Below are 64439 nucleotides of genomic sequence, written 5' to 3'. Positions count from 1 at the left end.
TATCCGTGGCATTGCTCTGGAGAGTCCCGTGCATGATGACACAGACCACGTGGGATTCTTATACCACTACCACTACCTCCCAAATAACAAAGCTCTAAAACACCATCTCAGTCAAATCTGCAAGACCTATAACTAACAAACTACTAGTATCCAGAGTACTAGTATAATACAGAATACAGACCTAAAAAGAAATAAAAGACAATTCAACAGCAAGACAAAGGCAGAAGAGGGAGCAAAGGATAGGAATAGGCAATTTCTAGAGGAAGAATACGCTAATGGTAATAAATCAAGTAAAAAGGTACTCTACTGAAAATTAATAATACATAAAACTAACAGAAACCACTCCATACCACTTTGGAAGACTTAACCAAAACCAGCAAAGCCAAATATTAGTAATAATTACTCTTGGAGAAACTAGCAGATGGGCCCAAGAAAACATACAAGGATACTATACTTTTGCTATTTTTATTTATTAAGAGGGAAAAAGTGTAGATGACTCAGTGATCTTTCTCCAGAGGAATAAAATAAATTGATTTATTCATGCAGTTGGGATATTATATAGCAATTAAAAACAGGGGTTTTTTTTTGGGGGGGGGGTAAATATGGATGTACTAGTCTGAACCAATAGGAAATAAATATATATATTTAAAAGATTTGTTATAAGGAATTGGCTCATGTGATTGTGGAGGTGGGGAACTCCTAGGGTCAGAAGTCAGGAAGCTGAAGAACCAGGAGAGCCGATGATGTCCCAGTCTGATTCCGAAGCCTTTCCACCTGGAGAGCCCATAGTTCCAGTCCCAGGCAGAAGGCAGAGAAGTTGCATATGCTGCCTTTCTGTTTTATTCCGGCTGACAATGGATTGGGTGAGACCCAACCACACTGGGGAGGGTGATCAGCTTTACTCAGTCTGTGGAATCCAATGTTAATCTCATTCAGAAACAGCCTCACAGATGCATCAGGAATACTGTTTAACCGGGGATCCCCAGGTGGCTCAGCAATTTAGCGCCTGCCTTTGGCCCAGGGCATGATTCTGGAGTCCCGGAATCAAGCCCCAGGATCGAGTCCCACATCGGGCTCCCTGCATGGAGCCTGCTTCTCCCTCTGCCTGTGTCTCTGCCTCTCTCTGTGTCTCTCATGAATAAATAAATAGAATCTTTAAAAAATAATATATATATATATATATATTTTTTTTAAAGGAATACTGTTTAACCAAGTATCTGGGCACTCAGTCACCACAGCAAATTAACCAGAACAATGGACAAATAAATGTCAAAAACAATGTTGAGTGAAAAGGGCAAGTCTCAAAAGAAAAATGTCCATCTGATGCAGTTAACATTACCTTTTTTAACCCCCAAATACTATTAAGTGTATTTCCATAGTAAAAGTACAGAATCTATACAGCATGACAAGGATGGAAAGTGTTTATCTTTGGGAAGGGAAGATGTGGGTAAAATGGCTAAGTGGTATAATATTTTATTTTTGGTGCTTTCAATACATTTGGAATAATTCATTTCAAATATTTTTGTAATATAAAAAAGTATGTGGCATTTTCAGGAAACTGTAACCTGCTGGAGTTGGATCAAAGTGGCAGGAGATGAGAGTAAGACGACTTGGGGCCACAGAGTGAAGAGCCTGGACTATCATGTCTAAGAGTTACATTTTAGATGGTAGGTTATGGGAGCCCTCGAAGGTTTTAAAGCAACAAATGAGTTGTGAAAAGTACTCAGGGGAGGGTATCCTACTATCTGAGACTGGACATTAGAGCTACGAGAAATGGCTTTATAAAGAAAGGGCCTAGGGGATCCCTGGGTGGCGCAGCGGTTTGGCGCCTGCCTTTGGCCCAGGGCGCGATCCTGGATCTCCTCCAGGATCGAGTCCCACATCGGGCTCCTGGTGCATGGAGCCTGCTTCTCCCTCTGCCTGTGTCTCTGCCTCTCTCTCTCACTGTGTGCCTATCATAAATATATTTAAAAAAAAAAAAATAAATAAATAAAGAAAGGGCCTATGGGTCGGCATAAACCGACAGATAGTAAGGTTCCAGTCTAGACCCCCCCTCACCTCAGCCATCTGTATACAGTTGTTCTTTCTTGTTCAGTAAAGTCGTCCGCAGAACAGGCCTCACCAGCAGAGGTTAGCCACAAGCCCTAGGCCTATTAAGGAAAAAAAAAACAAACAGATCTGGGAATCTTCTTTCACTCAAATGACTGCTCTATAGAAGACACCTGGGAAACACCGCTAACCGTTTTGGCAGCGCGAGGCTCTCCCGTCTGATAGGAAGATATCATGAGGAACTGGCTCACAGAGTTATAAGGGCAGGCCTTGTTAGGGCTCCTCATTGTCTGCCTGGCTGTCCCCTCCCTCCAGAGGGCTCCCAGGACAAACTATAACCTCGCCACCCAAGCTGTCCCTGACTAGCACAGGGTGGGGAGAGCCGTGGGGTCCCAGGCAGTGCCTGTTAGTACTTCTCTCCTGAGCCTTTGCCTCTGAACAACAGAAGAAACCAGAGAAAATTCAATCTACACTATGTGCATGTCAACACACTGGAGATGGGCTGGAGGGGTACACCAAGCTGGGAACCCTGGTAATTTCTGAGCAGGGAAACGGTGGAGAGAAGAGGGAATAACAAGGGGTACTTGTATTTATCTCTATTTTTAAATATTTTATGAGAAAACATATTCATATAAGCAGCTTACAGACGGTGATACAAATAAACATTTTTCCTTAAACAAAAAAGTGTCTATTTTTTTAAAGCAAGTGTGGCAGTAGGTTGATAACAGTTAAAACTGAGGAATGGGTGGGTATAAGGGTTTTATTTCTATTCCCTCAGCTTTAGTATATGTTTGAAACCCACAAAATATTTTTATTATACAAGATATATATGCTCATTGTAAAAAATGCAGTTAAGGAAGTTTATGACATTTCCATTTGCCCCAGTAACTATCAACACTCGGTAGATAGCCTTCCAAAACCACTTCTCAGATGACCACATGAATACAAATGTACCTTTTTGGGTTTTTTTAAGATTTCATTTATTCATGTGAACGAGAGAGCGTGGCAGACACAGACTCGATCCCAGGGCTCCAGGATCACGCTCTGGGCTGAAGGCAGGCGCTCAACTGCTGAGCCACCCAGGCGTCCCCAAATGTTCCTTTTATATTTATTTGAGAAAGAGAGAGTGAGCAGCGGGGGTGGGGGTATATTTATTTGAGAGAGTGAGCAGTGGGGGTGGGGGTAGAAGGAGAGGGGGAGAATCTTAAGCAGACTGGAGCATGAGCCCTTTATGGGGCTACATCTCACGATCCAGAGATCATGACCTAAGCTGAAATCAAGAATCAGATTCTTAGCCAACTGAGCCACCCAGGTGCCCCACAAATGTTCTTTTTAAAACAAAAATGAGGGGAGCCTGAGGGACTCAAGTTGAGTGGCCAACTCTTGATTTTTGGCTCAGGTCATTTTTTCAGGGTTCTGGGATGGAGGCTTGCAACAGGCTCCCAGCTCAGTGGGGAGTCTGCTTGTCCCTCTGCCCTTCCCCCTGCTGTGCTATCTCAAACGAACTCTTTAAAAAAAATTTTTAAACCCAAAAATGAGATCATATTCTGCTAGTTTTGATTAACATTCCACTTTATGGATATACCATTATTCTTGAATTTACTTAAGATTCTTTATTATTGGAGAATCCCTGCGTGGCTCAGCGGTTTAGCGTCTGCCTTTGGCTCAGGGCGTGATCCTGGAGACCCTGATCAAGTCCCATGTCGGGCTCCCCGCATGGAGCCTGCTTCTCCCTCTGCTTCTCTCTCCCTCTCATGAATAAATAAAAATCTCAAAAAAAAAAAAAGATTCTTTATTATTAATATATTGTGAAACAGGGGCTCCTGGGTGGTTCAGAAGGTTAAGCAGCTGGCTCTTGGTTTCGGCGCAGGTTATGATCTCAGGTTCCTGGGATCCACCTGCCTCAGGCTCTGAGCTCAGTGGGGAGTCTGCTAGGGATTCTCCCTCCCTCTCCCTCTGCCCCTCTCCTCTGCTTCCTCTCACTCTCAAAGAGATGGATTTTTTTTTTATTGCAAATGATATCCTTCTACAAATATGCTGTGCAGTTGTGTGAATATTTTTTTAAAGATTTGAGAGAGAGAAAGAGAGTCTGGGTGGGGAGAAGTGGCAGAGGGCGAGAGAAACTCTTTACATTAGTAAATGATCTCTTTACTGTTTAGTATTTGTTAACTTTTCTTAATATTATCACTCTTTACATCTGCCTACATTTTTCAGGAATGTCTTATCCATCTATTTTCAATCTCTATTAATGAGCATGTTTATTAAAACTACATATAACTTGATTTCTTTTTAGCCAAACCTATTAGTCTTTTTTAATTGTCCATTGATAGTGAAATAACTGATGAATTTGATTGTATTCACCTTAATTTGACAGCAAATATGTCTCTTCTTTAGTAAATAGTTCATGCTCAGTAAAGACTAAACAATTGATTTAGACTTTGACAAGCTGCATTTGAAATGGCAGTAGGTGTTCCAAGTGAAAATGACTCTTAGACCATTAGAGGTAAGGGAGGACTGGAAAGCAGGCCAGAAAACCAGCTGGACAGCAACATATTGGCATTATCTGCTGTATCAGAGGGCTTTTTGTTTTTATTTAAATTTCATTTAGTTAACATACGGTGTAATATTAGTTTCAAGTGTACAATACAGTGATTCAACACTTCCATACATCACCCAGTGCTCATTACACCAAGCGTACTCCTTGGTCGCCATCACCTATTTCACCCATCCCCCCACCCACCTCCCCTCTGGTAACCACCATTTATTCTCTATGGCTAAGAGTCTGTTTCTTGGTTTGCCTTTTTTAAATTTGTTCGTTTTGTTTCTTAAATTCCACATATGAATGAAATCATATAGTATTTGTTGTTTCTCTTATTTAGCATAATACTGTCTAGTTCCATCCATGTCATTGCAAATGGCGAGATTTCTTTTTTATAGCTAATATTCCATTGTACATACACCACCTGTTCTTTATCTGTTCATCAGTTGATGGACAGCTGGCCTATCTCCTTAATTTAGCTACCACAGATACTGCTGCTATAAACATAAGTATGAATGTATCCCTTTGAATTTGTATTTTTGTATTCTATGAGTAAATACCTAGTGGTATATTTTGCTTGAGTAGTGTAAATTGCTGGATCAAAGGGTAGTTTCATTCACTTTTTGAGGAAACTCTATACTGTTTTCCACAATGGCTGCATTTTGCATTTGCATTTCCACAATGCAGTTTGCATTCCCACCAACAGTGCACGAGGGTTCTCCTTTTTCCACATCCTCACCCAACACCTGTTGTTTCTTGTGATGTTCATTTTGGCCATTCCAACAGGTGTGAGGTGACAGCTCACTGTAGTTCTGATTTGCATTTCTCTGATGATGAATGATGCTGAGCATCTTTTCATGTGTCTGCTGGCCATCTGTATGTCTTCTTTGGAAAAATGTCTATTCGTGTCTTCTGCCCATTTTTAAAATAGATTTATTTATTCATCTTATTTTTTTTAAGATTTATTTGATAGAGAGAGAAAAGCACAAGTAGGGGGAGCAGCAGGCAGAGGGAGAGGGAGAAGCAGGCTCCCCACTGAGCAGAGAGCCTGATGTGGGGCTTCATCTCAAAACCCCAGGATCCATAATGACCTGAGCTGAAGGCAGATGCTTAACCGACTGAGCCACCCAGGTGTCTCTATTTATTCATTTTAGAGAAAGAGAGCATGCATGTGAGCAGGGGAGGGGCAGAGGGGGAGAGAGAGAGAACCTCAAGCAGACTCCTCACTGAGCTTGGGGCCCAATGCAGGGCTCGATCCCATGACTCTGAGACCACAACCTGAGCCAAAATCAAGAGTAGGACATTCGGGGGATCCCTGGGTGGCGCAGCGGTTTGGCGCCTGCCTTTGGCTCAGGGCGCGATCCTGGAGACCCGGGATCGAATCCCACGTCGGGCACCCAGTGCATGGAGCCTGCTTCTCCCTCTGCCTATGTCTCTGCCTCTCTCTCTCTCTCTCTCTCTGTGTGTGTGTGACTATCATAAATAAATAAATTAAAAAAAAAAAAAGAGTAGGACATTCAACCAACTGTGCTACCCTGGCAACCCCACCCATTTTTAAATTGGATTATGTGTTTCTGGGGTGTTGAGTTTTTGTTTTGTTTTTACGATTTTATATTTTTTAGAGATTTTATTTATTTATTCATGAGAGACACAGAGAGAGAGGCAGGCAGAGACACAGGTAGAGGGGGAAGCAGACTCCATGCAGGAGTCTGATGTGGAACTCGATCCCTGGACTCCAGGATCATGCCCTGGGCCAAAGGCAGGCACTAAACTGCTAAGCCACCCAGGGATTGCCCAAAGAAATACTTAATATGAATGATCTCATTTTTTCTTCAAAGTAATCTTTTAAATTAGAACTTTTTTTTTTAAAGATTGTATTTATTTATTCATGAGAGACAGAGAGAGAGGTAGAGACACAGGCAGAGGGAGAAGCAGGCTCCATGCAGGTAGCCTAATGTAGGACACAATCCCGGGTCTCCAGGATCAGGCCCTGGGCTGAAGGTGGCGCTAAACTGCTGAGCCAATCAGAACTATTATTTTTTATATCCCCATTAGACACAGGTAAAATGAGGAGTTAAGAGTTAAGTAATTGGCCTAATGCAATATAGCAGGAATGGTAGAGTTGGGATACCAACACTGAGCACTTAATTATTTTCATTGAGTGCCTAGAATAATCTAGGAAAAACATACAGATGAGAGCAATGGTCTAAGAACAAAACTTTGAAGTATCACTGTTTAAAGTGGGCAGAAGGGATCCCTGGGTGGCGCAGCGATTTAGCGCCTGCCTTTGGCCCAGGGCGCGATCCCGGAGATCCAGGATCGAATCCCACGTCGGGCTCCCGGTGCATGGAGCCTGCTTCTCCCTCTGCCTGTGTCTCTGCCTCTCTCTGTGTGTGTGTGTGACTATCATAAATAAATAAAAATTTAAAAAAATAAAGTGGGCAGAAATTCCCAAAGGAAATCAAAAGGAAAAGTCAAAGGCATAGGAGGAAACAAGATAGTGGGCCCACGCTATGACCAAAACAGAACTTCAGCGCAGCAGCGAAACGGCCAGGGAAGGACTGAAATCATCCATAGGTGCAAAACAAAGGAGGCCATGGTAACCTGGAGTTTCAACACAATGGTGGAGGTGGAAGGAATTTTAAGTCCGTGCAAGTGGCATCACCTCTCCTTAAATAATCTTGAATAGTCTGTTTTGATAGGAGGCGGGAGGCCTTATGCAAGTTTGTACACTGAGAAGAAAGAATATGAATTAGAGACAACTAATGAAGCAAGGCTTGGGATTGAAAAGGGTAATGAGGAAGGCAAAAACCACAATGGAGCTATCTGAAGGCTCTGCTCTGGGCACAGGCTAGATAGGAAATCAGTTTACGTCAAGGGCAGACAGATTGGAAAACCGAAGAAATCAAAAGACTTGAAGTTCTTTTGACTCCAAGTTCTGGAGTAGAAATGAGAATGTAAGAGAACATTTCCAAAAGGAATGATGTAAAAGGGGGGGGCAGAGGAAGGGGGAAAAAAAGACAGATGTTACACTTTTTGAAAGTGCACAGGGGAGCTGGGAGAATGATGCCTCTACCATACAGGGAAGTGAGAAAGCAGAGGCAATGGAGTTCTTGGTTAACACACCAAGAGAGGCTGGGAATAAAAGGGCTGGTGGTATAGGAAAGCTGGGTTTTTTAAATCACAGAAGAGGGCTTTTGGGTGAAATGTTTAGGAGTAGAAGGACAATGGTAAGAGCAGTACGCACATGAAAGCAGGAGAGATGACAAACATCCAAGGGGACTGTTATTTGGGGCGATTACCAAGAGTAAGAATGAAGTCAACTAGCAAGGCTCAAAGCTCAAAATGGCATAGTGGCAAGAACAGCACTCTTCATAGTTGAGTTTTACTTTGAATGCACTGTTTTCAAATCCTCTTCACAACTTTGCAGAAAGACCTGCAGGTAGATTTCCTGTGCACTGGCACAGTGGGAAATCAGCCCTGTGCTAATACTATGCCCACTGCGCTTGAGGAGTTGGATTGCATTACTATAGGCTGGCTGCCCAACAACCCTTCCCTCTGGGATCTCTGCCTCCCCCACTTTGGGCGTTTTTGGTGGGGTTGTTAAACAAGGGCCTCTGCCTTCCTTATCTGAGAGGTGCACGCCTGGCCAAGAACTGGCCAGAGTAACCCTTTACCTGGACACAGTAATTGGTCTAGGAATGGTCACTGACCAATGAAGAGTTCTGGTCTTTACGGAGTCTTTTCAGGGGATTTGTACAGATGCTGGGACAGTCTTCCATCTGAGATCATGAGATGACACCGCTACTCCTAAAACTGCGTACCTCCCCTTCATGGGCGCTAAGAGTTCAAAATATAGAAATCCAGTCTGGTAGTCAAGCAGTAGAAAACTGGTAGTCAAGGCCCCATCTCTGCAGTTCATCCTCTATTTAAGTAAACAAAAATACCAAGACACAGACATGGCAAAATATTTAATCTCTGTAGGTGTGCCTCATCCTCCCATTCCTGTTGTGACTCAACAGCCTCCCCAAAACGGCAGTACCAGAGAAAATAGGGGGCACTTTTTCTCAGCAGGATTCGAAAACCATTAAGGCCCTAGTTCTCTTGACTTGGAAATGATTGCAGGTGAGATCATTCCACAGCACGCCTCAGGCCTCTCTGCTCCAGGAGAAAAACCCCCAGTTCTATGGGACTCCTGAGGTCTTCTGTTCTTCTGCAGCCTGGCGCTGAAGGCTGCGCCGCTGGAAATAGCGGTAGGCTCGGGCACTACAGAGGTAGCCCCCATACACAGTGAGGAGCATCATGGAGGTAGAGAAGGTCTTGTAGCCAATGTCAGCTAGTTGCTTGGCAGTTGGCATGTTGTCCCCTACAAAGACAGACTGGATTTAGACCCAAGGATAAGGCCTCACGTGCCCAGCCCACTTCTTTGTTTAAGGCCATACCACATCTTCTGCATCCTTAGTCTGTCTGTACTCTACTCTGAACAGTCCCTACACACATGCAGATATTGTTCAGGAACTCTGAAGATTCAGAAAGACAGGTGCCTGGGTGGCTCAGTCGATTAAGCATCTGCCTTCGGCTCAGGTCATGATCCGAGTGTCTTGGGATCGAGTTCCGCATTGAGCCCCAAATCAGGCTCCCTGCAGGAAGCCTACTTCTCCCTCCGCCATTCCTCATGCTTGTGCTCTCTGGCTCTCTCCCTCTGTCAAATAAATAAAATCTTAAAAAAAAAAAAATGATTCAGGATGATAGATAAGCTCTGCATACGAGATACAGAAATAGGTGCGTTTCAATGATGTTACAGGTAAAATGTGGCCTTCTATATTTGTGGAGACAAATGACTGGTATGAACCACCCAGAAATGTTCTTAACTGACCTATGACTGTAAGCACATATCAGTTTTTCTGGCTAGTAGGGAATTAATGCGGTAGCCAGGGATTAAACATTAGCAATGAATTATTCTCTCTAGGAGGATCAAATGGGAACCTTCTACACAATAACCAATTTGTTTTGCCATAAAAACAATCCTATTCTTGATGGTGAAGTTCCCATGTTAGCCCTCAAGCATCCATATAAGCCAGATACACCTGAAATAATGCCAAGAGTATATTTATTTCAATTATACTTAACCGTCTACAGCATTAACTCTAAGTTCCAAACGTAATACCAAGAACCTAACCCAAGGGTTAAATAGAAACTTACTGAGTCCCCAGCAAACTGTTAATTCACATTTGCATAAGATAAATTATTGGTAATTTAACTGTTCCCTGGATATTCTGAACTAGGGAACAAGATAAAATTTACCACAGGACACTTTCATCCTCAACAAAACATTCTTCCATTTGGGTCTAGGAACATGTTCTCAGGCTCCTCACTGTTGAGGGAATTGACATTAAAAGACTGAAACAGAATAGGTTTCTTAAAAGTCTTGAACTTGAAAGAAGAAAAGCTCAGGGTTAGCTGCTTTCAGGGGGCCTAGAGTAGGGTGAGACACATAAGCACTTCTCCGAGTGCATCCTATGGACTAACCACTGCTATTGAGCCAGTCCTGGAGGGTGGAGCCCAAGTTGAGCTGAGCCACAGCTTCCTTGAATCATAATTCCAAGTGACTACATTAAATAAGGTCAAAGGAGAAAGAAAACCAAATGGCACAGGTTCAGGTAAGAGACAGTTGTGTTCAGGTTATCTGAGGTTTGAAAGGACCCCAAACTGTGAGATGTGAAGAACACACACACCCACACACACACTCACACAGGGCAGGACACTAAGGTAAGCAAGCTTCCAGCAAAGAGACCTGCAACCTTCAACATCTTCCTCATTTACTCCTTCTCCACCTGTCCCCCGTTACCCCGGCTCAATGTTAATCAGCTACAGGACCACTTCTTCAAGGGGCTGGAGGAAGAAGGCTGGAGGCATTCAACAGCTTATAAAAGGATGGTATACCTTGCTTAGACAAGTGACAGATGACCTACTAACAGATGTGATTTTGCTGTCTAGAACTCCACTTCATCTCTTGTCTAATCCAAACCAACATTTCTATTTCCTTTTTTTTTTAAGATTTTATTTACTTATTCATGAGAGACAGAGAGAGGCAGAGGAAGAAGCGGGCTCCATACAGGGAGCCCGATGTGGGACTCGATCCCAGGACTCCAGGATCACGAACTGAGCAGAAGGCAAATGCTCAACTGCTGGGCAGCCTCGGTGGCTCAGCAGTTTAAGCGCCACTTTCAGTCCAGGGCGTGATCCTGCAGACCCGGGATCAAGTCCCACATCAGGCTCCCTGCATGGAGCCTGCTTCTCCCTCTCTCTGCCTGTCTCTGCCTCTCTCTTCTCTCTCTCTGTCTCTCATGAATAAATAAATAAAATCTTTTTTTTTAATTTTTATTTATTTATGATAGCCACAGAGAGAGAGAGAGAGGCAGAGACACAGGCAGAGGGAGAAGCAGGCTCCATGCACCGGGAGCCCGACGTGGGATTCCATCCCGGGTCTCCAGGATCGCGCCCTGGGCCAAAGGCAGGCGCCAAACCGCTGCGCCACCCAGGGATCCCCAATAAATAAAATCTTAAAAAAAAAAAAAAGCTCAACTGCTGAGCCACCTACGCGTCTCCAAGATTTCTATTTTCACACTAACCAAAACTCTCCACAGACCCTGAGCTAATGCAGGGCAGTAGAAAAGGAGAGGACAGATGTAGCAGTTATTTTGGAAGTAGAACAAAGATTTATTAATGGAATGGATTTGGGCAAAGCTGGAAATATCTCCAAGGCAGCCAATCCGTTAACTCTGTGGATTGGGATACTGTTAATAGGACTAAGAAAAGAAATGTAACAGACGTGTTTCACTGTGTGTATGGGAGTGGTAGTGGCAGTGAGTGGCAGTCAAGATCATGAACTGGGTTCTGGACCAGAAATTAAAATTAAGATGCTCAACCCAACACTCATGTGATGAGGTCTACCAGGCAGATATATACAGATATATATATATACACACACACACAAATCTGGACAGATCTTGGGAGAGACTAACCTACTGATACAGAGGTAACAAGTGACACCAAAGCAGAGGATAAGACCAGAGACAGGGATGCCTAGGTGGCTCAGTGGTTGAGTGTCTGCCTTTGGCTCAGGGCGTGATCCCAGGGTCCTGGGATCAGTCCCACATCAGGATCCCTGCAGGGAACCTGCTTCTCCCTCTACCTATATCTCTGCCTCTCTGTGTGTGTCTCTCATGAATAAATCAACAAATTTTAGGGGGAAAAAAAAAAAAAAGACCAGAGAGAGAAGCCAAGGGAATGCTAGTTTGAAGGATAATAATGAGTGAACGAATGCAGATGGGAAACTCCAGAAACATGTTGGGTGGCTTTTTCATTCAACTACATCTCTTCCTCTTCCTGATTGACAATAACTGCTGTATCAAGTCACTGCCACTGATGGAGGTGTGCTGTATCCTTCCCACCTGTTGAGCCAGAATGAAAACTGGAAACCATTACTGCAAGTTAAGTGCCATGAAGGCTGGTCAGATGGGATAAGTGGATGGGAAAAGATGCCATGAAGGCTGGTCAGATGGGATAAGTGGATGGGAAAAGATGACTAGAGGACATGTAAACAATCCTACAGAAGTCAATTTAGTGCACTGAACTGAAACAGGCATTAAATAATGGCACAGATTCTTTTTTTTTTAAAGTAGGCGCCACGCCGAAGATAGGGCTCGAACTCAGCACCCTGAGATTGAGTCGCATGCTCTACCTACTGATCCGGCCAGATGCCCCAATAAAGCACAGATTCAAAGCCAGGGCTCCAGCAGGTCCACAAGCCCAGCCCCTCCAATGCAGAGGCATTTTTCAGAGACAAAAAACAGATTATTCAATTATACCCCCTTCACCTCAAAGAGAAGAATTCTTGTGATTTTTCTGGTTAACAGAATAGAAGTGATAGGGCAGTAGCTTGAGAAGGCAACAAGATCAAGGACATTCTAGTTATGTTTTGCTTATTGATAAGGAAGATCTGAATATGCTTTAGAGAGAAAGAAGCTGGTCGCCAAACACAAGATAAAAGAAGAGGCGGGCAGGATGGAACAAGATCCAGGATGGCCCAGGAAAAGGTGAACTTAGACCCGGGTAGAAGGATTCACCTTAGAAATGACACTTTTGAGGTGAGCAGAACATTCTCACTTGAGAGACATCCATTTTCTCAAAACAAAACAAAACAAAAAACAAAAAAAGCTCAATGCTGGGTTTATGGGGTGATGCAGTTAGACTCGAGGTTTTGAAAAACAGAAAAAGACTCAAGTACCAGTATAGAAAATCCCACAGAACAGAAGTGCACGCTGCGAGGTTCTGGCTCTTCTCTTTTTCTGCCCAACCCCCCCCCCCCAAGGGAGCATCTCAAGGCTCCAGGTTCTCCTCTGGAAAATCATTTCCTCAAATGTGTTTCATCCACCTCAGCTTAGACACGATGGATCTGTCCACCTTTTACTAGTGCTATGAAAGCCACAGAGAACAGGCTTCAGTCTCAGAGCAGCCTACGGTCTGGGGGGGGGGGGGGCAGAGATCCCACATTCGGTTACACAAGGTAGGAGACGGGCGGTGACCAGAAGAGAAGGAGCGAGGCGAGAGCTCGGAGGGAAGGTGGGTGGGGGCCCAAGAAGTTAGCAGCCCCCTGGGGAGGGGGCGTGGCTGTGTCCTTCAGAAGGGCGGGCAGGAGGGGGGCGGGGACAGAGTCTCAGGGGCTGAAAGCAGCAAAGGACTGAGGCCGTTTCGTCCGTAAGCACCAAGGACGCGGGAGAGCCACCGGCCAAGGCGCCGCTGACTGTAAGGCAAGGAGGGGTCGGAGCGTGGAGGACCACGGCGGGCCCGGAGCCTACGGCCGGAAGGGGCCGAGAGAGCGGCTGGAGGGCCGCGGCGCAGCACGCGCGGGGGCCTCAGGGCACCGAAGGCCGCCGCACGGGAGGATGGATAAGCAAAGGCCGGGCCCAGACGGGGCGCCTCCGCGGACTGGAGGCCCCTGCACGGCCCTCGGCGACCGCGGGCGGGGATGCGGCCGCTTACCGGGGCCCGGCCGCCGCCGCCGCCTGCGCAATTTCCTAGCGCAGCCCGACGCAGCATGCCGGACCACGTACGCGGGGGCGCCCGCTCCCGGGGCGCACCTGGTGCGGAAAGCCACCCTTTCTGCCTCCCACCTGTCCCGCTTACCCTCTAGACTCGGCTCCCGACCCGGAGAGAGGACCCCACACGCCCGAAGCAACACAAATGCGCCCACTGAGGAGACCGCCCGCGCACGCCGCAGCTCGGCCGGCTGCCGCCTTTGCGCTTCCGGGCCAGTCACCCTTACTACGCATGCTCAGACCGGTCTTCCTCTCGGGGAGGCCTGTTGAATTCTGGGGCTTGTAGTCCATCTCCGTCGCCAGAGAGGCCGTGGTGACTGCAGCTCCGGAGCCGGACACACGGTCACACTAGGGAAAGACGGGCCTTCTCGCCGGCTCGGAGGCAGCCAATCAGCAGCCTCGGCGCGGTGACGCCTCCGGGAGCTGGGTGGATTCTCGGGGGGTCGGCTCCTGGAGGGGGCCCGCGCGCCCCCTGGAGCCCGGAGCGGCCCTTCAGCGCGTGGCTGGCTGGGGCGGGCGAGCGCGCGTGGGAATCCGAGGCCGGCCACGCGGCGGGGCACAGCGGGGGCGGGGCCGGGGGACGACTGTCTAAGGGCTGTGGCCCGGTGCGACCTCCGCGCTTGCGGGAGTCGTGCGAAAGCCTAAGACGCGCCGGGAAGGGGGCAGCCCTTGGGGCAGAGGGACCGCGTGGGCCCCCTGCCAGGGCCAGCAGCAGCTGCGATTATCCAGGAGGGAACTCCTCTTTGGGTTTTTTGTTTGTTGTTTTTTTCCCCCGTGACATGCCTGGAAACACATGCAGTGATTTACCACAGCATAGGCACTGCCCCAACTCCGCTCTGGAAAAAACGCGATTTATTGAGTAGACAGGTAGTAGACTTGAAGGGAAGGCTTCAGATGTTAACCGCGGAGTGAACAAAAGTAGGCAGAGGTGTCGGATTGTCTTATCAAGGTCACAGCTGCAGCCCAAGTTGAGCCGAGCTGCCTCCCTGCCCCGACCTTGACCTCCTGGGCCCCCCCCCCCCCCCCCCCCCCCCGCCCTGGAGTCAGGCAGTGCCCCAGCCTGGGCCCAGCCAAAGCTGGGGTAGCTGTGCCCCCCTCCTGCAGCCCGGTCCAGGCAGCTCTGCCCTTCGCTGGTGAAACAGTGAATCCTCCAGGTCTTGGGCTGAGAGGAGCGGGCCTCCCGGACTTGGCAGGGAGTAGGAGAGGATTAACATGACGCTGCCAGAGCCACAGTGTGCCAGGTGCTGCCACATAGGAAGCTGAGAGGCCCTGCTGAACGTGGCTGGAGCCTGGCAGGCCCACAGGGCCTATTTGTAGCTAGGGGCCCGGACTGCTGACCTGTGACATTCCCTGCCTGCCAACCCATCCTGGAACAAGGCCAGTTCAGAACACATTCCCTTCTCCCCTTTCCTGCTCTTCCCTCACCACAGCGGGTAGGGTGGGCTTTAATTTTTTTCTCCTTGAGTCTCCCAGCTCCTGAGGTGCTGATGTAGTCAATATCTCGTGAGAAAGCCTTCCAGTGACAAAGAAGAGCTGGCCTTGAATGTCAGGGGCCATCAACATGCACCTGCTCCCCCTTCCCTGCTCACAGTCCCCCATCAGCCTCTGGGCCACTCTGGCCCCCTGGCCTCCTGCTGCAGGTGCTGGTTAGCTGCCCTGGCTGCTCTGGGGGCAGCTGAGAAATAGGCACAGGGCTTGAGGGAGAAAATGGGTGAAGCCCAGGATGTCCTTGGGCAGACAGAAGCAGGAGGGACCCAGCTGACACCTCCCCCAACCAGAGCTTCAGAGAAGAGCGGCAGGACACACACAAAGGTCATAGGGAGCCGAGTGATCCGAGCCTGTTCTGAAATGGTGTAGCTGTCAGCAGATTAGGGGCCTGATCTCCAAAGAGGGTGCTGGCCAGCAGGGCGAGGGAAGGCCTAGAAAGGTCAGGCATGGTGGGGAGGAGCTGGCAAGAACTAGGAAGTCCCTGGGGAGAATGACAAGTCCTAGGGCCAGAGATGCCAGCATGGCAGCAACTCTGGTGCCAGGGCAGCCTGGGGGGGGCGGGTTCTGGGTGGGAGAGGAACAACCAGAGGTTTCTGAGGACGCAGATGTTGCTAGGAGAAGCTAGGAGGGGGTTGAGAGCTTTGTATTTTGTTAACAAACACTGAGATCCATTGACGCGGTGCGGGGCCTGGCAGAGGTCAGAGCAGAGGGGTCCCTGAGGCCTGTGTCAGCCCAGAAGCCCAGACCCCTCCCTTGGCAGCCCTTGCCTCATTCCTCTTGTGGCTGAGGTACTTCTTTAGCCATTTAACTGAGCTTGGGGATGGGACTCCTGGTCTGTGTGAGGCAGCAGTGGGTAGCTCTTGCCTCCCGACACCTCTACCCTCCCCGCCGCACACACACCCAGAGCACGCGGCACTGGGGCTTGACACTACCCATCCCAGAAGACAAAGAGAAAGGCCCACTTGCGGAGAGGGACAAGGCAACTCCATTTCTGGTGAGATGTGGTGGCAAGAGGCTAGAGGCTGCTTGATGGTTTGGGATCCCCCAGTAGGTAGTTGCACCCCACAGCCTCCTGTCCTCCATGAGAAGAAGCAGTTCCGTATAGGGTCCCAGAGATTCTGGGGGCCAGGTAACCCCAGCCTTGCTGGAGTAGAGAAGCTGCCTGGCCTGGGCCCCAGGCCCGCTCACAAATGTTCTGGATGATTCTGCAAGCAATAGATGAATTCACCCACAGGCTGGCTCTCATAGCATATCTTGTACACAGCCATGAACAGAGGAAACCTAGAAAGGGGAAGGAAAGACCCAGCTCAGCCTTCCAGTATACCCCGACACCCTCACCCCCACCAACTCCCCAGCCACCTCCTAACCCTCCACTCCCCTACTTTCCCACATTTAAGCCCAGGCGGGTGCTGGCTCTGAATTTCTAATTGCTGAGAATCTGAACTTCCTAGTCCTGGGTTCAGGGTCAGGTTGTTTTTTAATTGCCCTCCTCCCTGTTCTATTAAACTTGCCTGCATGATTCCCTGGCATGATCTTTTTGTTCTAGATGGGCAAGTCACTTAACCACTCTAAAGCCTCAGTAAAAAAAAATAAATAATAAATAAATAAAATTTTAAAAAAAGTAAAAATAAATAAATAAAGCCTCAGTATCGGACTGCCTGGGTGGCTCAGCAGTTGAGCGTCTGCCTTTGGCTCAGGGCGTGGTCCCTGAGTCCCAGGATCGAGTCCCACATCGGGCTCCCTGCATGGAGCCTGCTTCTCCCTCTCTGCCGGTGTCTCTGCCTCCCTCTCTCTCTCTCTCTCTCTCATTAGTGAATGAATAAAATCTTAAAAAAAAAAAGCCTCAGTATCATCAACTGTAAATTGGGACCAATATAACAAAGCAATAAAGTGATTATGTATTAATGTAAAGGGCTCAATAAATGCATTTCCTTCCTCCCATCCCCTTGCACAGCCTGCTTCCTTTACCTGGAGGCTCTCCCCTGACCAGCCATGAGCTGATCTTCTGAGCCTGTTTCATACTCTCTTATTCTTGGATCCTTTCCAGATCAACAGCTCTGCTCTGACCGCTCCTCCCCCCCCCCGCCCGTCTTTGTGCTCCCTGAAAAGGAGCACCTTGACACAGAGACTGTCCTCACACCTCAGCACCCAGGACAGGATTCAGGGTACAGGGGGGTTGGCCTCCGGATAGCGGCTGAGAATGGGGTTGATGGAGAGAGAGGTGGGACAGTCAGTTGAGTTTATTTCAGCTGCCCCAGAGCTCCAGTCCCCAAAGCAGAGGACAGGAGGAAAAGGACCGAAAGTGAGGCTACGTGGAGGGGTCCAAGCGATGCGGTATGAAGAACACTGACCCGGAGGTGGTTCAAAGGCTATGAACTAGCTGGGGGACAGCGGACAGACCAGACTCTCCAAGCTCTAGTCTCCGTAAACATAAGGTGTGCCCCCCCGCCCCAGGTCGAGGAGGATGAGAAGCTGAGGCAGCGAGCGCTTCCCCGGCGGGGCTGGGGCCGACACCTACTTGTCCACCATGCCCTTGTGCTTGAGGACGCTGTGCAGCTCCCGGGCTGTCAGGGGCCCCTGCAGCTTCTGGCCATTCAGCATCTCTTTCTCCAGCTGCTCAATGGACTGTGAAGAAAATAGGACGGGTAGACGGAAATGCGAGAGGAGGGTTGTCCGTGGGAGGTGGAGTCTGGGGTTCAGATGGGGGGTGAGGCCTTAGGAGGGTGGAAGGGCTGGGAATGCTCACAAGTCTTACTGTTTGCGCTCAAGAGATGCCTCGAGCCACGTTCTTCTACCTTGAACCCATAGGGCCCGCCCTCCTTTCTCCAGTCTCCCAGGTCCCACCTTTCCTGTGCGGGCGAAGGCCTCGGCCACCTTTCGGTTCCGCCCTCCGTAGCAGGTAGTGATGAGGTCAGCGACACCGCAGCTCTCCAGGAAGGTGTCACAGGACACAGGGCCGCTGCAGAAGAGCTTGGCAAAGGCGATCATCTCCATGAGCCCCAGTCGGATCACTGCTGCCTTGGTGTTGTCGCCAAAGCCCAGGCCGTCACAGAAGCCAGCCCCCACGGCCACTATATTCTTTGGAGAGTGGAGGTCACGGGTGAGGAAGGATCCCCTCCTGCAGGCCCCTCGGCACCTGCCTCCTGCTCCTTCCTTCAGCCGTGACACACCGCTGGGTAAGTGAAGTACAGTGGGTGAGCTCCTCAGCTATTTCCACCTATTGATTTTCCCATTTGCTGTACCCCACTCGGCCTGTGCTCCCTGGTTCCCCAACCCTGCCCCATATTCCATCCTGAAAACCAGTCTTCTGCCCCCCGGGCCCTCCCAGCCATGACTATGCCATTCCATATCCCTGATGTCCTCGGCTCTATCCAAGATCCAGAGTTCTAGCCATCAGTCTGCCTGGCTGCCCTGGATGTCTTATCTCCCATTAGCCTGGGTGCCTCCCCAGGACATCTCTTCCCCCAGACCGCCCCCTGGAGGCAGGGATAGGGATGTCCCACAAGGAGCTGAAGGAAGAAAGGAAGAAGGAGGCCCAATGTCTGAGAGTAACTGGCAGGGTGGAATGACCCTGACCTTACTGCGGCAATTCTTCGTCCCAGTGTGTGGGACTTGGTGGGGAAGGGGCCCAAGAGTGAGAGCCCGGAGCACACCCCATGGCTGCCTCTGTGCCCCTCTCACCTTTAAGGCCCCACAGATCTCCACCGTATCCACCTCTTTTACAACTGTGATGCGGAAATTGGGCGTCTGCATCAGCATTTTCAGAAGCTGTCCTTGGGTCTGGTCCTTGCATCCTAAAGTGGGAAGGGGGCAAGGCTTTAAGAGGAGATTCTTGACTCTTCCCACACCTGCCCTAAGCAGGACCTGTACCCCTTTCCCTGGGTTGGGGGGGGTCCCAGTCCTCCCTCACCTCTGATGCTTGGGTCTCCTTCCTTTGCCTGATTAATGGGGAGAAGAGGGCGAACTGGGGGAGAGGGGAGAGTGGAGGGGGTGTAACAAGGTGCGCCGCGTGTGTAGGTGATGATAGGGCTCTCACCAATGGTTGTCTCACAGAACTTGTCATCAGCCACCTCGTTGGCAATGTTCGCCCCCATCAGCACACTCATGGGGATGCCAAGGTGCTCCCCAATCACTTCAGAGATGAGCTTCAGCCCCTTAGGGCCCTCGTCTATCCCCTGGGCACAGGATGGAGCTCAGGCCAGATGCCCTCTATGCCCAACTGAGGGCTTCCCCCCCAGAAGTCCTGCCCCTTCCAAATTCACCATTCATCAGGGTCCCTCCCCAGAGGCCCTGCCCCATTCCAACCCATCCAGAGCTTGCTGTGAGGAGGGTAGATTGCAAGTGAAAACGAATCCCTTAAAAGATTCGTCTTCCAAAAAAATAAAAATAAATAAATAAATAATTAAAAAAAAAAAGATTCGCCTTCCGTATACCTTCAATCGATCTACCTCTCCAAGGCCATGTATCCCCTCCACATCCCTAAACAACCCCCACCAAGTACCAAGTACCCCAAACCAACTTCCATCCCAGCCACTGCCCCAAACCGGCTTCCCTTTCACATTCCTCACACTAGCCCACTTCTCATACCCCTCGGCATCCCTTGTGTGCCTCCCAAATTCCTCAAGATGTTGGCCTCCAAACCAATCGCTTAACTACTCCCCCACCCACCGCCCTCCCCAGTGGCCCCAGCACCTATTCTCAGCCTCCCTCAAGCAACTCCTCCTCTCTCTCTAAAAGACCCTTGGCCTACTTCTGCCGTTTTCTGTTCTCTCTTCCCCAACCCTGCCCCGCCCCCGGCAGTTATCTGCACCCTCCCCATCCACATGGAGATATTTCTGGCACCTTAATAAGAGATACACCAATGGCATTTGCCTTCAGGTGGCCCTTGAGCTGACCACAAATCTTGCCGATGAACTGATGGGGCACCACAAAGATCAGGATGTCAGCGTCCGCGGCAGCCTGGACCACGTCTGGGACAGCCACCTGTGGGGGTGACCAGTGCTCGTGGGCCTCACAGCCTTCTCCCAGCCCCCGTGGGAGCCTGTGCAGGAGATCTAGGAGCTCAGGAGTGAGGCTGGTGGGGGAGAAGGAAGGGCAGTTGGGAGGCTGAATCTGGGAGGGCTGGACTCGGAATGAAACACCATAATCCCTCCTGTCGCAGCCATCGTGCCCTCTTGCTCCAGCCGCCCGGGGCTCTTGAGGACTCCTGGGAGCCTCCTCTCAGTGCTCGCCTAGCCCTTGGCTGTGGGACAGCGAGGGAGGCCACAGGACGCCTGGGCTTGGCAGGAGGAAGAGGCCAGGTACGATTTCATCACCACCAGCAGCTTCACAGGGCTCCCAGGCTGGGAAGGAGAGCCCTTCCTGCTGTCGTCCCTGCTCGTCCTCTCCAGGCTGGGAGCAAGCCACACGGTTTTGACCAGGGACCTTAAGTCCAAGGAGTAGCCTCCAAGTCAGTGAATAAGTAACAGGATTACAACCTGAGGCAGGTGCTTCCCAGACCCCCAGTCTTTGGTTGCCATGGAAACTAACTTCCTTGCCCTCTCCCCCTCTTTTCTGCCTGGGAGCCCCTCAGTGTATGGGGTGCTGGGAGTTCAAGTTCTCCTCAGTCCCAGAAAGTGCCAGGAGAGCAGTCTGGGGGGTGTGCAGAGGGGGGCCCTGTGCCTAGAGCTGCCCTCCCAGGATGCTTCCCAAGTCCAACTAGCAGCTGAAATAGCCCCCTCTCAGGAGGAAGCACCCTCCACTTCCCTCTCCCTTCCTTGCGGGGTTTTGGGGCTCACCACGTTGGGGGGCAGCTTGTGCCCTGGCAGGTATTTGACATTCTCGTGCTGCGTGTTGATGATCTCTGTCAGCTTTCTCCCCCCGACATCTTCCTCAAACACCCACATGGTCACCCGTGGGTCAAAGTGTGACAGCTGGGCTGCATTGCCACCCACAATCTTGGCAATAGCTGAACCCCTGGTGGGAGGGGGAGGACAGAAAGTGGAAGAGTCAGGGCATGAGGGAGGAATGGTGGTGGGGAGGAGGCACAGGATGGCATTAAGGGATGGCCCAGCAGCCCACCAGATTTACTTGCCATCGTCCTTGTGACCCCCCACCGCCGTGAAAGTGTGGCCCTGTCCACCCTACACTTTGCAGCTGGAGAAGGGGACCAGCCTTCTGATCTGTCCACCCACACCCCCCAACCCAAAGCAGCTTTTCAGGCAGGGAGCACTGGAGAGGCTCCGTTCCTGTGGCAAACAGGTGCAGCTGCCCAGGTGGGCAAGGACGCGAGGTCTGGGCACCATCTGCCCTGCGGGGGTAGGCACCGAAGACAGCAGGGGTGGAACAGAAACTGGACGGCGTTTCCTACCCACCAAGCCTCTCTCCCTAGCCCCGTGTTCTTAGGGAAACCTCCCCTTGCCCCCACACTCCTTGGCTGAGCCACTTACCAGTTGCCGGAGCCTATAATGCAGACTCGCTTGCCAGCCATGGTGCCACTTTTCTAACTGATTCAGCTCAGTGCTCCGCGCCCCAGCTCCTCTGCCGACTAGGAGCATATAACTCCCCGCACGTGGGTGCAGCCAAGTCCCGCCCTCCAGGGGCGGGTGGGGAGGCGGGTGCCCTGATAGACAGGGACTCTGGCAAAGCCAGGGAAAGGGGAGAAAAGGGTAGAGACAGGTGGGGAAGAGGAATGGGCCAGGGGCCAGGCCCCTCTTCCGTTTAGGTTTGCCAGCTGATGGTGCTAGTGAGCTTCTTCCCCTGGCCCTAGCCCTCCCTCCCTGTAGTGGTCTCATTTTGAGATCTGCCAAGAAATAGCTCAGATGAGGAGCAAGTGACTGGCCCCACTGGCCCCGCCTTATTCCCTGCTGTCCCCCAGCACCAGAATAGATTGTTTTCAGTCCTATTAGCAGATACAGGAGTGCTTTCTCTTCCAAGGTAGGAATCACCCCACGTAGCCTCTTAGGACCCCAAAATCTACTCTGCAGGTTTGTCCTCTAGCAGTGACAAAAACTACATGTCACTGGCCCTACACTAGCTCTACTGCCGGCTGTGTGTGAGTGAGGTGGGTAGATGTGTGCTCACCTTTAAAGATAAGACCACATAGGAAGGACGCCTGGGTGGCTCAGTGGTGGAGCGTCAGCCTTTGGCCCAGGGCGTGATCCCAGAGTCCTGGGGTTGCCCCTGTGGGGAGCCTGCCACTCTCTCGGTCTCTCATGAATAAATAATAAAATCTTAAAAAAAAAAATAAGACCACATAAGAGGTAAGGGTCTGCTTTGGGGGTATCCTAGCCCAAGAGTAAGAAGAGACTCCAACCCGGGATCGAATCCCACGTCGGGCTCCCGGTGCATGGAGCCTGCTTCTCCCTCTGCCTGTGTCTCTGCCTCTCTCTCTCTCTCTCTCTCTCTCTGTGACTATCATAAATAAATAAAAAATTAAAAAAAAATAAGAAGAGACTCCAGGAGCCCAGAGAGACAAGGTCATCTCAGGGACTCACCCTTGGGCCTCTCTCCTCACCTCCAGGGATCCTCACCTGATTGTCTTCTACGAAGAGAAGGTGGGAAAGGTCAGAATTAAAAGCTCTGATGCCAGTGGCTTACATTGCTCTTGCAGACTCTGGGCTTAAGGAAGAAAAGGACAGGAGAGGAAAGACAGTGACTAAAGGATTCCCTGTCCTTGAGGGGCTTTGAGCTTCCCTCAATCCTTTCTCGGGTTTCCCAGCTACCACACTAGGGGCTTCCTCAGGGTGGTGACTAGTTTGCAAGCCCAAAAGGGAAAGGGAGGCAGGACCTGGGGCAGCTGTAACTTCTGCTGAGCTTTGTGGTCTCAGATCCTGTAACTGAGAGTAAGTGAGGGGTGTGATTTGGGACACAGAGATTGGAAAGAACACATCGAGCAGCCCCGGACTCCGTATCACCCACAGCCATCTGTTTGACAAAGGAGAGCAGCAGCTCTGGTTTCTAGGCTGATCTGGAGTGGGGCAAATGCCCCTAGCACTGCAGCTGTCTGTGCACCTTGGCCTAGAGGGCAGACACCACTGTCTGCTCACGTGCTGACCTCCTGGCTTGGCAGACTGCTGAGTGGGTGTTTCCAGCCCTCCGGGCCACTGCCTGCAGGCGACAGCCACGAGCACTAGGCCAGGGGGGAGTCTGTGTGCAACCGCTGAGCAAGGCTAAGTGGGTCTGAGGGCAGGACTGTGGAGAAGAGGTTTTTCTAAGTTCCAGGGACTGGCCCGGAGGAGCCCATCGTATCCTCTCTCAGGGCCGAGGAGTTCCCACACGGGAACATACGTGAAGATGGTAGCTGATGGTTTCCCTGAGGAGTGAAACCGCACCTGCTACAAAGGCGGCCTCCCACGGATCGCTCATCATCGCACTGGCACGGAGACAAAAGGCACCAGTGCCAAGTGCCAGCTGGGAACACTGATTATGGGTGATGGAAGAGAAAGAATGCTTCTGTCCCCGGTGCACGTGGTGGGAACCCCAGAGAATGGAGGTTTATGCATAAAATAACCCCCTTATGTTTGCCTAAATTCTCCCATCTCCTGTTTGGCCCTCAAAATTATTGTCAGTAGTATGGAGACAAAGAATTTGTGCATTTATATAGGAATAGAGTGTGCAGATTCAGAACGGGCTCGTCACAGGAAGTTATCTCTACCACTAGAGCTCTTTTCCCAAGAGCGAACTGTAGATTATTTGCTTGAAATTAATAATGGTTCATCAGCCATTCATTACACATGTAATTAGCCTGGGTGAAAACAGATGCCATTTCAATGTCCCTGACATCAATTTTTTCCACTCCAAGTTATCACCCCACACGTTGTTTTCCCATCCTAAGTCAGATAAACCCCCAAGTTCCAAACTGGGAACAAGCTGCAACCTTGGCGGGTCTGACCGCATGCAGGCAGCACTTGGGCGTTCCCATTCACGAAGACAAAGGATAATTTTTTTTCACAACTTGGGAATGTGGCCGCACTCATCCTACATTCTAAACCCCCTTCTTGGGCAGAACTAAGCTAGATAGTGGTGCCAAGGAGGCAAGTAGGAGCCACCAGGCGAGAGGCAAGCATATTAGGATGGCGACTGCAGAATGTCCCGCTTGTGCTAAGGGGAGCTCAATCCTGAGCTGTCTTCCCAGCCCTGCCGAGGGGCGCCAGGCTGTACTGGGAGGACAGCACAGCCCTCCCATGCTGCTCGGAAGAACTGAAATCTCACTCAGGGCCCTGAGAGTGGAACCTTAAGGGAACGGCAGGCAGAGGCACACAGAGGTCTTCAGCTAGGACCTGGCTAGATAGGGGCCCAAGAGGACCTGCCCCCAAGGTGGCTCAGGATCGGCAAGCCTACGGCGCCTGCGCACGCCATGGGGAGAAGATAAGATGGTAGTGGCCCGGCCTTGGTAGTACCTCCCTAACCAGAGCCCGGGGCGGGACTCTCAGATCCACGGAGGAAGCCCAATGATCCGAACCAGTACCCAGCCTGCTCAGACCAGCGGGCTGACAGAGCAAGCTCTGGAGAACCTGAGGTCCACAGCGCAGAAACCTCGTTTTCCACCGTATCCCTAGTGCCTAGTACCGCAGCTGGCACACAGCAGGTGCTCAGTCAATATTTGTTAAATAAAATGAACAAACACCATGAGTGTGGCTAATGGTATTGGAGAAAGAGCTCGGGGAAAAGCTCTCCCTCAGTAGGTAGGGGGACCCATCCTTCAGAAGATTCTTTTATTAAAACTGGGTGACATCGATAAGGGGACAGTACAAAAAAAATTTTGGTCCATGAAAAAAACATAATAATTCAGTTAATAAAAAGTTATCTTCAACAGGGACACTATGTAGGAGTGCTGAACTTCCTTCTCCTGGTTCCAGCCCCAAGGACAGAGGTTGTCCAGTGTCTGTGGGGAGAACCTCTTAAGGGAGGGATGGGACAATGGTCAGAAGGGGAAGATGGAGAGAAAATTCTGTCCCCGGTGTGGAACAGGCAGGGTTATGGGGCTGGAGGATGTGCTCGCAGGAGCCTGAGGAGGGGGTGGGGAAGCAGGGGCTTTGTCAGTTCTGTGGGTTTAGAGCCCAGGCTGAACGGAGTCCCCCTCTGTGCCCAGCTGTCTCCCACCCTGCTATGTTGAGTCTGCGAGCCTGGGGTATGCTAACTTGGGGTGATACAACCTGGAAGAAGAATCTGAGGCTCTCCTGGAAAGATGCAAAACCATCTCAGTTCCAAGGGGCCAAGATCACAAGGTCCTGCTGCTACCTGAGGGGTCTGAAGCTTTGAGGGCAGGGGCTGGGGAGTCACAATCCTGTGAGGCAGGGAGAGGGAAGAGTCACAAACCCAACTCAGAGCTATTCGCCAGCCCTAGGCGCTTTCACTCCTCAGTGCCCTAGAAGTCACCAGTGGGTGTCAACTGGGCAGACAAGGGACAGGAAGACAGGGATGGCCCAGGGCTTATACCCGTTTGATTTCAGGCCTGTTTCTCCATGAAGGGGTGGGGGTGGGAGGGGCAGGGTGGAGTGAATAAATGAGTCACACCTCCAAGCAACAGCAGGAAGGAATAGCCTCTGCTGGCAATGACAATACCCCAGGTTAGACCCCTGGGGCTCTGACAGGGAAAGGCAAGATTCCCCCACCCAAATGCCCTGCGTTAGGACAGATAGATAGCAGGGGAGCCTAAAAAGAGCAGCTACAGGGAGTGTGCTGGGAGGGAGCAACAGTTAAAGAACAAACTCCAATACTGATGTGGACCCCCTACGAGGGAGTAAGAGAAGCACTGAGACAGCAGGCCAATCCAGAGGGCTGCAGACTGACCTGGGGCTCAGTGGGGCCCAAGAACCGGGGTTCCTTTAGTGCTAGAGGGCAAGAAGTAAAGGGAGAGTGTGCTCCAAACCTGTGGAGGGAAGGAAGGAAATTGGATTCTGTTATCCAGAGAGCCAAGATCAACTAGCTTATAGAGTGCCCCCAGGCCTGAGTCTCAGAGAAGGGGCTAAAGCTCCCAACTCCTGGGTCTCTGAAGGGCAGGATCAGTGTAGCCGGTCCCCTTGAAGACCACCTGGCCTTAGGCCCAATCCATTCAATGCACTGATTACCACTACAGGTTCTCTCTCTAACGCTACCTAGAGGTCCTATGTAGACCAGGGGAGGGTAGAGGCACATGGGAACTTTGTGGGGCAAAGGGAAGCTGGGGGACAGGAAGGGATGGGGTGGGAGAAGAGGGTGACAGGTGTCTTATGAGACAGAAATGTGAGACCCTCTTCTTTCTGATGTTGTCCTTGAACCAACAGCATCCCCTGGAAGGCCCCAAGCAAGGCCAAGGCAGGTGCTATGAGGCAGGTAGCACAGGGCCCAAATAAGAATCGATGGAGCCAGCTCAGCACTGTGGGAGAGGCCCTATGTATTTCGGATTCCCAGGGCTTGCTCTAATTCTTGTCGTCTCTGCTGCACCTAGAGAGAAAACAGTGGAGGAAGCAGAAGATGAGACAAGCCAGAAGCTGGCACCTCATATTACTGACATCCATCAGGGGTTCAGACCCCTGCCTTTTTGTCTATTTCCCACACCCAGGCACCCACCTTGGAGTAGAAGTATCGGCACACGGCCTCCTGAGCCCAAGGCTGGAAGTAAAACTCAGCTCGGCGTTCTTCCTCTGGGTTACCCACCACATCGGTCATGGTCTGGGGGACAGGGAAGGGGGGAGAAAGAGGAGAAGGACTTGTTTCCCTCCTTCATACCTGTTATGGATGAACTGTATCCCCCCAAAAGACGACAAAATCCTAACCCCCAGTACCTGTGAATGTGACCTTATTTGGAAATAGGGTCTCTGCAGATGATCAAGTTAAGATGAGGTCATTAGGGTGGGCCTAATCCAACATGACTGGTGTCCTTATAAAAAGGGGGAACTTGGACACAGAGACAGATATGCACAGAGGGAAGATGATGTGAAGACACCTGGAGAACACCATCTGCAAACCAAGGAATGACTGAGGCTATCGCAAGCTGGGAGAGGGGCCTGGAAACACATTCTCCCTCCCAACACCCTGACTTCAGACTTCCAGCCTCCAGATAAAAATAAATTTCTCTTGTTTAAGGCACTCAGTTCCTGGTACTTGACTACGGCAGCCCTCGCAAACTACTAACACAACGACCAAAGTCACCCCCTGCTATGAACGAGTCATTGCTCTCTTCTGGGAGAAAACTGAGGGCACGTTTCACTCTTTCGGTACTCACTCCCACCTCCTTGCCTGAGCTTATGGTGCTCTCCTCTCTGAGGAATACCGCAAATCCGAAATTTGCCATGGAGCGTTCCCCGGCTATTCCAGCCTCACCCATCTCCTTCTTTGAATTATGTCTTTGGTAGTGGTGAGTTCCGATAATGTCTTACATGCTTTACAACTTTTTAAATTGTATCAGTCAGTTCCCTTCCCTCTAAAAGAAAATAACCTAGTCTGAAACAATCCTTTATTTTTTGCTAGTAACCTCCTTGCTATCAAAACCTTCCATTCTGTGCAAGTCCTCAGAATGCCTATTTACTAGAAGGGATGCTGCCCAGTTCATGAATCATTGAATAAAACCAATTAGATCTTCACATTTTAAGTAAATGAATAAATGAATGAATGAATAAATAAATAAATAAATAAATCCTACGAGCCTAGTTTCTCCAAACAGAACGCAAGCTGCTTTGAAAGCAGAGATCCAGTTTTCCACTCTGCATCCCCTCCGATACGGTACACCGGTGACACCTCATAGTACGTACTAGATGAACACTCGATGGTGCCACCTCCATTTCCCTACTTGGTTGTAAAACGGACCTGAGAACATGCTAAAGAAAATCTGGTCCTTCACCTCCCCTCTGGCTCTTCTACCAGATGCTACAGAAATAAAGCAGATGTGTGCCTCACTGACCTAAGTCCCTTCGTACCTTTCCTGGGTTCTTTACCTTGAGGTCCCGGCACTGGGACTGAAGCCAATCATTGATGAAACCCTGAGGGTCTCGGGCAAAGCTCAGCATGAACTCCCGCTGGGTCTTCAGCTGATTGATAGTTTCTATTGTCTCATGGATCTGAAAGGAAAAGAAGGAAGCTTAATAACATTTCAAACTGGGAAATGCGACATTAAATGGCAGACGGGGGCAGCCCGGGTGGCTCAGCGGTTTAGCGCCACCTTCAGCTCAGAGCGTGATCCTGGAGTCCCACATCAGGCTCCCTGCACAGAGCCTGCTTCTCCCTCTGCCTATGTCTCTGCCTCTCTCTCTCTGTGTCTCTCATGAATAAATAAAATCTTTAAAAATAAAAATAAAATAAATGGCAGATGGTGTCTGCATTTCCATGTGCCGACCACTCCCAACCTAGGCCCAGAGTGCTGCCCAGAGCCTGAACTGCTCCAGCACACGGCATTCTTTCAGCAGCTGTGTGCACTGTGTCACACGCCCCACGGGAGGGAAGTTTTCCTTCTGATCCCTACAATGTCCACTACAGGTGAAGCCACATGGTGAATACTTAATCCACAGGACAAATAAGTGCAAAAACATTCTGAGGTAGGAGCGGTGGTACAGGCAGCTGTCTCAAAAGCCATGGTCCAGGGGGGTTTGTCCCTGCCCTTCTCTCATCATCCACACTCTTCCTGGCAACTTCCTTCACTGGCACATCTTCCATTACCACTGATGGGTTCACGAGTCCTCAGTTTGCAGACCAGAGTCCACTTTCTAAACTCCAACCACTCTAGCTGCTTGATAATCCAAGGCACATGAAACTCTGAAACAAAATTCACTACCTTTCCCCCAATATTCACTTCTGTTCTCCAGCTGCCAATCTGAATGAACACTACTATGCATCCAAATTAAAACCCTGGGAGTCATGATGCCTTCTCCTCCCTCAAGCCACACTCCACTGACCCCATCTGAAGAGTATCCGAATCTCTGCAGGTCTAAATCTTGACACCTCTGAGATCTGTCCACTTCTTTTCATCCTTATTGTCAGTACCCCAAGTTCAGGCCCTCCAAACCATGTCACAGGCGTTACTGCACTGGACTCCTCAGTGGCCTTCCTGTCTCCAGATCTGCCTCTCTTACAACTTGCTCTCTGCCTTCCTGCCAGCGGTCATTCTAAATGCAAAGAGCATCGCTGCCTCCAGTCTTTGGGACAAAGTATAAATAAACCAGTTTCCCTTCTAAAGCTTCTTTAGAATTAGACTCCTGCTTCCCTATCCAGTTTCCTTCCCCCAAACTTCCCATTCCTAGCACCCTAAGATATATCTAGCACACTAAACAGCTTGTATTTCTTGAACATGCCAGGCTCACTCTCTCATTTTGGGACCTTTACCTACCCTGTTCCCTCTTTCTGAATGTCCTCTGCCTCCCACACCCCTAGGCACTATCCTTTCTCCCCCTTCATTAACTCTCACTTTGTCCTTCAAGATTTAGTTGGGGTATCAACTGATCCAGGAAAGCGTCCCTGTGCTCCTTTGTGTTCCTCAGAATGCTTTCTAGCTTTACCTTTATGGACAATGTCTATCGAGGAAAATAACAGTAGCAGCAGTTACCATTTGTTTTCACTTGCCAAACACTGTGTTGTCTTTATGTACATTGTCTCATTTAATCCTCATAACAATCTTATAAAAAAAAATGATACTGTCGGGCAGCCTGGGTGGCTCAGCGGTTTAGCGCCGCCTTCAGCCCAGGGCCTGATCCTAGAGACCCGGGATCAAGTCCCACGTCAGGCTCCCTGCATGGAGCCTGCTTCTCCCTCTGCCTGTGCCTGTGCCTCTCTCTCTCCCTCTCTGTGTCTCTCATGAATAAATAAAATCTTAAAAAAAAAAAAGATAGTGTCTATTTCATAGTTCAGAAACAGGCTCAAAGCTATTAAAAGCTATAGCAGAATCATAACATCCAGCTCCAACTGGCACCAAGCACAGTGCCTGGCATAGATTAGGTGTTAATACATTCTGAATGAGTGCTAAGAATCAAAAGACAGCCTAGGAGCTGTGGCAGAGGGCTGGTGGCACCCAATGTACCCAGGACTGGGGCCCCCTACCTTGTTGTCTAGAGTAGCAATCTCCTGCTGGCTGGCGGTAGATAGCAGGAAAGAATTCATCTGAGTCTTCAAAGTATCATCCACTTCCACATCGATGTCATAACAAGCAGTCTTTTTCTGATCATTTGGGTCAACACTGGGGAGGAAACCAAAGGGGACTAGTAAAGGGCTTGTCCCTTAAGACCAATTTACACAAGGTCCAGAAGAAGGCCTGAGAATGAGGGTAAAGGGTTGAGAGCAAAAACACATAAGAGAACTTTCGCACGTAACTGAAATTTCCCATACCTTCCTTGTGATGGTAGCTACATGGTGTCATGTTTGACAGTCTCAAACTATACTTCAAGAGTGTATGACCTATTGTATATAAACCCCAATAAAGCTGTTGTTTTTTTTAAAAAAAATCAATGGTAAAAATTCAAATGGTACAAAAGATATTCAGTGAAAAGGAAGTTTCTCCCGCCCCCAAAAAAACTACTACTGTAGTATCTTATATATCTTTCTCCCTATTACACAAAATTGACCCTGAAAATAAATTCAAAAAAAACACACACCACACAAAATAGAGTAAAAAAGTGGCTTAACTTTAGCACAAGAATACAAGAGAGATCAGCTTCTAATGATCCAACATATAAATTGTAGGAGTTACTATTGGCTGAGTGACAGTTCAGGATATAAAGAAAGGAAAGCCTTTATCAGAATTAACACGGAGTAAGGGAAAGGCGGCACAGAGACTACAGGCAAGCCACCTGCTGCTCTGAGGAGGAGGAAAGGCATTCCCTCACCCTATATCTAGTGGGATGGAGTGTCCCAACTAAATCTTGAAGGACATCTTCTGAACAAAAAAGTGGGAAAGGTAATGGAATTGTTGAGTCTCAGGTTAGAATGTTTTATCAACCACAGAGGAGATGGTAGCCCATCCACAATGAGCTGGTAAATGTCTAGCAACCAATTCTCCAAAATAGGAGGGAAAAAAAGCCAATTTGCAGCATTTGTGGATTTCTGTGGTTTAGATATTCCCAACCTGGTTGATTTCAAGCTGCCAAAGTTGTTTTACTGATCAAGGAGCTGGGATGAAATGTGCAGTAACACATCCTAACACTAGTATCCCCTGCTTCTTTCTTTATTTTCCCCCCTGCTTCTTTAAAGTTCACATTATGCTGCTTTGCTTTTCCGAAAGACTTACATTAGTTTTTCCAAGGATTTTCAGGTCTATGAGAACCGGCAAGAAGTAACACTAGCATTCAGGATTTGTGCTGCAGCAGTATCACAGAGGCAGTGCGCACCCCAAACAGCAAGTGGTGCCCCCAAGCTCCCTCTCTGGGAGATCTAGAGTCAGCATCTCAGCAGCAAGCCACCACAGCTTTGATCTGTGTCTGTGAGCATGTGGACTTTATTTCTGTTTATCTTGTGCAAAAGAGGTCATTTTGGGCGTCTGAGACATTAAAATTTTTTTCCATTTAAATTAATGGTAATCACTTTGCCTTTTTTTTTTAAGTTTTTATTTATTTATTTGAGAGAGCGTGCACGAGAGAGCACAGAGGGAGAGGGAGAAACTGACTCCTCGCTGAGCAGAGTGTGATGTGGGGCTCGATCCCAGGACCCTGAGATCATGACCTAAGCCAAAGGCAGACACTTAACTGAGAAACTCAGCCATTCCTGTTTTCTTGCTTTATGCCATTTCAGCTTAGAAAAGCTTTCATAGGAACACTCTACTTTTGGATAGCAGGGGAAATGGGCTAATATTTCCACTATACAAACACAAAAGACATAAGAAACCTCAAAACCTGGGACGCCTGGCTGGCTCAGTGGTTGAGCGTCTGTCTTTGGCTCAGGGCGTGATCCCGGAGTCCCGGGATTGAGTTCCACATCAGGCTCCCTGCATGGAGCCTGCTTCTCTCTCTGCCTGTGTCTCTGCCTCTCTCTGTGTGTCTCTCATGAATAAATAAAATCTTAAAAAAAAAAAGAAAAAAAAGAAACCTCAAAAATATAAATACCAGTAAGATCCAATAAAATAATCAAGAAGTAATGAGTTTTTTGGGTATAGGTTAGCCTCTTTTTAACTAAACTATAGATTTGAATAATTTAAATAATTGCTATTTGACAACCTGCTTCCTGGAAATTTGACAACTGGATTGTCAAAGTTGGTACCAGCCCACTCCATCACACTGCTGCCTCTCCTATACATGCTCACCTGATGACATGATTAATGATGATGGGCTCTGGTGGCATAAGCAAGGCATGGAGCCGCTGAGGGATCTCTGAAAACTTCATACGTTGAGACTCAAAGATCTGTGTGAAAGAGGAAACGTAGCTAAGAAGTTGGCATTATGAGCACAACTAGAGCTCCACTGGACTCTGGCAAAAGAATGGGCCCTTTTCTTACCTGCTGGAGGTACTTGTCACAGATGACAAACTCCCGCTCATGAGGGTCCTGGAGCTTATGTGTCTTAATATATTGCCACAGTGCTTGGATGATCACTGGACGGGTCTGGGTGTGGATGCCCAGGAGCCGAGCCAGACGAGGGTCTAATTTAAACTGGGGAGGCTGCAGAGAACCAAAGAATAGAGGGATGAAGCTAGGGAGCTAGGTCTAATGTATTTTGGGGTGCTTTAGCGTGGCCATGCATTCAAGCCATTCAACAAGCATTAACATAGTGTTTTCTCTAGGGCCAAAAAACACTAGAAGAAACTCAGAGATGATTAAGACCCTTTCCTTCTTTTTGGGGAGTTTATCATATGGTGACAAACTACCCACAACTAGACATAAACCTTTAAATTATCCGGAAGGCTGCTGATGGGAGATGGCTGTGAAAGCAGCAGGGTCCCCAGACATCACCACAGAATACCTGGTAGTCTAGCATCAGGAGGACAGTACACCGTACATTCACATCTCCTGGCCGTTTCACCTGGAAGCCATCCGTCTCCTGGGTAGTGGCGGTCCTGTGCCACTACAGAGAGGAAGATGTCAGGGGGTGCTCTCCCAGAGGAAGAGCTGGGGTGGGAGGGAAGAGCGTCTGTAATGACTGAATATTCAACTTTGATTACTGAGGCTATTGGAAAAGAGCAATAGGATGAGACATTTCTAAACATCACATAAAGCTCTGGGATTACTGTCTGTACATAAACAGATTTAACCTTTGATTCTGTTTAGAATCACATTTAAATTAGCCTAAATGGATAACACATATGTGCACAGTAAAATAATGTGGCTATCGTTTCTTGAATACTTACTATGTTCAAGAGTATTCTAAGACATTTTGCTGGGATCATCTTATCTAATTCCCACAACATCCACATTAAGACACAATTAAACCTATTTTATAGGTGAGCAAGCTAATGCTTAGAAGAGTGGAATAACTTGCCAAAGGTCAAACAACTACTAAGTGGTGGCACTAAGTGGTGGCGCTGTGACTTGTGAGCTCTGGCGTGTCTGATTCTAAGCCCAAGTTCTTAGCCACTATACTCTACTGCTATAAGATCAAATTAAATATATTTATAAATTTCTATTGATTCTATGACTTACTTCCCTTATTAGATGGTAAAGACCTTCCCATGTCTCTTAGTAGTTGAGGTTAAGGGATTGCGGCTACACTGGCAAAGAAAGGAGCAGGTTAAGTTCACTCAGAGAGCTGGACTGTCTCATTCTGTTTTGACTGTACCCCAAAGAACACTGTGTAACCAGGCTTTACAACAAAGGATTTCTGATGATGTGGGATGTGAATCTACACAGAACAGGAACCAAAAGGAAGTCCCAGATCTATCTATAGAGGTAACTTTGTAAGGACCAGAAAGAAACCTATTAGTTAACCCCCCCACCCCATTACAGCACCTGCTATCAGGAAAAAGTATGAGGAGGGTGTGGGTAACTACATCTCACCATTATTAATAAGTAAGATGCAGAGATGACCTGGAATGTATAAGAGGCCTCCATCAGAATTTCCCTTAGGGCAGCAACCAGGAAAATAACATTAAAAAGGTGGGGCAAGTCAGACTCCAAGAGCTCTTGGGTTCAAACAGTAGCAGAACTAGACAGCTAGTGCCACCTGGAGGTCAACGTGCAAACTGCAACAGTAGTACTGCATCCAGGGGGAACCCTTTATACCTCCCCCTCTCCCTAAGCATTAAAGTTTGGCTCCCAAGTCCACCATCCTCCAGTCATGGAGTCAAAGCCTACAGGACGGAACTACTCACTTCTACCAGATGGTTGTCTGGCCCATACAGGTCTTTGTCCAGTTCGATCACCAAGGACTTAAAAAAGGAAGAGAATTTCCTCTTTTGTTTGGTGGCATCATATTTGGACAAGGCTGACTAGAGGAGAGAGAGGAAAGGTCACATTAGAAAAGACCAGAAGGAATTTCTAAAGATAAAGTCTCATTAAAAAGGAACCCACAATAGCAATGGGGGAAAAAAAAACCCTCAAAAATGTCTGCAGAATCTCTCTCAGGAGATGATAAGATAGGTGTCTATGGGTATTAAACCAATCAAGGTAGCCACAGAACCCTGAAGAAGCAGCCAATAACACGTACAGGGTCACTGATTTACCCACCTCATTTCCCTTAGGGAAATGAGGCAAGTTAAGCCAAACTGCTGCCTGTAACAAAGCGAGTCTGAACAGAGAAAAATCTGACTCTAGAGGGGAAATGAATCACAGGCAATAAGCAGCCAGAACAAAAACAGCTTTATTTGGATGGAATGACACCACCAGCAGATGGACTGGACCTATATAGAGAAGCTCTGACACAGAGCCCCAGTTCTCCTGCAAAAATGCATCCAAATTAGCTTGCTTATGAAAAGCTAAAAATAGAGAATGTAAGGGAATGAAAGGTGAACTTCTGGGGTAGGAAGTTTTGGGGGCTGCCACCTGTCAGCTGATGTTCCCCATGAAGCAAAGAAAACTATCCCACTGCCACTGTGAGAAGTCTCCAACGAAAGTTGCGAAGGTGGAGATACTACAGTGGGAATCGAGGACCTCCAGGACTCAGAGAGAAAAGTAGGTCTTCAAGTGCTAAGTGCAAACTCACTTGATTTTAAAGAAACAAAAACCAAAAACTGAATAACCTGCAGATGCTAAGTCCAATGGCCAGCACCATCAGGAGGAAGGTAAACAACAAATCAAGTCCTGGAACAATAAGGTTCTCGATATGATACCACAGCGAGGGCCAGGCTGTGGGAGCGAGACACAAAGAACCATTGTCTTTTAGTGCAGGGAACACAGTGATCCTCTCCCTGCTGTTCTCAACAGGAGCTGTGAGCACCAGTCAGGATTCCTGCCAACAAGACAACACCGCTTGCTCCCAGCAGCTCCCACCCTAGACGGCAACCACAGTGGGCTTTGAACTCACATCCTCCAGGAGCCGTCCTTCTACCCGAAGCTCCCAGGAAGCCACCGTCCCTTCCCCATCCTCGGCATCTGACTTAGCCGGGTTGAAAGTGTTAGAAATGAAAATTCGCAGCTTCCGTTTTTGCTGAGGAAGGCAGAAACAGGATTGATGATGGGGCTTCAGTGGTTTGATACTGAAGACAAGAATCTCCCCCAAACCCACAAATTACTCCTAACAGACTGGCTTACTATCTATCCAGTCCCTGGGGTGGGTGGACAGAGATTCCATCTAGAAGAATACTGGCCCGAGTGCAAGTACATACAGTAGGATGCCAAAAGAGTCATGCAAGATGCCGGGTTCCCAAGGTGCCAGAACAGTTATGGCCACAACAGGGACAGGGCAGATTTCTGGTGCAAGAGACAGCAAAGGCCCCTCCCCGCTGGCTGTTGGATTCTAATGTAATTCTCAGTTCCTAGGTTCGTAGGCGGAAGGGAGACGTAATTTAAATGCCAAGGAGAGCTGTGCTGTGCCTTTGATTTCTCATCCTAAGCCTACTGAAGGTTCCCGAGTCCTCTCCTTTGGCTCTCTGCCTAGCACTCTCCTGCATTACCTTAATGGGACGTTTCAAGGCCTCCTGGATATCTAGCCGTTTCCTCATGATAGTCTGGTCCAGCTTCCTTTCAAAAGCCAAGAGATCCATATAGGCCTGGGATTCTGGTACCAGTTCACGAATCTTAGGAACAAAAAAAGGTATCACTGGGGTCTAGAGCTGACCGCTCCTATTTTCAAACTCAGCACCTCCTCAGGAAGACCCTGGACTCACCCTTTGAGGTAGAATTTTGTCAGCCATCTTCTTTTTCTTTGCACTGTTTGGAATAAATACTGTTATCAGGTTGGGATGGAACTAGCCAGAACATGAAGACAGACTGGTCAGCACCTCCATTTATAGGAAAATGAAGGGACTGCAAAGCGCCTCTCAAATCCTAGGCACTCTGCCCACGCCCACGCCCACCCCCTACCCATGCATTCTGAAGCATTCTGAAGAATGAGCACCCATCTGCTGACGCAGCGTCACCACCTCTGGGTTCAGGTTCTCCCATCACCTGTGTCCTCATGGGCTGGCTTCCCCCCTCCTTCCCTCCCTCCCTCCCTCCCTCACCCCAGGGTCAGCTTACTTGTGGTTTCGATTTTGGACCGCCTGCTGCTGGACCTGCTGTATCTGCTGAGGTGCAGGTCTCTTGCGGGACTGGTCCATCCCTGACTGGGCCAGGCCAGGTCGGACTGAAGGGTTCCCCCCATAGCCAGGGGGTCCCATGGAAGGTCCCTGAGGTGTCATTCGGCTGCCTGGCAGCATGCCTGGTCTCTACGGAGAGGAGAGGACCCAGAGATGTCATGGCTTCCCCACTAACCCCACCGACAAGTGGGAGGTGCCGGAGTCCGCTGAATGAACGAGGCTGGGGGCGGCGGGGGCGGGGGGCGCAGTGGGGGGGGGAGCCCCTCTGTCTCTGAGACCCGAACAACTGGAGCTTCCTGAGCCCTCCAGGGGCTACAGCCCCAAGGCTAAGGGGGCCCGACGACACCCAAACGCTCCCCAGCCTCTCTGGTAGCCGACACTCGGGGGGGGGGGGTCCTCCCCGAGTCCCGCCAGCTCTCTTCCCCGCGGCGGCCGACCTCCGTTTGCTCCCTACACCCGCGCTCCTCCGGGCACCGGGGCTGCCCAGCGCTCTGCCCCCTCCAGTTCTCTCCTGCCCCCCGCTCGCCCCGCTTCATCCGCGCGGGGTCCGCACCCCGACTCCCCAGCGGGAACAATGCTCCCGGGGCCAGGTGGGGATGCTAACGGCCTCCCCTCACCCCGACTCGGGGCCCGAAGCCTCCCGCCGGAGGCCCTCCCACTTCTCCGCCACCCCCGTCACTGCCAGGCCCCCGCTCGGCCCCGCCCCCGGCCCGCGCGCCCCTCCTCCTGCCCCGCTCACCGGATAGGCCGCTCCGGGCATCGGGGAGCGGTACAGCCCTTGACCCGGCGCCGGGCCCATCCGCACGGGAGGCCCCGGAGTCCCGCCCGGACCCAGGGCAGCGGCCGCGCCCGCCCCTCCGGAGGCTCCGGCGCCGCCGCTCGGAGCCACAGACTGGAAGCCCGCCCGGGCCGCCATCTTCCCCGGAGCCGCCGCTGCAGCCGCACAAAGAACCGGAACCGGAACTCCCCCCGCCCCCCGCGCGCCCCCCGCGCGCCCGCCTGTCCGCCCGGCCGGCCGGCCGGCGCGGGAGGCTCGGGGCAGCGAGACTGCGGGCTAGAGCGGGGGTGGCCAGCGGAAAAGGCGTGCTGACCACTCCCTCCCGTCTTGGCGGTCCGGGAGCGGAGGCCATCGAGAAGAACTGCGGGATAGAGAGGCCGCGTGAGCGGGCGCCCCCAGGCCGACGGGAGGACGCCGAGGCCCCGAGGCCCCGGGCCGGGGACCGCACCTCGGCCCCAGCGCTCTGAGGACCGGGGCGGGATGGGGGACCTGCGCGTGCAGGCCCAGGAGGTCCAACTTTCCAAAGCGCTTTGTCTTTTCGTTTCCTTCCTACTGCTGCAAGCCTGGGGAGCCGAAGAGGAGAATGCACCGTTTATTCCATTTTACAAACCGGAAAGCCGACCTTAGTGAGTGAGTTGGCAAAGACCAACCCAACCCGCAAGTTAGCAGGAACGCCAGAGCTCCGAACCCAGGTCTTCCGGCTCACGGCCCAGGGCTCATTCTGCAGACACAGTGCCTCCGTAGCTACCTCACACCAGAATTTGAACCCAACTCTCTCCCTGACCTTAAAAATCCTAACCTGCTTCCAGGTTTTAGTTTGGATTTTGACCCTGCCCCCTCCCCGAAGAATCCTTTGTGCCAGGACTTCCCTTTAGGACTTCTCTTGCCTTTGACCTCTCTCCCCCTTTCCCTGCCCAGTAGTGGAAACCATTTCCTACTGCGATGGTCAGTCGGGCCCCATCCCAGGAGGACCAGGGAGGGTCTCCTTGCTTGAGCCTCCTGACTTCTCCACGATTGTTTGGCCCCAAGCTAAGGTCAGCTGGAGGCACTTCGTGGGAGACCTAAATACTCTCGAAGAGAAGAACGACACCGAAGAGATGGTTGAAACCCAGTTTATTAGACCAGAGGCATGCGTCACCCATAGCCCTGCCTGCTGTTCCCCATCCGGTGCACACCCATTGGCCTTGCTCCTGCTTCCCTTTGGAGAGGTCTGATCTCCAAGGAATTTCTAGGAACCAAGAGTTCCCGAAAATCCCATAGCTTCACTCTCCAGCACCAGGCCGATGTACAGGTGACCTGCCAAAGTCCTGTTCTGGGGTTGGAAACCAAGAGACAGCTGGGTAGAGAAGGCCTAGGAAGGGGTAGGCCTCTGGCCTAGGAGGAGTGCCTGGGGGAGGCGGCACGACGGGCCCTCTACCTCACTTGTTTCTCATTAAGATAGGAAGGAAGGGACAGAACAGCAGAGCTTTCAACTACTCTAAGCCTGTATTTTTCCCACCATTACCAAACCATACCTCACCAGAAAATACAAGTGGTGGGCTTGGGTATTAGGTGAGGAAAGGAGGCTGGGCACCCAGAAGAAAGGAAAGGTCACTGACTGAGGACCTCAACTTCTGCTAGTCTGCATGCCGCTGTTCCAGCTACAAGAATCACCAATCCACAGTTCCCCTTGTGTCTGATACCCTTGGCTTAGTGTGCAGAGCAGATCCACTCCCTAGGTGGGGGGCTCTGTCTGTAACTACCCCTTCTCGGGGGAGGCCACAGTCAGCCAGGCAAAGGGCATTGGGATGGTGGGACAGGGGAGGGAATGTTAAGGCTACAGGGAGGGCGTAGGGTGCCCGGGATTGGGGGGAGAGGGTGAGGCCAGAAAGAGGCAGAGCTTGTGATTCACAGCTTCCTTTATGTCGCCACCGAGACAGTGCGAAGGTTACAATGCGCGTGTCGTCTCCTTGTGCTTCTCAGAGGGATGTGTGTACACAGTACAGACACCAGGGGAGAAAGTCCAACTCTTTATACAGGCGAAGGCATTCAGAGACCAGGGAGGGCGTAGAAACACAGAAAGGGGAACTTTGGGTGGGAAGATGGTTCTTAGAGACAAGAGGGGATGGGGGTAGAGACAGACAGAGTTAGGGGAAAGTATATACAGAGATATAGCAATATAGAGTCTGTATCATATAGAAATAGAAAATGCAGATGAGGTTGTTGAGAGAAGCAAATGAAGTTGGGGAAGAGGACTTGGGAGAGTTCCATAAGAAAATTTATGGATGTGGCCCTCTGCAAGGGCCCCAGGGAGAGGGACCAGTGAGGTTAGGCACCAGTGCCCCTCTCCCTGAGCTGGAAGCCAACCAGCTGGATCTTTCATGGGATGGTAAAGGAGTGCTACCTCTTGGGATTTCTCTCCAGCAGTTCTGGGGTGGGGGTAAACTTACAGATATCAGGATGTGGCCTACAGCACCAGGGCCACATCTCCCCATCATCCACTTCTTCAGGTGATCCCCCATCCCCAACTCCCTAGAGACTTCACATGTAAGGGGGTGGGGATGGGGACTAGAGTCTTAGTTCCTGCCTGGAGACTTGGGGTTGGGGGGGGTCACTGGGCTGAGAGGGTCTCTTAAGGCTGGGGAAGCCCCCCCCCACTAGCCCTCCCCTTCAAGGTACATTCTCTGGTTTGGGGCCAAATTCCAGACCCCAAGGATCCCCTCCACCCCCCCACTGGGAGGGGCTTTGGTGACTGGTGGCAGCAGAATGTAGGTGGACACTCAGATGACAGACAGCCAGACAGACAGAATTCAGGCTGGGAGCTGGGGGAGGCAGCATGGAACAGAGAGGGGCAGCCTGAGGTCACCTGCCCCATTCTCTCTTTTTAGTTTGTTTAGTTTAGTTTTTTTAAGATTAGTTTCGGTAAAAATAAAAAGAATGGGGTAGAGGCAGGGAGAGGGCTCTATGGTCAAGATTCCTTCCTCTGCAGACCAGAGGAAAAGGCTGCCCAGGAGTGGGAGACTACCTTGGGAGGGGGGAGTGAGTCCCCAGGGCAGATGTGGGGGGGTCGCAGCTGAGGGCCCCCTTACTCTCCTAGCCCTCCCCACCTAGGCCTTTGGTACAGTGGCCTGCGGGGCTCAGCAGGTAAAGTCCTCAAAAGTGCCTCGGGCCGGATGGTGAGGTAGGATGTTGGCAGCATACGTCATCCCGGCAGGGTGGCCCCGGAGGCTCTCACACGGGTTCTAGGGGAACAGGACAGGGACTGGTTATCAGAAGGGCCACAGGTGGTGCTGGGGCGTGGGAGAGGCAGAGGAGAGAAGGTGGGGGGGGGGGGGGGGGCGTGGGCCTGGGGCTGGGGGTAGGGGCAGGACTGGAGGGCACCCCTGTCTCGCTCCCTCACATGTCTTTTGACGTCATCCAGGCTGAGGGCCACACCCTTGTCCGCGCTGCTCCTTTTGGCCTCCTTCTGGCACTTTCCTCTTCGGCACAGCTTGTGTTTAATAACCTGGGACAGAGGCGGGGCGGCGAGAGGTTAGACGGCAGGACCGCCGCGCCGCCCCTCCGGTGGCCCCGCCCCAGCGCCCCGCCCCCGCTTACCTCATAGGCGTAGTCGAAGAGCTCCAGTACTGTGAGGATGCTGGCCCCAATAAACAGCCCCATCTGGCCCCCAATGTCACCTGCAGGAGTGGGGAGGGCACGGGGAGGTCAGAGGTGTCAGGACACCGTAGAAGCAGCAGAGCTCCCTGGGACAGGGGCAGGCAAGTCGCATTTGCAAAAAGATGGACCGCCTTTGTATAAAGGGAGCACAGAGCAATTCTGGTGGGGTTCTTATTTTCTTCTCTATGTTTTTCTACATTTTTTCTACTTTTCTAAAGCGAACAGGTATTCAGAAAATATCAAATACCCCAGCATTCATTCTCTGGGTGAATTTTCAGAGGCTTATCAAATAGTTCCCCATTCATACCCACGGGCCTGTCTCTTCCACTTTGCCCTAAAAGAAGGTTCACCCCCTCCTCCCACCAAGACAACATAGTTTGGGGAAAGGCCCTGGGAGAGGGGGAGAATGGCAGGGGACAAAGGAACTTGTGGGACCGAGGCGGGCAGCCTGCTTTGGGCGGTAGGATGTCACACCATGCCCATGGCATGGGAAGGGGACAGTGCCATGAGCAGCTCACCCAGGAGCCCTGCAATTTCATAGGCCTTCTTCTGCTCAATAGTCTCATAGTTGAGGACTTCAAAGAAAATGTCCAGCACCAGGATGTTCTCCCTGCAAAGGGGTTGGGGGAGGAGACCTGGGTTCAAGTCACATCTCTGTCCCTCACTGACCAGGTGACCTTAGCAAGTTACCTTCTCTGAATCTGTCTCCATACCCATAAAATGAGATGTTGATGGGGGTACCCTCAGTGTAGAACTGTCGTGAGGATTAAATGTGATGGCAAAAATGAAAAGATGCTCTGCACACTGGCAAGCATGGGGTTGTTCCCAGTTACAGCAGTGAGGATGAAGATACAGAATGATGCAAGGAGGAAAGAGAGCTGCTTCCATTGCTTGTTCCAGCTTGATCTGCCCCCATGCCCATCCCAGACTCTTTGGTTGCCTTCCCCTTTTCATCTCAATTTCCTCCTGTCTACCGGCCCCTCAAAGCCCACTCACACCCTCTATAGTCCCAGCCCAAGGGCCCTGCCCTGCACAGCCAGAGCCCTTACCCTATGTACTGCTCAGACTTGTTGAACTTCTTGGCCAGGTACTTGGCTGACGCTTTGCTGGGGATCTTGACCATGGACAGCTCCTTGCCATAGCGGGTCAGGTTGCAGGGCATTTCACACACACAGTACTCCTGGTCCTTCTCCACCAGGAAGTCTGTGCCCGACCAGGCGAGAGGCACCAGTTGAGTGGTGCCCTTCGGCCAGCTCCTTCCCAACACGAACATCCTGGCCCTGTCCGAAGGAAACCTAGGCCCCTTTCTCTTTTTCTGACCTGTTCTTCACCTGAGCCCTGTGTCTGCCCTGTGCTGATCCTCACCCAGCCTCCCCATGGGTATTTCTTAGTCCTATAGCTCATTGGGGCCCTCAAGGGTCAACCAGCTGAGGTGCTGATGAGAGAGGGTGAGGGCACAGGGGCCTCTAGAGATATTATTCCCAGCCTTGCTTAAGTCAGACACAAGAGATTCCAAGCGAAGCCTGATCCAGGAGTTGTTGGAAGCTTCTGGGAGCTTGGCCTAAAACCCCTATGCATGTGGCTCCTTCCTTCCTTCCCCCAGACTGCCCCAAGACAGGGGTGCTCACCCAGAGCAGGATCCGCACACTCCTTGTACTGTTCTGGAGTGCAGTATGGGGCATCCCCTAACAGAGGAGAAAAGACAGTGGTGCAGGATGGAGATTAAAGGGGTCTTGTGATGATGATGGTGGTGGTACCAAGCGCCTAGAGACTGGAAGATGGGAGTGGGTGGGAAGGCAGGACTAGCCAGCCCCCAGTATGTCCTGAAGGTAACCACACACCACCCACCCCACAGTCCATCCCTCCTGGACCCCTTCCCACACATTTTTATGGGTACAGGTGGGAATTGAGGTTAGAGGGACAAGAGCCATGTGAGTATGGAATGGGGCTAGAACTGGGGTGCAGAAAAGCCATTTAATCTTGCTTCCATGTTGGCAGAAGGTTGATGGGGAGCTGGTGAGGGGCAATGCAGGCTGAGGGGCTCCAAGATTGTGTTTGGAGCTTTGGGGCCTGACCTGGCATATGCACCATGCGGCAGTTACAGTTCTCCACCAGGTAGCGTGTCTCACAGTCGATGCGGCAGGCAGTAATGCTGTAGGAGTCGAAGAAATCCGAGTCCATGGTAACAGCTTTGCAGGTGCCCCAGGGCGGGGGCAGGTAGATGAGCTGCTGGGAGAGCCGGGGAGCTGGGGGGTGTGGGGACTTCTCCCCAAGTCACCTTGATGGACTTCTCTGACAAGATGCAGAGCTCAGGAGCCTTGCTCCCTGTCCCTCCACAGACTCTGAGGGTCTCAGAGTTTGCAGAGCGCTCCTGTTCATTCATGCTTCTCACTAGTCAGATCAGCCCCCAGGCCCTAGCTCACCTGTTCCTCCTGTATTGATTACCCACCACTCCATCTTGACCCCTCAATACATACCCCCTGGGACCACCCTCCCGTGGCCCTCTCACCCTCTGCTCCTGGCAGGACACAAAGGTCTGGAACCCTGGGGCCACACCAAAGCCCAGCTGGTCGATGAAGGGAGGTTCATCCTGACTGTGGATCTGCACTTTGATGCCCGCTTCGAAGGACGTCTCATCTATGGGAATGAGGAGCAGGGGTGTATTGGGAGGGCTTCTGACTCCCTAATCTCATTCAGAGCTGGGGCCATGCTGCCTTTCCTAGGGGTGAGCACAGTGCACACTGGGACTGGGCGAGGGGTTAGTCTCTGGGGGTTACTAGCCCATTCCCAGCCTCCTTTCAGGTTCACTAGCTCCACGCTGCCCTGATGAACACCACATCCTACACGCTTTTCTTACCGGGCCCTGGGTATGCATCTTGCAGTTTCAAATTCTTTCCCAGACACTCTCTATTTCTCCCCCTCCCTGTCTCCCTTCTTCCTATCTCTCTCAGCCCCAAGGTCCCTCGAGACCAGACTGACGGCAGGCAGCCCAAGAAGAGAGGGAGTTATTTATAGAGTGAGTGGCGGCCACTGATGGAAAGCGACGGCTGGTTACCTTGGAGAGTAACTGAGCCAGGAAGGGGGAGCCAGGGAACTGTGAGGGTGGCAGTCAGGTAGAGTCGGAGATGGAGATGGCAAGATGCTGGGAGGAAGGGAGGAGGGCCAAGACCTGTCTCAGGTCCCACAATGGATCTCAGGAGTCCCCTGGTGGAGGCTGATGGCTAGGGCCATGGGAAGGGGCCCCTGAGAGAAGTGACATACCAGTCTCTCCCCATACAGGCAGGTACTCATCCTGCTGGATGTCCAGCATGATCTCCAGCCCATTGCCAGTCCCACCCTTCATGGTCTTCAGCCGTGGACGCCCATCTCGGCCCGAGTTGAATGTATAGCACTTTCCATATCGTGTGAAGACCTGGCGAGGGCAGAGTGGAGAGCCTGAGAGTCCTGCCAGCACCCGCTACCTACCAAGGGTTGTCCCCAGACCCCTCAGCTGCTGTAATCTCAACACACTTCTGGAACGATCCCTTCTGTGCAGCACTTTCTCCATTTGTCCTCCTTCCCACCCATTCTCTGCCTTCCTTTGCCCTGATGTGCACCCTAGAAAGCTGATCCCTGTGGGGTGCATTGCCCCATGCTCCTTTGCCACTTGGACAGGCTTCGGGGTGGGTGTGGCCAATGGGAGCTTATCAGAGAGGGATCAGAGAGCAGAAGGAGGGGAGATCAGGGTTTTCATCCTTCCCCACCCCTCATGGCTCTGAGAATGCTCTGGCAGTAGTTTAGACCCGCTGAGACTGCAGATCCCACCAGGAGGCCTCCCTGCAAAGTCCTGCCACTTCCCTGTGCCCCTCTAGCCTTTATGTGACAATTTTCCCACTATCACGAAGTGCCTCAGGCCCCTTCAGGCAGTTTCCGTTACTCTGCCCACAGCTCTATAAACAGTCCCTTTGTTCAAGTCTTTTCAATTAAACTATCTGAGTGGCAGTCCTGGGAGGACCCTGACAAATATACCTCCATCACCAGGATCCCATCACTGCCATACTCCTGGTCCCTCCTAAGGACCCTCTCCTCAGGCCCAAGTTCCTAGGACTTCTGAGATATATCTTCTCTTCTGGATTTTGCCCCAGGCATCTGAAATCCTGCTCTCCCCAAGGTTAATTCCCCCCACCCCCAGCCATTAGCCCTTTGTGTCCATCATTGTCCCATCATCACCAGAACCTGAAAACTGACCCAGTTGCCATCCCAAGGACCATGCTCATCCAAGCACCAGTACCTCCTCCCCCAGGATTTGGTACTGAGCATCCAGGGCATGGCATGCTTGGCAACACTTGTGCAGAACTGAGGGGGCCTCAGAGGAGCTCTCAGCTTTGGGGGCAGTCTTCCTACTCCATGCCTCAGAGCAGCCCTTATCAAGGCCCTGATGACATAGCCACAAAGAGAAGAGTGAAGCAATTCTTTGTGGCCTTCTTCCCACAGTTTCTCTGAATGTTTCCAGGTTCCCACAAAAATGAGGGGAGTGTACTTTTCCTACTGCTTGATGGCAACAAAATCCACAAAGTGAGTTAGAAGGTTAAGTACACACATATGCCAGAGAAAGAGAGAGACAGTGTCAGGCCAGACCAGGGAAATCAGGGGTGTGGGGGTTACTAGGAAATAGAGTCCTAAATGTTCCCTTTCCCCCTTCCTAGAAGACCCTCTTCCCCATCCAGAAAAGAAAGGGCAAAGTCCACAGATGAAGTTGAGAGAGAACTCCAAGGACTTGTCCTCCCACCACTATGAGGTTTTGTGGCATTCGGTCACAGGCTCCCAACACACACCCATGCCTACCCCTCCCTCTGGGAAAGTGGGGGGCTGAGAGCGCTGGCTTACTTGGGCTGAGAGCTGTGCAGGGGACCTGTGGGCCACTGCTGCCACCTGGTGGTTCTGTGTGAGAAGTGTCTGCTCTACCTTTTGGTCTAGAGGAAGCCAGGTTGACTCCTTTCTTATCTCATGTTCCTTTATTTCCTGACCTCCCTGAGGCCCAGTGGCCATAAACCTCCTGGTCTCTGTCTGCAGCTGGTCCATGATGCACTTATATGACGACACCCACCTGCTCCTGTGCCAGGGAGGAGGTGGAGGACTGAGGGGATAGATGTGTGGGAAGGGAAGGCCTGGCATCTGGCATCGGGACGGGGCACAAGAGGAGTCAGGCCAGACAGAAGGGGAAGCTGAACTGGGTAGGGGATGGGGTGCTACTTGGTCTCTCAGCAAGGAAGGCCCTAGACTCCAGAATGGGAGGGCAAGCAGGAGGCTGACCCTGCCACTGAGGACTTTCCCAGGGAAGAGGATTCCTGATTACTTAGACCTGGGGGAGGGAGAAGATTCAGAGGAGGATTGTTATTCTCCCTCGACAGACAGACAGACAGACACACACACACACACACACACACCTGTAGAAGGAGCACTGAAAGACCAAGTGAGGATGCACTGAAGTCCCAGCTTTGGTCACTGCTGAGAAGGCTGTGGTGGGGTGGAGTCAGGGACTGTCCTCACCCCTCCACCTGCATTCCACACCCTTCTCCTGCATCTCCAGAGACCAGGTGACACCTGCTCTGGCTCCAGCCCAGGGGTCACAATCAAAATTTTTAAGGCCAGGTCTAGGTACCCACCAGCAGAGCAAAGTATGACCTCAGAGACACAGTAAGGTTCTAGGCCCTGCTGGATCACAAGGAGGTCTGGGGAAGGGCAAGGGCTGGAGATGCTGGAGAATATTCAGGGAGACCCTGGGGGCCTCCAGGCAGCAACTAATTACCAATCAGCACAGATGTATTTCCAGATTCTAACATGAAGAGCGGTACCAGTACAGACCGGAAAACAGCAGCCCAGCCCCAGCCCCAGGGCAAGCTGGGCCTCCCTGAGTCCTGTCGGGAAGGGTGGGTGGCTCAGGTGAGGTGGAGGAGAGGCAGGATGGCCACCAGCCCCAGTCCCAGGAGGTGATGCTCAGGGTAAGCCGTGGCGGACACTCTTGGGGTGCTGTGCCAGGCATGGGCCCCCACTCACCACCGAGAAGTTGTGAGGGCCACAGGGCCCCCCGCAGTAGGAGCAATCGAGCAGCATGTCCTCCAGCCGGTGGCAGGAGCGATTGTAGAAGCGATGCAGGTTAAAGGGCTCCCCAGAGAAGGCCTCGGGCCCCGGTGGGGCAAGAGGCACCCCAGGGTCATCACTTTCATCCAGCCCCAGCATGGGGGCCAGGTAGAGCAAGTCGGGGTAGCTGAGCTGGGACAGGCGCACGGCATTCGTGTTGCAGAGAGTGACTGCCGGGAAGGCCAGCTCCGTGGTGGCCACCTCATCTAGCAGAGTCACGTGCGGGTAGCTGAGGTAATAGGCGACGCGGTCCCCCACCTGGCACAGGAAGGCGCCCAATGCCAAGACAAAGGCCACTGCCCACAGGGCCTGCCTCGGCCCCAGACCTCCCTCCACGAAGATGTGGCTGGCGCCATGCAGGGTACAGCTGTTGGCAAAGGCCACCAGATCCATGGGCGAATCCTCCTCTCTAGCCTCCTTCCTCACTGCCTCCTGTTCCTTCTCTTCTTCCTCCTCTTCTGATTCTGAGTTGTCCCGCTGCCGCCGCTGGTGGGGACCCCAAACATCTCCCAAGGGCCCTGGGGCCTCCTCTCCAGAGGAGAATGACACAGAGCAGAAGATCTGGATGGGCATCTTCTTCAGGGCCTTCCACTGGGGGATTGGCAGGAGAAACGAGAGGCAGATGTGTTCTCAGGCAGGGACCAGCAGGGCCAGCCACCCCGCGCCTCCGCAGGTGTCCGAGGCTCCGTTCTTCCTCCGTCCACCCTCCTGCCCCAGCTTCGGCGGCAGTGTGGCTGCTCGGCGGCCGTGTGGCTGCTCGGCGGCGGCGGGCCGTGTGGCTGAGCCTGGGCGGGGCGGGGAGGAGAGGAGGACCTGCCTGCCCTGCCTGGGAGGGCGGGTGTCTGGGCTGATGAATAATGGATGGCAGCGGGAAAGGGAGCCAGATGGAGAGGAGGCGGGCCACAGCCCCTTTCCGGCCACCAGCTCCAGCAGGACAGCGAGGGTTGAAGACAGTGGAAGCCCTGGAAAAGCCTCGGGGCTCCAGGTGAGACTCCTTTGCTCCCACAGCTCACAGCAACAGCCCCTGCCCCTCCCCCATGACATTCAAGCTGCCCGTCACCCTCTCATCTGCTCCTCAGCATCTCCCTCCACCTTCCTACCCCAGTTCTGGGTCCTCGCCCCCATTCTCACTGGTGCAGCCATTCCCCTGAGACATAAGAGCCTCTGCACTCTCTCGGCTCTCTCTCTCTCAGAACTCTCATTCCTCCTTGACTGCCCCTGAGTCATAATCTCCCCAATTATTCCAATGATCATGCCCCCACCTTCTCCCAATACACTCCTAAGACCCCAGTTCCCTTCCTGTCACTGCCCTAACCCCAATTTACCCGGTGACTTCCTGAACCCTTAATTCCCCTGCAATCATTGCCTTGACCTCCAGTTTCCCTCCAGCCAGTCCCCAACCCCATTTATCCTTCCCTCCCTCCCCTGACCCGGCAGAGCTTCAAGTCAGCACAACCCCTACATGCCCCCCAACCCCCCCCCCCCCCCGCTGAGCTGTACTTAGGTCACTTTCTCCTCCTCCACCTTTCCCTTCTGTGGCTTGGGGGGCAGCCCAGGTTCCATTAGCAGAGGTCTCTCACTGACCACAGACTCATTTATGGCCAGTTCCCGGCACCAGGAGCGGGGGCAGGGAGGGACCCAGTCTCTTGCAGCTGAAAAGCTTCCAGGCAGATCACCACTCCCCCTCCTAGCTTGCCCACCCCTCAGTGGTCCAGGAGAGGAGTTCGAGGAATTCTGTCCAGGAGGCAGAAGAAATGAGATCAGGGCAATCTCCCAGGTCAGGTGGAGAGCCTCGGGAATCAACCTGGGGTGCCCCCCAAACCCTCAGCCCCAGCACCTTAGTCTCTGAGGCTCCCCTTGCTCCCAGTTTACCATTCTCTGACCCCAGGCCCCTGGCCCCACTGTGTGCTCTGATTACTCAGGGCCACTGATTGAGGAACTTGAGCCATCAGTCAAGTCTCCAGGGCCTAGAAGGTGACCTGAGGGAGGAGTGGAAGGGAGGGAGGGAGGGGAAGCAGGTTAACCCTTCCTCTGCAGGACCAGAAACAAAGCAGTGGGGGTCCGATGAGTCTACTTGGGCCTTGCCATTCCTTAACCATCCACAGCCCCAGACCCCCTCCCTATTCTCCTTCCCCCCTCCCTCCCTCCCTCCCTCCTCCTCCAACACCTCTCCCCTTCTCCATTTGCATGCAGAGACCCTGGAGGGTGTTAGGGATGGCAGGCAAGATGCCAAGTTCAGTGGCACTGACTGATGTGGGACCTCTGGCCTCAACTTTGCTGCCAGGGACACAGAGGCCCCAAGGGAAGAGCAGTCGTTGAGATCTGGCCCCTCTCCATCCTTTCACCATTGCCCTCAGACTGGCCTCATCTCTTTTGCCTAAACATCAGCCTTCCACCTGACCCCCTAACTCCCCGCCTCCCCACAGTTTCTCCTCACCTTCTATAATTCTGACCATTCTCCTGCACAGAGACCTTCTTCAGTCACCAGTGCCTCTTGGTAAAATCACCTCCATCTCAGGAAAAGCTATATGAGGCCTTGGCAATTTCCCTTCCAGCCCTCCTTCCCCACCCTCCACAGCAGTCCAGCACCCAGCCAGCGTGCCCTTCTCCTATTCTGTAGATCCCCTAGGCTCATTCACAGCTCTGTGCCTTCCTCGGATTCCATCCGGAGAATTTCTCCTCATTTTTCGAGACCTTACTCACACGTCACCTCCTCCAAGAAGCCTTCCTTCCCTGACTGCACAGGGCATAGTTAGTACCCACCCAGCAAACAGAACAAAGGGTCCCATCCTGCTCAAGTCCCTACAGGCTTGAGTAGTAACCAAGAGCTCCTTGACGACAGAGACTGTGAGAATGAAAGAGCAAGACTCAGGGACCATGTGAAGGAAACCAGAACTGAGAAAGACCAGGAAGACCCAGGGCAACTGCAGAGGCCACTGCAGAGATGAGGAGAGAGAGAACCCCCCACCACACACCTTCAGCTATTGTCCTCAGGCTTCTTCTGTATGAACTCAGGGGTTCCTTTTCTGTTTCTGGTCCTGTGTGCATTTGCTCTCCCCCCCTCCACCCCCCCCCCCCCATCAGACCTCAGCTCTCAGAGGGCTTTGCACATCCTCAGGATGTTTCAGAGGTAAATTAAGTTCTAGGCCTGGGTGGGAGGTGGGGAAGCTGCAGCTGCCCATGCGTTCCACACCCACTAGAGGGCATTATGCCCCTCCTTCAGACTTCCTGGAAGGGGAAGGAGATTAGACTTCCAGAGGGAAGAGGCTAAGGGAGGGGATGCTTCTATCCTGGGGCTTCACCAGAGAGGGGGGACATGCACACCCAGCGGCTTTAGAGGACAGCAAATCCGGGTATGGCGGGACAATTCTTCCCCCACACCAACATAAAGACCCACACTGCACACCTACACAGCACTACACACAGCTCCCTTGTGGGGCAACAAACACACACACACACCCCAACCGCATTTCCTCCCTCCTCTAACATTCCCTCCCGCCTCATCTTGTTCCAATAGACAAATCCGAATATTTCACAGTAATGGCACGTAAGGAAAGTATCAAGCAGCACACACAGAGGCCCCAGGAGAAGTGGCCAAGTAGACATGCGCGCAGAACAACAAACCAATTCTGTACGCTCTGTCCAAGGGTGCAACCCTTCCCCGTGTCCCCAGTATCATTCTTAAACTGTGTGTGGCAATTCAGTGGTTTCTGACTTTCTCTGCATCTCTTTCTAAAACCCCCTCACAAAAATAAATAAGTAAATAAGTAAATAAATAAATAAATAAATAAATAAATAGAAATAACCCCACCCCACCCCCCTGCCAACACTTGTAGAATGTTTCATGCTTCTCAGTAGATATCTCAGGGATCCTTATACAACCTAGCGAAAGGGTTTGAGTAACTTTACCCTCAGTTGACAGATGAAGAAACCGAGGCTCAGTGACCTGTTCAAGTTTCATGGAGAGCAAGTGGTGGGCACTAGAATTAGACCATCCCCCTCTAAATCCCTTCCTCCTTCATTCTTTCATTTATTCATCAAATAGTCACTGAGTGTTTATGGGCTGAGGACACATGAAGAATATATGATGAACCAGGATCCTGCCTGTGTGGAGCTTACTGTCTAACTGGGGGAGACAGATACCATTTTCTAAAAATTGCAAAAGTAAATACTTACTTGCAAATCATGATCAGGGCTATGAAAACATAATTTGGGAGTGAGTGACAGGAGGTTCTGACACAGCCCGGGGAATCAAAATAGGTTTCTCTGGGGAAATGATGTTTGAATTGTGATCTGAAGAATAAAGAGTAATTAGGTCTGTATGAGGTGGGGCAGGGAAAGAGTATTCCAGAGAGCAGAGTTATGCAAAGGCCCTGAAGACCTTGGGTGGGGTGGGGGGAGAGCTTGGAGGAGGAGGATATAACTGGACATCCAGAGCAGGGTAAGAACAGGCTGGAGAAACAGGCAGGACCCAGAGCCCTCAGGATCTTGCAGGCCAAAAAAAAAAAATTAAAATTAAAATTAAAAAAAAAAGGATCTTGCAGGCCACAGCGAAGATTTTTTTTTTAAAGATTTTTGTAATGAGAGACACAGAGAGAAAGACAGAGGGAGAAGCAGACTCCATGCAGGGAGCCTGATGTGGGACTCAATCCTGGACCCCGGGATCACACCCTGAGCTGAAGGCAGACGCTCAACTGCTGAGCCATCCAAGTGTCCCCACAGCAAAGATTCTTGTCCAAGGACAATGGGAGGCACACCGTGGGAGGACTTCAAGTGATCAGAGCAGTATTTTGAAAATTTTGGATTTGTCTACTGGAACAGCCAGAGGGGGTGCTGGAAGACCTGTCAGGAAACCATCACAAGGATCCCTGGGTGGCGCAGCGGTTTGGCGCCTGCCTTTGGCCCAGGGCACGATCCTGGAGACCCGGGATCGAATCCCACGTCGGGCTCCCGGTGCATGGAGCCTGCTTCTCCCTCTGCCTGTGTCTCTGCCTCTCTCTCTCATTCTGTGTGACTATCATAAATAAATAAAAATTTCAAAAAATTTTTTTTAAAAAGGAAACCATCACAAGGTCAGGTGAGACAAGGAGTAGAAGTGGACTGGCTTGGAGCAGGGTGATAGGGTGGAGATGTTTAGGAGGCATCAGTAGCAGATCCTATTAAGGGAGATGAGGGAGATGGAGTGTTAGGTGCTTCCTAGTTTGCATAAGTGGCTGAATGGTGGGGTGGTTTACTGGGCCAGGAACACAAGGAAAGGACTAGTTTGGGAGATAAGATGATGAATTTGGCTTTGCACATACTGGGTTTTTTGAGCCTCAGGTCATCCAAGTGGAAATGTGAACAGGGAGACTGGCCATTAGCACAGAGGCTGAAGACAGCCAGGCTGAAGCACACATCTGGCACCTGCCAAGGTCTAGATGCTGACATGAGTGAAGAAGAGATGGCCCAAGAATAGAATAGGAAGTCAAAAGAAAGAGAGAGCAAGCCTAGATTGATCAATATCCACCAAAGCCAAACAGAGTCCCAACCTGTGACTTAATGACAGCTCCCAGTTATATGAGTACATAGGACAACTAAAAAACATAAACAAGAATGTTCATGGTGGCTTTACTTCCAATAGCCAAAAAACTAGTAATAACCCAAATGTCTAGCAAGAGTAGACTGGATAAATACATTTTGACATATTTACATAATGAGTACTACACAGCATTGACAAAGTGCTACCACCACACAAAACAAAACAATCTCACAGACAATATCATGAGCAAAAGAAGACAGACACAAAAGTGTGGGTACTGTCTGGAGAATACATATAGTCTAGGAACTTCAAGAACAGGTGGAACGTATCTGCACCACCAGAAGTCAGAATAATGGTTAACTCTTGTGTGGTAGCATTGACTAGGAAGGGGCCCAAAGGAACTTTCTGGGGTATTAGAAATGTTTTACACTTTTTTTCCTCTTTTTTTTTTTTTTTTTTAGAGACAGAGTATGTGCAGTGAGAGGGGTTAAGGGTAGGGGCAGAGGGAGAGGGAAAGAGAGAATTTCAAGGAGACTTCCCACTGCGCGTGGAACCATCTCATGACCCTGAGATCATGACCTGAGCCGAAATCAAGAGTTGGACGCTTAACCCACTGAGCCACCCAGGCGCCCCAGGTGGCCTCAGCTCTTAGTTTTGGTGGAGTGCTGGGAGTGGACAGAAGGCAGCCTGAAGTGGATTGGAGCATGAGTTTGAGATGAGAAGATGGAGACAGTGGAATATATACATTACTTTTCCGAATTTTATCTGAGAAAGGAAGCAGAGAGAGTGTGGGAGCTGGAGCTCAAGCCACGGAGTTGAGAGACCTTTGGTTTTTGGTTTTTATCTTAACCTCAACCCTGATACATAGTAAGTGCTCGATAAATGTTAGCTGTCATTGTAGCTACATATTTCAAGATGGGAGAATCTTCAGCATGTTTCATGTGTCAACAGGTAGATTCTCCTGGAGAGGGAGAGACTGACCATAGCTGAGGGAGAGGCAAATCTTTAGGGTGAAATTCCTATACTGGAAGAAGGAGATCGGTTGGAAAGAATAGGTTGAGGGGATCCCTGGGTGGCTCAGCGGTTTAGCGCCTGCCTTTGGCCCAGGGCACCATCCTGGAGTCCTGGGATCAAGTCCCGCATAGGGCTCCAGGCATGGAGCCTGCTTCTCTTTCTGCCTGTGTCTCTGCCTCTCTCTGTCTCTCTGTTTATCATGAATAAATAAATTTAAAAATCTTAAAAAAAAGAATAGGTTGAGATTTCAGCCTAGATAAGAGGGATGTTCCCCAATGGGAAGGGGGAGATCTTGGCTGAGGCTTCTTCTTCTTTTTTTTTTTTTTTTTTTGGCCGAGGCTTCTTTAAAAAAAAAAAGATTTTATTTATTTGAGAGAGAGACAGAGAGTATAAGAGAGAGAGAGAGCATGAGAGAGAGAGAGCAGGAGCAGAGGAAGGGGGAGAGGGAGAAGCAGACTCCCCACTGAGCTGGGAGCCTGAAGCCATGCAGGGCTCAATCCCAGGACGCCAGGATCATGACCTGAGCCAAAGGCAGATGCTTAACCCATTAAGCCACCCAGATGTCCCTTCTATCTTCTTGGTGAAGCAGGAAGCAAAGTCTTCTGCCGAGGGTGCAAGGGGGGCTAGGAAGGGTGGCTGAGATGAGCAGAGAAGCTTGAAGGAGTCATTGGGATGAGCAAGGTGACCCGGAAAACACAGTGGGGTTGCTTGGCGGCACTGCATGCCCATTTCAGGATGTTGATCATGAGCACAAGGTGATTTCAAGCTGGCTTGTCGAGTGACCTCCTCTGGCAAAGCTTGGCTGCCCTGGAGCCACCTGAGGAAAGCCAGTGGCGGGTCTACCTTGCAAAGCTGGGATTTGGCCAAATGGCACAATGGAAAGGCAGAGGAGTCAAAAGACTTGGTGTCACCAGCCTAAGTCTGGGGTTCCTTCTCCTTTGCACCTTTTCTTTTCCTTCCTGCCTCCTGCTTCTTGAGAGAGCATGGCAAGTGGGGAGCCAGACACCCTGCTCCCCTTGCTCCACAAGGCCCACTCCAAAGTCACACACAAAGAACCTGGACTTAGAAGATCTGAAGTCAAGGTCCCAGTCTGGCATGCACTGGCTGTGTGACCTCAGCCAAGTCACCTAACATCGCTGAGCCTCAGTTTCCTCGTCTCTCAAGTGAAGATATTAATATCTGCCTGCCTCCCAGAATTATGAGGATCAGGAGCTAAAATAAAGGGAATTTGTAAATTGCAAAGCTCGACTGGAAGAGATGATTAATTTTGCTGGTATGTGCTCTGCATGCGACCAAAGGTTTGTCTGCGCACGAGCTCCCTCCCACAATTGCACTAAGAGAGCTGCGAGTGCCCCCAGGCACATCCACACACGTCCACTTCATGCCCTAATCTACGTCCCCCATTCCAAGACACCCCCACCGAGGTGCACCTGTGTGCTTGCACACTTGGAGTGAGTGTGGCATGGGCACAGGAAGGCTGAGTTGGCTGCTGTCCATGGTAAGGCCACTGCAGCGGTCTCACCCCCGGGATGTCCCCAGCCTGGCTCGATGATGTGACGCATCAATTAGAGACACACAGCACTAAGCCATACAGCCCAACCTCCCAGGGCCCTGGGGACTGCAGCCTGGTCAAGGGAGTGCGGATGAGATGGATGAGAAAGGGATGAGAAAGGGTTTCCTTTCCAAGAACTCACAGTAGCCCAGAAATCCACCACTTGCCCTCCCTCTACCTCGGGAGTAGCCCTGGAGAGCCTGGGGGCCTCAGAGTCTCTGTCCTTGTGGTTTCTTAAGGGAACCTCCCCTCCAGGTGAATACACGGCTGTTTCGTGCTCATGTTAAAATCTTCCACGAGGAAAGTGTCTGATCCACGTGTCCAGGCAAGTCAGCACCGCGCGTCCGTTCCATGCATGGGCCAGCGTGGGCTCAGCCAAGAGAGTCCCAGAGGCTGAAGGAGGGGCTGCCTCTTGGCAAAGTAATTTAGCCATCTACTTAGAGCCTCCTTTCCTCACAGGAAATTGTGCCTAGAAGCTGAGAAGTGGAGCCAGATGAAACTATGCCTAAAATAGAACCGAGGGGTCCCGGTGCCCAGCCTCATCCTCCGCCAGAACTAGGTACCACTTCTCAGTCTTGCTCTCTGCTTTCCACGTTTGCCTCCCAGAATCCCCACACAAGCATCCTGACTGGAAGGTTCTCAGCCAGAGGGTAGAAGTTGCCGGAGCCGCCACCTCAGACCGACTCATCTCCCCTCCCCCCAGCACTGCAAGTGCCTTCCACAAAGTTGAAGCATGCTCAGAAGCCACCTCCACCCACAGCAGAAACGTGGGCCTCTCTGCAGGCCTCACCCCTGCTTCTTGGATGCACACCAGGTGCAGCAGTGACCATGCCGTTGAGCTTTGGGCAGGCTGGCAGGCCGGCAGGCCGGGGCAGGAGAAAGGCCCCTGGCTTGGAAGCACTCCTCCTCCCCACCCTTGCACTTCCCACTCTGCCCCCAGAGGCACTTAGTTACTTACATCAATTCCCTATTACTTTAGCCAGCAGCCGGGAGATCAATTAACTTAGAGTAGCCTCTTAGCTAACTGCAGTCTGGGAGAGGGGTGGAGTCCAGGACGGCAGGGGAGGAAGGAAGGAGAGGGAGAGGAGGTGAGAGAGGAAGCTACGTTATCCAAAGGAGGTTTGTGTGTATATGCATCTGAGAGAGAGACAGAAAGGGAGAGGGGGGGAGACCCGAACCAGGGTCCCCCGTATTCTTGCGTATTCTTGCGACCAGCTCCTCTCCAGCCACCTCCCTCCAACCTCTAGCACTTTGAAGGGAGGGAGGGAGGGAGGGAGAGAAAGGAAGGGTAAGGCTGGAAGGAATGCCCTCCTCCAAAGTTAACCTCTCCACTCCAGCCTCTCTCCTGTCCCGCTGCAACGTCTGCAGGTTCCCCTTGCCGCTGCCGGACCCCCACGAACACACACACAAAGACGCGTAGGGTCCGCCCCTGGGTGGGGGGGTGGCGCTCAGGACCCTCCTTCCCTCTGTCGCAGTCTGGGCAGCCCTTCCGTGCAGAAGCCCCTCCACTCCCTGCTAGCTGGAGGGAACACACCGGGTAGTGAGGCTGGGCTCTCCCCAGGGACTCCTGGTCTGAGCTGCTCGGGGTTGGAGGGGGGCGAGGTAAGCTAGGGTGTGTGGGCGCGAGGGGCAGAGCTAAGGCGGGGCTAAGGAAGCTGTCTCTGGCACCTGCCAGGCCCGGTTCAGCTTTAAGATGGCCTCTCCCTCCCCTCTCCAGGTCTCAGGATCACCCACCTACACCCACTTCTATCACCTTCTAACCCCTCTAGGAGCTCCAGAAGAGTCCTGCCCCCTCCAGACCTTAAGGGGATTTCTGTCCCACCCCTCCTCCTCAGTCCATCTCTCGGGGAATTCCTGTCTCTACTCCAGGGACCTGGGCAGAGGGTGGGGGGTTGGGGACACTCCTGTAGGCCACCTCAAGGATTCGTGTCCCCCAATCCCTTGTCCCCCAATTCCACCCCCCAAGAGAGAGAATACCATCTCCACTGCATGCCCACCCCCAAGATTTCCATTTTCTGCCCTCCCCTTCCTTCTCTTCCAGGGCCCAGAAATGAATTCCCTTCTCTCTCTGCCCCAGGCAGAGGCTCTGGGTCTCAGCTGGAGGAGGGGGATGGCATAGGGCTGACTGGGCAGCCATCTGCCAGCCCCCTCCCCTTGGCGCTGCTCAGCATTCCAGCCACATAGGAGCTCCCACTGCCAGGGACAGATAAGGTGCAGCTGGAGGCTGGCACCAGCTGCGGCTGTGCTCACTCCCTCCGGCCCCCACCCAGACAACGGCGGACAGCTGCGCCCCGTCCCCCTCCAGGAACCCCTGCCCTGCCTTGGCCTGACTGGCCTTGAGGTGGGGTGGGAGAGCAGAGCCTCAGACCCCGTTGCCCCGGCAACCAAACATCCCACCTCAAAGGAAAAGCCTTGGCCAGGGAAGAGGGGTCCTTGACAGTGGGTCTTTGGTAGCTTCCTCTTTTGGTAGCTCAGGAGAGAACCACTACGGTCCACCCTCGGCCTCTGCAGTCCCAAACTAGTTTCTCCCAGATTAACCCAGGTTCCCCATATTTATCCTCACTCTCCCAAGCTGACTCAGCTACAGCTGGGGGGTGGGGTGGGTAGACCCAGTCAAACACTGTGACCACCAGTCCATCTGCTGCAGTTAAGCTGGATTCTGAAGACATCTGAGGGGAACACTTGTCACTGCAGATCCCTGCTAGAGGGACCAGGGTCTCTGAGGGACCAGAGTATGCCCTTATGCCTCCTGAACTGTCCTCTATGAGCAGGGTTCTCACTGTCGGATGAGCTTGGCCCCTGGAAACCTGCAGAGGAGTTCACATGTACCTGTGCACACTGTATTTTGCAAAATCTCTGAACCAGGGCTTGGACTCTAGGTTTCTGTTTCAAGGCAGCAGAAGATGCCAAGATGGTCTCTCCTAAGCTCTGACCCAAGAGGCAAATGTTTTCTTCAGTGCCACAACTGTCCAGGGGCTAGATACATACCTCTCGACCTAGCAGAGAATGGCAAGGATGGAGAGGAGAGGTTAACTATTAGACCAAAGTAGGTGGAGCTTCGGGCAAGGAGTGTCGACGCCCCTAAGTACCAGGGACCTGGAGGAGAGCGGCGGCGCAGCCCCTCTCTTCCCCTCGGGAGATGTCAGACATGGACTCACAGCCAAGCTCCCATCTGTGTAGGGACATCCCTATGGGCAGAAGTGGGAGAGCTCCGGACACAGAAACAGTGAGCAAGGAGGTCAGTGAGACAGGGTAGAAGGAGGCGCTGAGAGGTTTGGGTGCAGCCAGACTCAGAGTCAGGTCTTTGACATGGGCTCAGAAACATCAAAAACCTGGTCTTCCCCGGCAACCCAGAACCAAGAAGAGCCAGGGCTGGGACTGCAGGCTATCAGCTCTCATATCTCCTCCCACCCCAACCCCAAGCAAGAACAAGAATTCCAATTGCTCCAGAACTTTGTGAACCAGTCATATCACCGTCTGACACTTAGAATTGTCCCCTCAGATAACATGGACCAATCACATTTCAGTATCTCCATTTTCATGAATCTAACATGTCTTGGCAATCACCACTTGGAATCCTTCCAGACATGAGGGACAAACGGAGCCTCAACTGAACACTTTTTATGGACGAACTGTATCCCCATGTTATGCCTTCTTAGCCCTTCATTCAATACTACAAACCATCCAAGCTACTGGGTTTTCTCTTTCTTGCTGGTCCCTTCTGCTATATATTGGGTATGTTGCAGAGGAGGACGGCTCTCTGCCTTTCACCCTCACCTAACTTCTACTACTCATGGGTACGTAATTGATGAGCCTGGGAACCCTTTGGTCTCAGGTTCTGGAGAATCCAGGACTTCCCTGTTTTGAGAAAGGAAAAGAAGGAAGTGGTTAAGGCATCACCCTATGCTCCCCATCAGCTTGGCTCAGCAAGGAGTATGGGCATGTAACCTTCATCTGGCAGGATTGACAAAGGACCATAAAACTGGTCTGCAGAGCAGGGCTTAAAGAGGTGGGAATTCTTCTGTAACCTCAGCAGGAAAAAACAAGGATGACCATGGCTCCAATATTTCTACACAAACAAGTGCAGTTCATGCTCCCATAATGCTAGGAGGATGCAAGCAAGTAGGAGAGAAATGGGAAAGGGAGAAAAGGGAGTCTCTGAGAGCAGAGCATTAGAGGCAGGCATGGATAGGAAGGGGATCCTAGAGAGACTGGGTTTTCAAAGAGCAATGACCAGAATTGGAAGTGGACATCACCACTCCAGGGTTGGCAGTAGTAATAAAAAGAGCATACTATGTTGGAACTTTACAAGATATGAGTTCTAATCCTGAACCTGTCACTAACCCGCGACTCATCCTATTGTTCTGTCTCAGTTTGCGCATTTGCAAAATAGAGATAATATGGCTGTTTATCCAGGGGATTGCACGAGAGCCTACAAAGCATTCTGAAGAGTTACAAGCATCGTTCTCTCATCTGGTGTCATTTTTCACCTATGGCTTCAGGTCCTCTGGTCCCGTTCCAGCCTCTGTCTAGTTGTAACCTCTCAGGAACCTGTATGACTTGCCCAGGATCACCTGGCACATGAGATGCAAGTCACTTCTAACCCTCCCTGGGATCCTGGCTTTGAGGCAACCCCATCTGCGGGGAGCGCTGTGTGGGACTGTGGGGCATCTCCATTTTCAGAAGCAAAGAGATGAGGGAAAAAAAAGAAGCAAAGGAAGCCTCCAGTTCAGCCATGACTTTGTACCCCAAATAACCTCTCCTTCCTCAGACACTGGCTCTTGCTGACAAGGGGAGGAACCCAATCAGAGAGCATGCGTGTGTATGTGTATGTGTGTGTGTGTGTGTGTGTGTGGAGGGGGTGTGTGGCACAGAGAGAATTACCTGTCTAGCTATTTAAGAGAAAGCTTCCCTCACTTCCTATGTTTCATGGTGCTTCTCAAACTTAAGTTCAAATCACCTGTCAAAATGCAAATTCTGATTCAGTAGGTCTGGAAAGTGGGGTGGCTAAGTCCTGCAGTTCTTTCAATCTTCCAGGTGATGGTCCTCAGACCTCCTTTCTAGTAACAAGGCTGCGGCTTACCCACCACCACGTCCAGGTCTGACACCTGTAGCCCAAAAAGTAAGCTTGATGGGGTTGGGGTCATGCCAGACTCTGTGGGTATGTCTGCCTGTGTGTGCTGTGCACTGTGGGCTCTCTTTCCTGTCGCCGTGGACACAAGGCTGATGCTCAGGCCCTCCCACAGAGCAAATGAGCCCCTGTACTGAACTAAGATCCCTCCTGACAGAAGCAAACCCCAGGGACACTCAGCTTCCTCTCCCGGAGTAGCAAGCTTGACAGAGGCCCCAGGGCTCCTAATCTCCTCTTCCTCTTCCTCTTCTTCCTCCTCCTCCTCCTCCACAGGCCTGACTCGGACCCCACACCAGGGGACTCACTCACCACCTTGAAGTCTTCAGCGCTGCAGACCTCCCCACGGAAGTGGCAGGAGAGCAGCATGTCTCGAATGTCGTGCCCCGCGCGGTCGTAGAACTCCCGCATGTTGAAGGGCTTGGGCTTGAAGCTGCGGAAGTTGGCCTTGTCCTGCAGTATCTCCAGCTGCTTCTCATCTGCCATCTGTGTGTCCGGTATCTCATACCTGGAGCCCAGGGTGAGCAGCGAATGGATCAGCATTTTTCGTCCCTGCCTCCATTAGGCCTCCAGAACCCCAAACCCAACTGGGGGTGGGGTGGGGGTGGCAGGGGGCAGAGTTAGCCCTGGGGATCAGGCCTGGGCACGGGCACAGGAGAACTAGGTGTGTCCAGAGGACCTACCCCATGGGGTCTGAGGAGACAATAGGGTCTGCAGTGGCTGCATGGGTAAGGGAGGGGAGGGCAGAGAGATCAAGGCAGGAGCTATCTTTTATATTACAGTCTCTACCCAGTAAAGATGGTCTGCCCCCATCCCTCAAGTAAGGAGAAGAAGATCAAGACACAGGGGCAGGAGGGTAACAAAGGTCACTCTAGAGAGGGTACTGATGTCTCACAGCTCAGGCTGGGACTATGCTGGGGTCAGAGATTGGGTGCCCTGCACTGCATGCTCAGCAGTACTCCAATTCCTTTGCTGTGAGTGGCAGGTCTGGGGAGCCTGGAGGACAGGGTGGTCTGGGCTCTATGGTGGGTTTAGGAAGGCAAGCACCCGATGGGAATAACTAGGAGCTGGGATGCATGCAACTCCAGGGAGCCGAGGATGGGTGGGAGCCGCCCACCTGTTGTTGAGCAGGGCCAGCAGCTCCCCAGCGTGGTACAGGTCATTCTTGGAGACTTGGCTAAAGCGGAACTCGTTGAGATTGCACAGCGTGACGGCGGGGAAGGTGAGCTGGGAGGCGGCCACCTCATCGAGCTTGGTGACGTGGTGGTAGTGGAAGTAGTACTGCACCCGCTCGGTGCACACACACAGCAGCACAGCCAGTGAGCCCAGGAAGCACAGGGCCCAGAGCGCCCGCTTCAGAGACAGCCGTTCGTAGGAGAAGATGTGGGCCAGGCCGTGCAGCGTGGAGCTGCTGGCGAAGGCCTGGATGCTCACCGGCTGGACGCCTCCCACCTCCTCCTCCTCGGCCTTCAGTTCCATCCTGGCCGAGGGGATCCTGGGGAAGATGGGTAGTCTGTTATTGTCCTGCGGTGAGAGTACACATGGGGGGCGGGGGGGGGGCTGCAAATGCGTCCCTTGGGAATCCCTGTCACCAGAGGTCACCGCCTCTGGGGCAGAAGACTTCCCTCTGTGTGAGCCCAGAGGTGGCTGGCCAAGGGACACCCTCCTAGAGGAGGGTTCCTCCAAATGCAGGGGCTCTGGGGTCAGCTCAGGCCAAGAGAATGCTCTCCCAGGGAAGCTTCCCAGGCCAGGGGAGACCCCAGATGTAGTCATCCGAGAGCGAGAGGAAGTCCCAATATTTCCACAGGCAGGCACAGGAGTTCCCTCCAGATGTGGGGTCAGTCTGGGACAGGAATGTCCGCCCCATCCTGGAGACGAAGACTCCCCCAGATGGACAGACCCGGGGGGGGGGGGAGGAGCTTCTGGCCACGGGTGTCCCCAGGACTGGGCTTTCACCCGGGTAAGCGAAACCGGGGCTAACCGCCCCCCACCCCGGGGAGGCGGGAGGGGCCCGGCCCGCGTCCTCACCTGCGGGCGGCTCCAGTTCTCCCAACGGCGGCGCGGGCTGTGTGTGTGCATGTTTGGGGTGAGGGTGGGGTGGGGGTGGGGGTGGGGGTGGGGGAGGGGGAGGGGCGGGGGGCAGCCCGAGGTGGACGCATGGGGGGCGCGGTTCCCTGTGACAGCAGCTGTCCCCGCCCCGGGCGCAGCCCCCCTCCGGTCCAGCTCCTCGACGCAGCCCGGTCCCCTGCGCGGCCCCCGCCCCCCTCCCAGCCGCCGAGCCGCCCCGGCAGCCGGGGGAAGCGAAGGGGAGGAAAGTCCTGGCTTCGGGGCGCTGGGGAGTCCCGCGGCCCGAGGCGGGGGCATCGGAGACCCACCTGGGGGGGCTTCGGGCACCCGGCAGGCGGCGGCGGGTCCTGGGGCGCGGGGCGGACGCGGGCTCAGCGCCGGGCGGCGGAGGGGCTCATGGCCCGGAGCGGGAGCCCGCGGCCCGCGGCGCACAGCCCTGCAGGGAGCGGCCCGCCCGGCCCGGCTCGGCCCGGCTCGGCCCGGCTCGGCCCGGCTCGGCTCCGCTCGCTCGCTCGCTCGCTGGCTCGCCTGGGCTCGCGGTGCCGGGGCTCGGCGCGCTGCGCGGTGCTCTCAGCCCCGGGATCTGCAGGGATCCATCGTCCGGCCGGGAGGCGGCGGGGGAGGGGAGAGGGTGCGCGTGCGCGCCTACGAGTGTCTGCGAGGGTGTCTCCGGGCCGGGGTGCGCGCGGGGCCCCCGGCCGCGGGAGCGGGACCGAGGGCGCCCCCCGCCGCCTCGCCCCCTGCGCCCGGCCGCTCCCCGCGGCGCCGCCTCCCGCCGGTCGGGGAGCCGCGTCCCTGCCCGCGAGGCCCCGCGGCTCGTGTGTGTGCGACCGTGTGTGGTGTGTGCGCGCGCGCGCCCCCGCGAGCGCGAGGGAGGGAGCCTGCCCCCAGCGTCCCCCTCCCCGCGCTGTCTCCGTCGGATCGATGCTCCTGCCTCTTGCTGCTGCTTCCCCCGGTGGCGGCACACGCGCGCGCGCACACACGCGCACACACACGCGCACACACACACGCGCGCGCGCGCAAGCTCCGAGTCACACTTGACTGATTCAAGCACTTGCTCGTGTGGAGACACAGACACACATAGGACCAGAGTCGCGCCACGCCACTCACAGCCACACACGCACACACGCACATCCCAGAGGCCTGGCCTGCAGGGTAGGCACTCAGGAGCTTACCCTCAGGCACCTGGTCTCATCCCTCCTCCCGCCTACATGTGACACGGACACACATGCACGTATGTAAACAGACCTACAGCTTGGTCGCCCCGACCCCATCCTTGGGCTTGCCTTTGGAGGGTGGCGTTCGCAGCACCTCCCCCCCCTCCCCCCCCCCCCCCCGCCAAACCTCCAAAGAGGGAGCACAGAGACAGAAGAAGAAATAGCCAGAGGTCAAGGGAATTTGGACCGAAGTCAAGAAGCAGGGAAAGGACAGGGGGTGGGACTAGGACGAGGTGGGAAGGTGGAGGGGTGGGGGTGGGGTGGGGTGGACGGGATGAGGACGGGATGGAAGGAGGAGCAGAATTCTGGGGCACTGAGCCCAGGCCTGGGGGCTGCTCCTGTAGCCCTCACTTCTCTCCTTCTCTCTCTCTCCCTCCCCCCTCCTCTCTGAGAGGCCTTGGGGGGCCCTCCCTATCCAATTAACAGAGAAGGAGCAATCAAAGGGAAGTTGTTAATTTGCTGATGCTCATTAGGGGCTCTTAGCACGGAGACTGTTGAGGTCTGATGGTGTCAGATGATGAGGAGGGGGATGTGGGGGACCAGAATTCTATCTCTAGAAGCTCCTTCAATCCACTTGCAGGCTGGCACAGCTCTGGCAGAAGGAAGGTGAGAGGTGTGTTCCCAGGGCTTTAAGTGAGAAGAAAGAACCTGTAATGAGCAGAGGCTGGCACAATGGAAAGAAGTTGGAT

At 52.2% G+C, this 64439-nt stretch overlaps 4 protein-coding genes across 9 annotated transcripts; all 4 read right to left on the bottom strand.

Annotated features, from left to right (window-relative positions):
* Nucleotides 1-8544: 8544 nt before the first annotated feature.
* Nucleotides 8545-13919, bottom strand: LOC129517276 (cytochrome c oxidase assembly protein COX14). The gene is made up of 2 exons (XM_055336960.1): nucleotides 13778-13919; nucleotides 8545-8954 (listed from the first exon to the last, which is right to left on the bottom strand). Exon 2 carries the CDS (start codon nucleotides 8944-8946, stop codon nucleotides 8773-8775), a length of 174 nt encoding a protein of 57 aa, XP_055192935.1. The 5' UTR covers nucleotides 8947-8954; nucleotides 13778-13919; the 3' UTR covers nucleotides 8545-8772.
* A 600-nt stretch (nucleotides 13920-14519) lies between these two features.
* Nucleotides 14520-21737, bottom strand: GPD1 (glycerol-3-phosphate dehydrogenase 1). The gene is made up of 8 exons (XM_055336995.1): nucleotides 21606-21737; nucleotides 20955-21132; nucleotides 20020-20160; nucleotides 19214-19352; nucleotides 18859-18971; nucleotides 18022-18255; nucleotides 17696-17802; nucleotides 14520-16458 (listed from the first exon to the last, which is right to left on the bottom strand). Exons 1-8 carry the CDS (start codon nucleotides 21644-21646, stop codon nucleotides 16362-16364), a joined length of 1050 nt encoding a protein of 349 aa, XP_055192970.1. The 5' UTR covers nucleotides 21647-21737; the 3' UTR covers nucleotides 14520-16361.
* A 3121-nt stretch (nucleotides 21738-24858) lies between these two features.
* SMARCD1 (SWI/SNF related, matrix associated, actin dependent regulator of chromatin, subfamily d, member 1) lies at nucleotides 24859-37716 on the bottom strand. Of its 5 annotated transcripts, XR_008665978.1 has the most exons (15): nucleotides 37460-37716; nucleotides 36662-36849; nucleotides 36310-36352; nucleotides 36097-36219; nucleotides 35508-35630; nucleotides 34357-34473; nucleotides 33012-33113; nucleotides 32549-32710; nucleotides 32357-32454; nucleotides 30166-30301; nucleotides 28074-28196; nucleotides 26710-26811; nucleotides 26390-26583; nucleotides 25951-26029; nucleotides 24859-25444 (listed from the first exon to the last, which is right to left on the bottom strand). XR_008665978.1 is itself a non-coding variant. In XM_055336992.1 (13 exons), the coding sequence occupies exons 1-13, from the start codon at nucleotides 37634-37636 to the stop codon at nucleotides 26530-26532; spliced, it is 1548 nt and encodes a 515-aa protein (XP_055192967.1). In that variant the 5' UTR covers nucleotides 37637-37716; the 3' UTR covers nucleotides 24859-26529. The 5 variants fall into 5 exon arrangements, 2 of the variants coding, with proteins under 2 accessions (XP_055192967.1, XP_055192969.1); XR_008665976.1 differs by having other exon boundaries at nucleotides 25951-26583; XR_008665977.1 differs by having other exon boundaries at nucleotides 24859-26029.
* Nucleotides 37717-37865: 149 nt separating this feature from the next.
* On the bottom strand, nucleotides 37866-61945 carry ASIC1 (acid sensing ion channel subunit 1). 2 transcript variants are annotated; one of them, XM_055336991.1, is made up of 11 exons: nucleotides 61584-61945; nucleotides 60779-60974; nucleotides 44396-44546; nucleotides 43644-43771; nucleotides 43210-43360; nucleotides 42763-42819; nucleotides 42184-42337; nucleotides 41653-41744; nucleotides 41075-41154; nucleotides 40878-40982; nucleotides 37866-40719 (listed from the first exon to the last, which is right to left on the bottom strand). In XM_055336991.1, exons 1-11 carry the CDS (start codon nucleotides 61943-61945, stop codon nucleotides 40615-40617), a joined length of 1581 nt encoding a protein of 526 aa, XP_055192966.1. In that variant the 3' UTR covers nucleotides 37866-40614. The 2 variants fall into 2 exon arrangements, with proteins under 2 accessions (XP_055192966.1, XP_055192965.1); XM_055336990.1 differs by lacking the exons at nucleotides 60779-60974; nucleotides 61584-61945 and adding an exon at nucleotides 47171-47884.
* Nucleotides 61946-64439: the final 2494 nt, after the last annotated feature.

Source organism: Nyctereutes procyonoides, unplaced genomic scaffold, assembly GCF_905146905.1.
Source record: "Nyctereutes procyonoides isolate TBG_1078 unplaced genomic scaffold, NYPRO_anot_genome, whole genome shotgun sequence".
Classification (NCBI taxonomy): Eukaryota; Metazoa; Chordata; class Mammalia; order Carnivora; family Canidae; genus Nyctereutes; species Nyctereutes procyonoides.
This window is presented reverse-complemented; position numbering and strand designations above follow the sequence as displayed.

Excerpts from the sequence above, each read along its gene's own strand:
- LOC129517276 (XM_055336960.1), bottom strand. The coding sequence starts at position 8,946 with ATGCCAACTGCCAAGCAACTAGCTGACATTGGCTACAAGACCTTCTCT.
- GPD1 (XM_055336995.1), bottom strand. The coding sequence starts at position 21,646 with ATGGCTGGCAAGCGAGTCTGCATTATAGGCTCCGGCAACTG. Across the intron at positions 17,803-18,021 it reads CCTTCGCCCGCACAGGAAAG|TCCATTGAGCAGCTGGAGAA; the intron begins GTGGGACCTGGG and ends TTTTCTTCACAG. Across the intron at positions 16,459-17,695 it reads CACAAGGGCATGGTGGACAA|GTTTCCTCTGTTCATGGCTG; the intron begins GTAGGTGTCGGC and ends TCCCCTTTCTAG.
- SMARCD1 (XM_055336992.1), bottom strand. The coding sequence starts at position 37,636 with ATGGCGGCCCGGGCGGGCTTCCAGTCTGTGGCTCCGAGCGGCGGCGCC. Across the intron at positions 35,631-36,096 it reads CCTTGAAACGTCCCATTAAG|CAAAAACGGAAGCTGCGAAT; the intron begins GTAATGCAGGAG and ends TGCCTTCCTCAG. Across the intron at positions 33,114-34,356 it reads CAGACAACCATCTGGTAGAA|TGGCACAGGACCGCCACTAC; the intron begins GTGAGTAGTTCC and ends TCCTCTCTGTAG.
- ASIC1 (XM_055336990.1), bottom strand. The coding sequence starts at position 47,827 with ATGCCCATCCAGATCTTCTGCTCTGTGTCATTCTCCTCTGGAGAGGAG. Across the intron at positions 40,983-41,074 it reads TCTTCGACTACGCCTATGAG|GTTATTAAACACAAGCTGTG; the intron begins GTAAGCGGGGGC and ends CCTCTGTCCCAG. Across the intron at positions 40,720-40,877 it reads TGGATGACGTCAAAAGACAT|AACCCGTGTGAGAGCCTCCG; the intron begins GTGAGGGAGCGA and ends CTGTTCCCCTAG.